The sequence below is a fragment of the Haliotis rufescens genome, unplaced genomic scaffold, assembly GCF_023055435.1.
Source record: "Haliotis rufescens isolate VD_foot unplaced genomic scaffold, xgHalRufe1.0.p SCAF_11, whole genome shotgun sequence".
NCBI lineage: Eukaryota > Metazoa > Mollusca > Gastropoda > Lepetellida > Haliotidae > Haliotis > Haliotis rufescens.
Window position 1 is genome coordinate 25,348,750 of NW_025963791.1, and position 72,089 is coordinate 25,420,838.

Genomic DNA, 72,089 nt, shown 5'->3' on the forward strand with positions numbered 1-72,089 from the left:
TTATTCTGAACTACTATTTCCCCAGTCATTCGTGATACGAACTATCCAGATAAAGGGAATAGCTTTAATTGTGACAGAAATATATTATATACTGAACCGCAAAAGAAACGTAACTATGGATAGATATATGAGAAACCTTATTTGTCCAAACGCTGTAAACATACTTTGAGACATATTAAACAGATGAATCTTGGCAAAACTGATCATCAAGGTTGAAAATAAAGTGTCAAATGTTCTTAAAGTGAAACACAACACTAGTCTCCGAAAAAATGGCATTACAAGTCAGTATGTCGTGTGTCCGCCATGAGCATTGATGACTGCCGTGCAACGTCAATACGTTGAATGGATGAGGCTGTTGGTGATGGCCATAGGCACCTGAGCCCACACTCTGAGGAACGCCTGACGCAGTTCAGCTGCAGTTGTCGGCCTTGGTCGGAAGTCATTCAGCCGTCTTTGCATCTCGTCCCACAGGTGCTCAATGGGATTTAAATCGGGACTGAGGGCAGGCCACTACATGGTTCTGATGCCATTCTGATGGAGGAAGTCTCTTCTTGCACTCGCAGTCTGGACACGGGCGTTATCATGCTGAAACTCGTGGTTGCGGCGACGTGCCAAATGAGGTGTGGCGTGTGGTCTCAAGACTTGATCAATGTACCTAGCTGCTTTGACACCATTGCCTCTCCCAGGACCGATGTTCTGGAAGACCACAGGGCCGACCATCTGTGCAAGACCAATTACACCCCACAGCATGATGCTCGGACCACCCCACGAGTCTCTCTCAACAACACAAGCATCCGATTAACGTTTCCCACGGCGCCGCCAGACTTTCTCTCTCTCTCTTTTATCTGCTGTTGGGATACAGTAACGGCTGAGAAGAGGACTCTTCTTCACTGTTGGTGGCGCCAATGCTCGCGCTGTGTTGCCCACTGAAAGCGATCCCGGCGATGACGTGGTATCAGAATGGGTACTCGGTGTGGCCTGTGACAGTGGAGGTGTCTGCTCGTCAATCGTCGACGCACGGTGTCCGCACTAATGTGTCGCTGATGTGTCCCCATGGTCTGTCGTGCAGTGACAAAGCGATCTTGAAGATTCTGTCGCTCAATCTGACGATCCTGACGTCGGGTGGTGATCCTTGGTCTTCCACTACGTGGTCGGTCATCTGTAGTGTTGGTGGTCTGGTACCGTTGCTGGGGCCTGTATATTGTCCTTACGTGGACTTGAAATGCATTGGCTACTTGTCGGGCGGTTTGTCCAGCTTGCAATCGTCCAAGGGCTTGGTGTCGCTGATTTTTGTCAATCTTGGCATGTGGTAGCAATTCAATAACGAATGAAAGTTATCCGATCTGGGTGGATTTGTATAGGGCAATAAATGGGGGAACGCATGTTCATTTCAATTCGCACGGAACTCACGTGCATCGGGTTACCTTGGCTGTTGCCGTGATGCGTTTGGACGATCGTTTTTATTGTAATCTGCTTTGTTTTTTATCATCAAATTTCAGGACAAGGAAATGTTACATTTTAGAAACTTGGACAAAAATTACCCAGATATTTAAATGACAACTTTTCATGCAATGTTTCATGGGGTGACGTTTCTGTTGCGGTTCAGTATATATTCCTTTAGCTAGGTGAGCTATTTTTACACTGATTGCACACATAACGAAACAAACTGGAATCAAATTTGAGTTCCAGTTGAGTGGTGGTAATATCAATCGTCTAATCAATCGTCAATCTAACTAAATTCCATATAGCTTTTTATATTAATGAACACGTACGATTTTGACGTCACATAAACTCAATAACAAAATAGTTGCTTTTAGACCGAAATGAAATCGTGTATCTTGCCGCTGTCGTCATTTCTACGCGGGATTGACACAACGGACAGGGAATGAACATCTAATGTTCAATTACTTAACTCGCACACCAATTCCACGACCACGCCATCGACGACAACAGCAACCCTGCCTCCCACGGTCATACTTGTATCTGCTCATCTACAGTACTCTTATAGACCCATCACACTTTCCAAATCTGAGATCACCGCTGCAAGACAGCTGATGCGCAGTAAGTAATAGTCGCTCACTCCCACGAATGTCTACACCTACTTGTACACCCTCTCATCGCCATTCGTGCCTTTATGCCCACGTTTTCATTAACCTTTCTACCGTCTGTACTTCCATGTACGCCTATGTGGCCTAGTGGATAGAGCGTCCGCCTGGAGAGCGTTGGTTCGATCCCAGTTCTTTAAAGATGGTGCTTGTTGTTTCCCTGTCTAACGCTCGGCATCAAGGGGAATAACAAGGACTGGTCAGCTCGGTGTCAGGATACTGTGTCTGAGTCGTGTATCAATGTTAAACTGCGGCATGGTACTGTATATCATAGGGCTATCACTAAGATAGCATTAGCCCGGACTAGTACAAGCACACACACACACACACACACACACACACACACACACACACACACACACACACACACACACACACACACACACACATATATATATATATATATATATATATATATATATACATATAGCTTCAAATCCATGTACAGCAGCTAGAATACTTCAAAATGTAGGGATGTCAAAGTATTTTATGTACACTTCATCCGAAAATAATCCATTGAAATTCCTGTATTCTGATTAGCTGAATTGGTCACGTGTTATTGCATTCAATTCCCAATGAATGTAAAAAAAAGCTACGCCCACCGATGCGCACTACTATTATTACTTGGGAATGTCGGGGAATTCCAATTTTACAGTCGAGGGAATTCCCTTTCTGCTGACGTGTATCGTCATGCACAGGACATTTAGCGACTTTCATGCATATTCATTGTCCAAACAAACCTTTGAAACCGAAGGCCGAGAATGAATGAAACAGCAAACGTGCAGGCTCGCTCGCCTGTTTTTTTCTGCTAGCCTCGGTTCAACTTTCATGACTTCAGGTTTCATTTCAAACTAGCATTTTACCAACTGTGTTTTACCGTAATCAGGGAAGTAATGTTTGAATCTGGCGGTAACTGACCATGTAATTTGAAACAGCCGCCTTCTCCTGAACATATTTCTTCTGATTCGTTACAGTCTGACTGTGGCAGTTCTTTTTGCCTCTTGCCTTAATTGACAGGTCCAATGAACATTGTTTTGGTTAAACTATTGTAGATAAATCCTTTTTTTACGTTGTCGAATTTAATTATAAGCATTGACTGTGTATTTATTTCGGTTCATTGAGGTATGAATCGAAACACCTATGTGCAAACTTTTGGAAGAATCCGCTACGCAATGTAAGATGTTGCCGTCTGTTGATAGAGTACCTTGCAAATGACATTGTAATTTACATGAAAACCAGGTCAACTTAAATAATTCGAAGGCAGCGTTTCAAGGGCGTCTTAGTAATGTATCATCAAATCGAAATTTAGCAAGAATTCGGGGGGAACACAAGGCCTCCCAAATGTAAAGATACAATAGTTAAAATGAAATTTGATGTTTGTGTAGGTCTGTTTCTAGGTTAGGTCATCAATCGCTTATCTGTGAATATAAAACTTCAACGTCAGGGAATAACCAATCTCGATTTACTGCCGAAACAAACTGAGCGTAAAAGGCAAAGTAGCAGTGAAGATTATATGAATGGATCAATGATAGTCAGTGATGACACCAGGTGTTCACGAAAAGGGTAAGCATGTCCTGTCCTACCGTTAGCACCCGCCACTCACACGCTTTGCGTAACAGTTGAGATAACTTATATAAGAAGTGACAGAAATATTATCTGTTCCTTTAGGCAGGAGACCTCTTTTATCACTCCATCTACACTAAACGAAACAACCTGGAAACAAATTTTAGCCTGAGCAGTGGTGGTAATATCTATCATCTAGACCTTAATTAAAGTTCCATTTGGATTTTTATTTTATTTTAAGGAAGACATGTGTTTTTTGACGTAACGTAAACTCACGTAAACAAATTGCTGCTATTAGACCGAAATGGGTAAGTCCTTACAAATGTGAAACCCATAAATGATTGTTGAAGACAATTAGGAGATAAACATACTGTGTTTTCAATGTAGAGCTAGGTTACCTGTAGATTTAACCCCGCTAAATTGAATTTGGAACCGAACGCGCGGTGAAGCGGCCGTCAAACCAGCTGTTTCAATCAGAGGGGGTTTATTGTGATTTAATAGCCTCTGATTGACCAATCAGAATCGAGTAAATTCCAAATTCATGGTAGAATGTTACTTGATTGGCTTCTCTCCCGGTAATCCCATTGGCGTCCTTGTTATATTGTATCTTTGTGCATTAATCCTACGTTGTGTATACATATCAGCATGTATATATTTCAACTCAGTAGGCCCTTTCAGTACTAGCAAGAAGTAGCCCTGAAACGTCGTTACAAACAATAAGGAGTTGTTATCCATAATAATAACAATTATAAATGAAGCTACAAAACCCCCTAAATATCCAATAGAAATCTCTGCATAAAGCAGATGTCTTGCTTCATGGTCTTCAAAAATCTAATTGGACATAAAAAAAACTGATTAAACGGTTGCAAAAAAAATGAAAATAAATTCATACCGTTTTCTGGAATATTTGATAAAAACGTGAAAATACGCCTCGCGTTATCAACACCTGGTTTATCTGGTCCAGATTGGATTATTTACAGACCGCAGGAACAGCTGTAGGGCTTAACTAACTGAACCCAACAAGTCTGTGATAAGAAAGTCGATCTTCCGTGGCGGTTACCTGAAAGAGAAACACTACTAAATGTCCATTATATGTCTGTGTGACTACATGCTGGTTTGGTCCATGAGCAGACTTCCCCTTGGCAATTCCCCATAATCCTATTATGGTAAGAGATTTAGGATTCAGTTAATTATTTGAGACTTCATGGCGCCATAATTTGAAAAAAAATGCTCGAAAAAACAACTTTGCGGAGGGCAATAGTGCATATCAGTGGTGGTTTTATTTCTAGAGATAAGCAGGTTGTTACTGTCTGGAATATTCAGTTATGGCCTGAGTTGAAAGCCCGAGCCAATTAAAACTGTTCAAATTTACTCCACTTAATTATTTTTTTACTGTATTGTGCCTGAGAGTTTGAACTGTATTGTCCTTCGCACCCAATATCAAAGAGCTAAATAATCGTGTCCTTTTACCTGTAGAAAGAGAAAATTCTCGAACTGTTTATTTACGCATGTCTGACCTTATATATGCAAGATTACAGTCGCGTGGATACATCTATAGCCAGACCAACACATCATGACATAATGTAAACTGGGCGGCAAAAGAGAGTATGATCGAGTTCCATGATCGATAAAAAATAACAAGAATAGGTTTTGTTGTGAATTATAATATAATCTAGGGAGGGATAACAAATGCTTGATCAACCACAGTTTGAATGAAATTGTGCTATCACAGGTAATGAAAGCTCAAGGTAAACAATGGTGGGGTAAGAAATTTCATTTTCAAAAGTTGTCTGAAATGTCACCAAAAAATTGTCAGACACACTACATTGTCGACGTCATTTCGAAACATGTTAAACCGACTTTCATCAGTAAACAGCACTCGACGCCAATTTCTCACTTGCCAGCGTCGAACCTGCCTCGGATTCCAGCAGCACGAAGTCGTCGTAGTACTGTACGTTGGCTAATGGGATGTCCTAACGCAGTTGCTGCCGTGGCCGTCGCCGTTAAGGAATCTGTTTCGCAGGTGAATGAGCCGTATCTGACCGTCTTCCAGTGGTGTTGTCACTCGGTGTCGTCCGGTTCTAGGCCTGTCCTGTGTCCTCCCTGTCTACCTGTACCGTTGAATCAGCCTGGCTACTGTCAATGGTGTACAACCAAACCTTCTGGCAATTTGGACCTGTGTTGCCCCCATTTCGGCCATACCGATGTCCCCCTCTCTCTCTCTCTCTCTCTCTCTCTCTCTCTCTCTCTCTGCTCCTGTGACAGTCGTGGCATTTCTTTTGTGTGCTTTCATCACGTGTGGTTATACCCTGCAGACGAACGCATTTATACAGCTAAGATGCACGTGCAGTTTATGCCATAGGCGGGGAACCTGTTTCACCATTTTTTTTTTGTCACCGCGCGAGCGCCGTCAAAGCTTAAGGTGGCGCGTTCGTGTGAGGTGTTTTTGTTACCTGTTCCTGGGCAGTCATATTCCCAAAACCCACTTTCCACTAGTTATCGCTGTTTTAAGGAAAATTGAAAAGTGCCAACCTATACTTTCTTTTGCCGCTTAGTTTACTACCGTCTCGAGACATCTCGGATTTTTAATAAAAGTGAGCTAAAGACCTAGTTTCAAAATACGAGAAACACAGAACACGCATGTTCAGACCGACTACATACAACCAAAACAACCATATTTAACAAAAACAGGAAATCATGCGAAATATGTGTTTACTAATATGGCAATTATGGCCGCCGTTTGACATATCTGATCGGATCCTCATGCACAAATACAGTCGTCGTTAGTGAGAAAATATATGCCAAGTTTCAGCTTGATGTTACCAAAGGACGGCCTATGAACAAGGTGAGCTACACCAGTCCATCGTGATATGGCTGTATTATCAACGCCCAATTACCTGAGTCACTGACTCGTCGTTTAGCAGCTGACAGTAGTGAAGCTGTCGTTCAGATAATGGATCCCCTAGAGTTTTTACGTCTGTTTTTATTAATCCTCCGGCGGCCATCCATGCAACGCTATTTTAAATTTAGATTTTGTATACCACATACATTTTTTCTCAGTTTCAATCTTCCTCAATCAATATATCTGTCGCGTCACATACTAGATTTTTCTTTAATGTTTTTTTTAATAATAGTTACCAGTGGAAAAGTTTAAAGTTATGAAGATTCTTTCATAGTGTGCTATTTTCGTTGTTTAATGCTTCCCAGCAGGAACTGTCAACCCAACGTTTGTTGTGGAGATCAGAAAGATCTGTGGAGGCAGAGGTACTTCCGTACTTCTACCTTTGGTTGATGGACAGTATTGCGTTCATTTGTGTACAGCTTTGAATTCTGTTCCACTCATGTGTCATGAGATAGCTAGAATACCGCTGACTGTGGCGCAAAACAATACACATTCACTTTGAAATATAAAGACCTCAATTTTCATCTAAATTGTTATGATATCAAAATCCCGAATTTTCAATACACATTGACCCATACTTAATTTTACTTATTTAAACGAATTTACGTTGATTTGAAGGTAATCATACCGGCAGTCAACGGCTGAAGTAAAATTGATCTTCACTGTTTGGGGTGTAGCACATATTTAAATACATTTGACGACCATCTTTTGACACACAGGTGAGTTACTCTGTCTCCCGGACCATGAGAAAATATTGAAAAAAGGAGTCCAACTCAAGTACAGAATGATTTGGCAAGTCTGGATTGCCTCAGCTCTGAAAGTAAGGATCCTTCTGGGTTCCATTTGGATGTTATTATTATATTTTGTAGATATATATTTTTAATAAGATACATAATTTCTGGGACTTAATGTCAGTCTTAACAGGTGAGTGTATACAAAACAAATGTACAATCAATGGAAATGTAATTACTATGATGCATCACGTGATCCCAACACAATTATGATATTAAACGTCTTACCACAGTGAACTGTGTATGTCGCCATTGGTATATAGTACTCGAAAGATGTGAGGCACCATCGACTCCTTCATTTTGGACCGCCTCCGTGGTCTAGTGGTAGATCGTCCGCCCGAACAGCGGAAGGTCCGGGTTTAGATCCCCTGCCGCGTCATACCAAAAGACGTTAAAAGATGGGACTGCTTGTTACCCTGTCTGGCGCTCGGCATTAAGGGGCTAAAACAAAGACTGGTCGGCTCGGAGTCGGTATACTTTGTCTGAGTGGGGTATCCATGTTAAACTGTGGCATGGTATCTCAGTGAGCTAGCACTATAAATCGGCATCAGTCCGGACTAGTACAAGCAACCACACACGTACATGCACGTCGCTATATAAGTGCAATAATCTTGGACGCGACGTTAAACCCAATTTCACCTCACCTAACCACCTGCATTTTGCTATAGTTAATCTGTCCTGGCACTGTGTGTGTAACCAGCAAGTAGTGACTGGGATCAAAACACATCCCCTTTGAGAGTCAAATGCAGCTTTAGGTGGAGATATATGTTCTGTATCTTGCTATGCCATGGCAATATAGAAGAAAGTCAGATACTAGCATAAACATGACGGTGACCACACAAAACGGCAAACCACACAGGTCATAATGTCTAATTCTACAAAACGGTTCGATTATGTGCAGTTACTCTTGACCACCGTTCGAGATCCCAGAAGGGTCGGAGGTTTCATTGTAAACTATATCGACAGGGTAGAATGCGAGTCATTTACAGAACACGAACACCACATATAACCTTTTCAACAACACGTAAAGTGAGTGGGTAAGTTTAACACCGTTTTGAACACTATTTCAGTTATATCACGGCGTTTCGTTGATGGAGCCTAAAGGTATGGATGTTGCGTTTTGCAATATTGGTGAAACTAACGAGCAGGGGTACTGACATACCCTGAATCAAAATCGGTGATTCGAACCCACGATCGATGTAAGGATTCTTGCCTTTCGACAGGGTCATCCTAGTCCCTGACACGTAAAACAATACCGGGATGTGAGGATATTATCTCGTGATAGGAATATATCCACTATCCATAGCAAATGTGTACTCAGTGCTTATTGATATAACATAATCTTTTGAAATATGTTTCGCTTATTGATATAGAAATATGTTCTTGAATATAGCTATGAGTCCTTGATATCCTTTAAACATTACTGTTTGTGGTCATGGATACGTCTGGAAATAATCTTAAAAATAACAAAGCTAGAATGGCACTTCCGTCAGGAACAAACATATTTTCATCATACTCGATCTATTCATATCAGTTTTATAACTTGTGTGTTTCATTGATGTTTATTTTGAAAAGTAGAAAATGTATATTCCTTTATTATTTGTAAACTGTGCAAGTATTACATCACCACTTAATAGTAATCATAGTTAATCGTTATCTGAAAAGGTTGCGTATTTAAAAAAGTGGGTGAGATTTCTTTTTCACATGTGCTTTTTCCTCAATTAACATGTGATTTACTTACCATTTCAGTGGTTTGGGGGTGAATTGTTTCTGTTGTTGCCACGGGAGACTGTCCAGGGCCGCAATAGTTCAGCTTTATTACAACGGCCTGTTAATCTAATCTGGACCAGGAAAACAAGTGGCTGAAAGAATTAGCAACGTCCGACTTCGTCCGGGCCAGAGGACACGTAATCAGCAAATCTGTCGAATCTGACCATCTAATCCATTTAAGTCGCCACTTAAACAAACCTATCCTAACCTGGTTCTCCCAGGGGAGCTTGCTTATCCATATTCCGAGACTTTCACACGATCCAGCGACGTCCACTTAACAGAAATGCATTAAATTGAGACAGGGTCTTCATTTCTTTAATCGTTCAACTACAAAATGTCCTAACCAACCTCATAACGAGATAACGCTCAGCCACAATGTCTGGTCTCGTTCTGTTCGTGCAATCTAAATGTAAAATACTAGAAATATAGAAACAGTTCAAATCTGAATTTATCCGTCCCCTCCTGGAATGAATCTGAGCGCACATAAACGTTAACATGTACAGCTTGTTCCTTTCATTTGACAGTTTCTGACTGTACATTAGAATAACATTCTTTCCTATATAGTCAAACAGAGTATATGTCCGAAAAGACTATATTAAACAATAGCACAAGACTCTACTGCCTTGAGCTGACAAATCCTATTTCTCCGAGTTCTGCTTCTACTAGAGCAGCAGATGTTGCATCCCTTCAGCTACATGTACTATTCACGTGTACTACTTAATCCTTCTGATAGTAACTACCAGGGTGCCGTTGTACAAAACAACATTAGCGCTACGACTGTTGTAAGTCTATGTTAAGTTATGGGAGTTACGATCCTCTTAGCGATAAGATCGCTTTGTACAATCGCACAACTGGTACTTCTTAAACTATTTCATCATTAATAGTACCAGTCTACTACTACTACTACTACTACTACTACTACTGCTGCTGCTGCTGCTGCTGCTACTACTACTACTACTATTGCTGCTGCTACTACTACTGATGTTACGGCTGCATCTGTTGATAATGCTTCTTGTAAGTAAATGATAGATCTATTACTATTGATGTTGCGGCCATGACCAATGTCTGTTCACATTTATGCGATTACTACTACCACTCCCACTCCAATTACTACTACTGCTACTACAACTATTACTAGTGCTGCTGCTACTACTACTACTACTACTACTACTACTACTACTACTACTACTACTACTGCTGCTACTACTATTGCTGCTGCTACTACTACTGATGTTAACATGTCAACATGAAAATCTCCCTCCGACCTTGTTCACAAACTCCCCGCTCGATACCCATCCACCTTGAGCTGTTCCAGTTCTTTCATCTTTCATTATTGTGAATCTCAACGTTAATAGATTTCATGTTTAAGATGGTTCCTTGCGCTGAGGGGTTCCTTTTACAATAAAAAATTCTTTGACACGGTCCTTCAATTAGGATGGCTTCGAACCATATACCACTGCTATGGACATGTCGAGTGTTGCCAAATGTGTTGAACACAGGGTTATGATGAGAATGAGGGGTTTCCTACGCCCACAGAAGTCCACGTGAACGATATATGTAAACGGACGTCTCCGTTCTGCAACCGATGCAAAACATATCGTCCAACGAGTGAGTGAGTGAGAGAGTTGGGTTTAACGCCGCTTTTAACAGAATTCCAGTTATATCGCGGCGTGTCAGCTTAATGTGAGAGAAAAGCCCGAAGTGATGCAGGTCTCAGACGTTTACCACTTCGGTGAAACCCATGAGCATGGGGAAGGGTGCTGACAAACCTAGCAACATAATCGGTGCGAACCGGGATTCGAACCCACAGTCATAGGTTTCTGGCGTGCCCAAGGGGCGCAACTCTGCACAGCGAATCGCGGCGCGTTAGACGACTCGGCCACCCGTGCCCCCTCGTCCAAAGATCATGTGTGCATCAAAAATACCAACAGGCAACCATTAGTACATTGTCCTTTCCAAATTTAAACGTACGAGCACAAGATATAGACATGCTAAAAATAAGGCTGACAAAGTACTTCTGCACGGGTGACCCAGTCATCTGAGGCGCCGCAATTCACTGTGCGGGGTTTAGTCCATTAGACGTGCCAGAAACCCATGATCGTGGGTTCGAATCTCATATTCACCCTGTATATGATTCTAGGTATGTCAGCACCATACACGTGCTGGTGGATGATTTTACCAAAGTGGTATACCTCTCAGACCTGCCTCACTTCTTGCTTTCCTCCCACATCAAGCTGACAAGCCGTTATATAACTGAAATACTGTTCAAAGCAGCGTTAACCTTAATTCACTCACACATCGTAATTTTAAACTGTTTCTGTTTCCTGCGAACAGAGTGCAATGTTTAAATATACACGTTGTTATTGGGAGGTCTTTATGTGTTGTATCTCATTGAGCCTCTTTATTCAGGTTTGGCACGACGCATCTACCGTGAAATTTTCCGTTTCCATGAGACAGCTTAAATCCTCTTTGAAATAAGCTCCCTGAGCCATATACACCTCACTTACACCATTACCGACGCTTTTTTGCTAAAGGAGGTCATGGAGCCCCGGGTCGTAGAAATAAACATGTAGGTCATGCAGTGTCAACAAGACAACAAAAGCAACAATATAAAACGTGAAGGGATGACCTACAAATGTCACAGACGAGCTGTTGTTGTGTACATCTGATATACCTTTGTTTGCCTTGACCTCTATATGGGTCAGATGCACTTAAAGGATATTGACTCATTTTGATGACTGGAGAGAAGCCTTGAATGTGTTGTCTTCAGATAGAGAAGCCATATGTTCCAGTATTAGAACTCTCTCTTTCCTTGAACGCGAGCAACAAATCTACTATGTACACGTCTCTGTTGGCTCACGCCTTGTTTAAGTTTCTTTGGTCTTAAGGATTCAAATGATAAAATATTTGACGAAAAACTACACTGTTTACATTATATAAGTGTTATCTCTCCCTTTTCTTGAACACAAACAACACATCTACCAGATGGTCGTCACTGTTGGCTCCCGACATGTTTAATTTTCATTTTATTGGATGTTTCAAATGATAAAATATGTGACTCAATATTTTACTGAAAGGTGAAAAAATATATAAAGTTTCCCTGTCATAGTAAACGGTTGATTTTCTGGAGTGTTATCTGTCGGCACCAACCGAAACTGATCGAATCCAATGATGTCATCAAACAATGAATATGCCAGCATATGGCTCCGTAAATGTTTCTGTCAAATGGAAATCAACTTAATAAATAATCAATACGACAGGGATGTAAATACGCACAATCATTCAATTTGTGTTCAACAGTCGACCTCAGTAAATCGTTGTATTTTGTCCATTGAAAGTCAAGAATATAACTTTAATCTCTTTGTCTACAATGAATGTTTTTTAAATTATTGAATTCAATATGGGTTTTTTTCGTTTAAGGGGGTATAAACGCAAAACATCCCGAAGGCAATTCTTACACCAAAAATATAAGTAAAGGTTATAACTTTACACATCAAAAACATTATAGACAACAATACCACACCAATGACATCGTTCAGGGCAATAATGCCACCAAAACCCCACAAACCTTGCTGTCAGCCACAACAGTACTCCGCTAATGGTCGTGGCCTAATATATGTATTTCGCTTGAGAACGCAAAATAAATTTGATGGATGAATAAAAGCTGTGAATTCACCTGCAGTTTATTTCTTATGAAATCAACGGATGGACACAGCGGGATTTCAACTGATAGTCATAATTTTTCCTTCTCTGTAGTGTCTCAGACCCGGAAGAAAAACAAAAACATATAATTGATAACACCAATGATATTGACATAATAACGACTGCTATCAAATCGATTATAGACCTTTTAACTGAAATAACTACCATAGTTCTTCTACCACAGATACTGCCGGAACTAGAGCGACTGGTACATCGATGTATATGCATTGAAATACAGATTATACAACAGTTGCGAGTGTCAAGTGTCATCCAATTATTGAACCCGAATGACAGGAGAAGGTGATGTCCTTGGTTGTATGAGGATCAATACGGAAGTCGCCTTGATTTGGATTACTAATACAGTGACCACCGACCTTAAAGTTCACAAACTGCCAATTTGTTATACGTCCGCCAATGGAAGTTCCAGCAATTTCATTATGAAGAGGGTCATTCGTTGGCTGAGATTCCACAGACATATTGATGACTTTTATGTTCGAGATGGTCCCTTTCGCCGCAGGATTCATAACGAAATGGACAACCCTGGGGCACGATCCTTCAACCCGTATGTCTTCGAAGAGCATGTCACTGATGTCAAAATGACGTGTATTACCGAATGTGTCAAGTACAGCATCATTCGAACTGAAGTGAGTACATGGGTCTTTAAACTTGCAATAGTCGACGTGGATGACGTCCATGTTGCTGATGCTGACGTTGCGGACGTATGCTGTCGTCCACCCTGTCTGAAATACGCCCCCGTTCTGCATCTGCCACAGTACGCACCGTCTCACGGTCATATGACTCTTGTGCATCTGAAAATAGCAAAACACGATAATTGAATTTCCAACAAGTTATACATGTTACCGCTACCCAATCCACAACAAAACAGTTTTCCTAAAAAATGCGCTTCTTGCAACATGGTCATCCTTTCTGCTTAATGTTTCTATTCTGACATTAAACAAAAGCGTCCAAACCGTTTCCATATTCCTAAAAACTCTCTGCTAAAAACTTAAATATATACATGATCTACGGTTTAATATAAACAGTATACTCAGTTTTATAATGTTTAAATTTAAAGAAAAAAGGTTTTCTCAGAATTATACAGACTGCAAACTACGTTATGATACTTTTACGAGAAGAATCAATAGTTTGATTACCTTAATGTTGGCGTCATCAGCTATTATGAAGCTGTCCTCTACCAATCCTCGATCCCCGATCCCGATTCCGTCGGAGTTCCCCATCCACGCCGCTACAAGACGAGCATTGCGGACAACGTTGTCGTCCCCGTTGCTCAGGTAGAAGAACGTAGAAGGGTCAGCAATTGTCACACCGTCAAATATATTGTTTGATGATCCTTTAAAATCGATTGCTGATTGACCAATGCTGTCATCATGCCGAACAAAATTTTCGTTAGAAACAATACCTCGACCGTGGAATTTCACTCGCCCATGAGGAAGCTGAAATCCCCCTCTGATGTACGCTCCCGGGGCGATGTATACCTCCCTTATATCCTTATCAACCACTATTTCCTTGTGAAGGTCGTGGATTCCCGGGCCGTAGTACAGAACATTTCTGTCGTGCGGTGAGGGGACACTTCCTTCAGGTGGGTCAGCAAAGACAAAGAGTTTGTCGACGATGTCCGAGACACCGAGACCGTAATCGTAGTCAAACTCCACGGACATCATACGTGTGTTGTGCGAGACGGTGAAAGTTGCTGTTTTGATTCCCGTTCTCCTACACTTGTAACCATAGCTAGAAGGTTTGACGAGACACTTGTGGAAGTCTTTGGGAGCGTGGACCTCAACGGTGACGGCAGCTCCAGTGAAGGCGAAGGACGTCCATGACATACTTCTGCCTGGTTGTGTTCGGGATATCTGCTTACTTCGTTGGTCAGATTTGCTGATGTAAACAAATAATTGGTGTTGGTGTCCGCTTTGAGAGATGGATACGTCGAACTTGTCTGATGAGCGGATTCCTTGAGGAGAAGGGTATACTATAACATTGGAAGAAACATATTGAAGCAGGGTGAACAGCAGCAAGAAGAGAATCCGAGCGTCCATCATCACCTGCCTGATTGCACGTCGACACATAGAGTTAGAGTTCCAGTTTTGTTCTATATAAAATGTGTGCTGTAACGGGCATGTCTTAGATAACACGTGTAAGTAGTTCATGTCGAGGTCATCTGACAACCTAAGAGATAAGGACCGTCTCCGTGGTCTAATGGTAGAGCGTCCGCCCGGACAGCGGAAGGTCCGCGGTTCGATCCCCAGTCGCGTCATGCCAAAAGACGTTAAAAGATGGTACTTGTTGTTACCCTGTCTGGCGCTCGACATTAAGGGGCTTAAACAAGGACTGGTCGGCTCGGAGTCAGTATACTGTGTCTAAGTGGGGTATTCATATTAAACTGCGGCATGGTATCTCAGTGTGCTAGCACTATAAATCGGCATCAGTCCGGACTAGTACAAGCAGCCACACACACACACACACACACACACACACACATACACGTGCATGCACGTCGCTATATAAGTGCTATAATCTTTGACGCGACGTTAAACCCCATTTCACCTCACCTCACCTCACCTAAGAGATAAACATTAACCATATGTATTTTGGTGATCGCAGTTTTAACACCGTTTGGCACTCGTGTAAGCTAACTGACTGTAATTGTATTTTGACGGACTGAGTTGGGTTTAACTCAGTTTCAAACATTATTTCAGTAATAGTTAGCAATATTTTGTCGTAGTCGGTGACCACTTTGGTGAAACCCACGAGAACGAATATGGTGCTGACAAGCGCGAAATATATTAAGGGCGAATTTGGAATTCGCATATTTGAACTCTGCCAACGGTGATGAGGATATCGTTGGCGGTAATAATACTCCACTTAGTCAAGTACACTGTGACGAATAGTCATGTTGAATGATCATCGCTGCCAAACAGATCTTTAGACACCTTTAACGTCAATACTGGCGCTCTTTTTCAACATCAAAGAATGAATAATATTATTCTAATTTGCTGTTTTCTGTTACACATTATTACCTTCTAAATGTTGTGATATACTAACTATTATTCTGAAATTATAGTGTAATCTTCGGCAATCGGAAGACAATCTTTGTTTGTTTGTTTGTTTGTTTGTTGTTTAACGCCACACTCCGCAATATTACAGCTATATGACGGCGGTCTGTAAATAATCGAGTCTGGACCACACAATCCAGTGATTGATATCATGCGCATCGATCTACGCAGTTGGGATACGATGTATCAACAAAGTCAGGGAGCCTACTCACCCGATCCCGTTAGTCGCCTCTTACGACAAGCATAGTCGCCTCTTATGACAAGCCTGGGATGCTGACAATGATGAGACAGACAATTCGGTCATAACTCGGAATTATCATTAATCTTAATACATAAAGTTATACCAAACAAATGTACGTTCAGTGCATCATCGTTTGCGTGGATGAACCTGTCTTCAACTGCGCCATCATGGCCGATGCCAACGTCAGCGTTGTACGTCCATGCTCCGACCATTTTGACGTTTCTGACGGTAGCATGATCGCTATAGCCTCTCCAGAAAAAAATGCTCTGGAACTGTCAGTGTGATGCCCTCGAACGTTTGATGTGAGTATCGTGTATCATGGACCCCTTGTCCATAACAACTAGAGCCCACTGGAATCGCTCATCTCAGAGACCATATACCGATCGGTATATGGTCTCTGCTATCTTTCATCAGTGCTTCCAGAGATGACGCCACGACCATGTATCTTCTCGGAGCCGCCGGATGTCCGGAACCCGACGTCGATGTAGGCCCCGGGGGCCAAGGAACCCTCTTACATTATGGTCCAGCTCATTTTGTCCATGGAAACTGTACATCCCTATCCCATATTACAAGACAGAGTTGTCGTTCTTGTTTCCGGGGCGTCTGCAAAGATTAAGAATTTATCGGCGTGGTTGCTGCCGTAGTTGTAGTCAAATTGTACCGACATCATCTTTGTGTTTTGATGAATTACCACTCCAGCCGTCCTGTTTCCTGCCTTCCTACACTGTCTTCCTAATTGTAGCTCTCTGGTCGAACAATGCGGCTGTGGAAATCCATCTGGGTATAGTATGGATCTCACCAGTAACGAGGTTGCCATCGAAGGAAAAAGACGTCCATGACATCGACCTATCGGGCTTGGCGGAACTGTTCTCCTTCCTCTTGGGTCCTTTTCTATTATTTCCCCCTTGACCCAAATACAGCGCTCGTCAAACCTGTCAGAAGCATGCAGCCCGTGAGGTGGAGGTTCCCCACAACGCTGTTGGCCACACCCACTGTCAACACACATGTCAACAACGCATGTATTGATGTAGTAGTCTCAAAAACTGAAAAGCACCGGACAAATGTATATAACTTGTGTATGGGTAATTATAGCTAGCCGTTATCAATTTATTTCTCTCAAAATGTTGGAAAATAAAACAGCTGCTTTTGTTGTACGTAACCAATGCGTAACATACACATACCTTTACATCTGAAAGACATGAACTTTAACTCGAGTCAGCATTGAAACTACTTGCTCATTACAGCATCACTGTATCGTAATTATAACATCAGAGAAACTATAATACGATAGGGTCAAGAATGAAATGAATATACTTACCCATACGGGAAGTCGGAAAAGGTTATTAAATGTTCTGTATAAGTTCTTGGGAATTCCAGTGTTTCTATAAATAATTCGGCATTTCATTGGTCGCCGGTACTTCTTTTCATTCTTTCGTAATTTCAGTCTACCATCCACGTGCAGATATGTAATCAGACATCGCATTATTTTGAATTCTGATTCCGAATATACAACAGCGACTTGATAAATAGTCTCTGTCATCCACCAATCCTTCATCCAGCGGCGGTATGCATATCTGGCATCAGCTTGTTCATATTCGAAATCTTGTAATTTGGCGTTACGTCAACACGTGTGACCCACCTCAACTGACATTCTGGCACTGGCCGATGATGACTTATTAAATTGCAAACTTGCATTTGTTAAAGTCAGTGAATTAAATGCAATAACGCGTTTTCTAAAAGTGTAAGTGATACAAATATTCTAAATTTAAATGGTAACAGCGGGCTACGTTACACAATCCGATTTACCATGAAAAGGTCGCTTGTTTACCGTTGAGGAGGGATACATTTGTTTTGAGTTAGAGCCGCTTAAAAATTCGAAGGTGGTAAGGGATAGGACATAGAGACGTTTTCAGTTAATTTGATTATGGGTAAGAAAGAGAATGAGAACTCGAAACTCAGAATTATGGTTTAGCATTGCCTCGTAGCTCGTTAGTTATTCCTGTTGTAATATTACATTGTAAACGTATTGAAAATCGCCTAACTGAACTCGAAAGCATGATTTATTTTAAGAATTTTGGAGCGGAAATATGAATTCTGAACACTTCAACGCATGCATTATACCTGTGTTCAAAAGCGACGTTAATCCCTTCTCACTCGCTACATGCCGCAATGACGTTATATTTCTGAGAGGCCGCAATGACATTGAATATAGTTGTGAAAGTCCCCGATGACATTCTTTGTAGTTGTGACAGGCCGCAATATCATTGTATAGTTGTGACAGGCCCCTATGACATTGTTTAGTTGTGACTGGCCCCTATGACATTATATAGTTGTGACAGGCGTGACAGGCCGCAATAGCATTGTATAGTTGTGACAGGCCCCTATGACATTATATAGTTGTGACAGGCGTGACAGGCCGCAATAGCATTGTATAGTTGTGACAGGTCCCTATGACATTGTTTAGTTGTGACTGGCCCCTTTGACATTATATAGTTGTGACAGGCGTGACAGGCCGCAATAGCATTGTATAGTTGTGACAGGCCCCTATGACACTGTATAGTTGTGACAGGCCCCTATGACACTGTATAGTTGTGACAGGCCGCAATAACACTGTATAGTTGTGACAGGCCGCAATGATATTGTATAGTTGTGACAGGCCGCAATAACACTGTATAGTTGTGACAGGCCGCAAAAACACTGTATAGTTGTGACAGGCCGCAATAACACAATAACACTGTATAGTTGTGACAGGCCGCAATAACACTGTATAGTTGTGACAGGCCGCAATGATATTGTATAGTTGTGACAGGCCGCAATAACACAATAACACTGTAAGGTTGTGACAGGCCGCAATGATATTGTATAGTTGTGACAGGCCGCAATAACACTGTATAGTTGTGACAGGCCGCAAAAACACTGTATAGTTGTGACAGGCCGCAATAACACAATAACACTGTATATTTGTGACAGGCCGCAATAACACTGTATAGTTGTGACAGGCCCCTATGACACTGTATAGTTGTGACAGGCCCCTATGACAGTGTATAGTTGTGACAGGCCGCAATAACATTATATAGTTGTGACAGGCCCCTATGACATTGTATAGTTGTGACAGGCCGCAATGACATTTTATAGTTGTGACAGGCCGCAATAACATTATATAGCTGTGACAGGCCGCAATATCATTGTATAGTTGTTACAGGCCGCAATTACACTGTATAGTTGTGACAGGCCGCAATGATATTGTATAGTTGTGACAGGCCGCAATAACACTTTATAGTTGTGACAGGCCACAATAACACTGTATAGTTGTGACAGGCCGCAATGATATTGTATAGTTGTGACAGGCCGCAATAACACTGTATAGTTGTGACAGGCCGCAATAACACTGTATAGTTGTGACAGGCCGCAATAACACAATAACACTGTATAGTTGTGACAGGCCGCAATAACACTGTATAGTTGTGACAGGCCCCTATGACACTGTATTGTTGTGACAGGCCGCAATAACACTGTATAGTTGTGACAGGCCGCAATAACACTGTATAGTTGTGACAGGCCGCAATAACACTGTATAGTTGTGACAGGCCGCAATAACACTGTATAGTTGTGACAGGCCGCAAAAACACTGTATAGTTGTGACAGGCCGCAATAACACTGTATAGTTGTGACAGGCCGCAATAACACTGTATAGTTGTGACAGGCCCCTATGACATTGAATAGTTGTGACAGGCCGTAATGACAATGTATAGTTGTGACAGGCCGCAATAACACTGTATAGTTGTGACAGGCCGCAATAACACTGTATAGTTGTGACAGGCCGCAATGACAATGTATAGTTGTGACAGGCCGCAATAACACTGTATAGTTGTGACAGGCCGCAATAACACTGTATAGTTGTGACAGGCCGCAATAACACTGTATAGTTGTGACAGGCCCCTATGACATTGAATAGTTGGGACAGGCCGCAATGACATTGTATAGTTGTCACAGGCCGCAATAACACTGTATAGTTGTGACAGGCCGCAATGACATTGTATAGTTGTGACAGGCCGCAATGACATTATATAGTTGTGACAGGCCGCAATGACATTGTATAGTTCTGACAGGCCCCAGTCAAGTCTATGGAAATGTTTCAGCAGCAGGTGTCAGTATAGTCTAACACGTACAAACAAAAGCTTTGACCTCCTGGTTTGTCATGCATCACAGTATTTCATATTTAACTTATGTTTCCCAATATTATGCACATACAAAATTCTGTATAAGTGAAATAAAATATAATTTAGTTATGATCGATTTAATAGCAACCACACTAACATCTATTATTTTAATCGTCACAGATTCAACCTGCAATCAAACAACAAGTATACTGCCGCAGTGGCGCCACATCTACTGTGTGTACAAGGGAGTCATACTGTACGACAAGGTAACCAGTAGGTCGCATTTAGTTTAACTGGTGTATAGTTCTATCTGTAAAACCACAACAAACACCGGCGTCATACAGTTGTTAGAAGGAATATACCATATACACGCCTGAATCTGAGAAAATATCAAAACTCAACAAGAAAAGTGGCAATCGCTAATTTGGTATAAGTGTGACCCCAGCAGCCGCGAATGGTGTTAAACTTGTTGATGACGATATTTGCTCTTTTTGTTTATCTTCAAGCGAAAAAGTATGTTCTATGTCTATACAGTATGTGATGTTATTAATAGTTTCTGGAGGAACTGAAACAACAACTGGATTATGCAGTACATTTGATATAAGTTTCATGTTACTGAATTTTCCATTCTGTTTGGGTTTCAAGAAGATATGAAATAACGTAATCACTTATTACTTTTAGCAAACAAAATATATTCATTTATCAAGTATTAACGCTTCAATAGGTATCTATCATTCGTATACAAAGTCGAAATATCTGTTGCAATTATAAGAAATAGATATATTATTTACTTACAGAAATGGAAACCGCAGATAACATTTTATAATATAGATGTATTAACAGTAATACAATGCGAGTCACACACAACAACGGTATAAGGATCTATAGGGAAACGTCGCATCATAAGATAATAAAGGAATTGTCACCCAGAACAGTTCTTGCCGTTACTTTTACTAACCAACTTCTAAAAATGCCAATCAAACTGTTTATTGAAACATAGGTTTATTTAATGTCTATTGTCCATTTAAAGCTGTTATATTTGTTTTAAAAAAACGCCATGTACTTTGCATTGTATTTTAAATGTTACATAGTAAGAGGCGACTAACGGGATCGGGTGGTCAGGCTCACAGGCCAATGGCGTGGATCAATACTCATGTCTATCACTGGATTGTCTGGTCTGGTCCAGACTCGATTATTTACAGACCGCCATCATATAGCTGGAATATTGCTGAGTGCGGCGTTAAACAACAAACAAACAGACAAACAAACATTTGGGAAAGGAAAAAGGAAAAAGAAACCACTAAACGATCAACTTATGTCTCAGAATATCACCAAACTGACGCGCACGTAAAATATCTAAATTCGACCATACATTCAAAGTAAACCATTGTTTTCTTTTACTAAAATAATGCCAGCCTAAACACACTGAAAATATTGATATTATGATAAAAATAGTAATGGTGGGGAGGAGAAGTGTTATAATTGCATTTTATGTTTCAATATTTGCTTACATTTCCTACTTGTCTGAATGGATAGATGAATTTCCATCCTGACACTCCACATATCTAACACAATACTTCATGAATCTTTTTATTGCTTTTTGTTTAAAATTCGGACTCGTATTGTTGTTTTAAAATTGTTGTATTAAACTAAATTAACCATGTGCAACACTAATGCGAAGGCACTCTATATACAGATTTGATGTCATTGTCTCATTAACATGTTTCATTCACAAATAACGAGAATGCTCTCAACATTTGTAACAATATATATACATAAAATATAAAATGCCTCACCTACATTTGTTCGTCCGTCTGTCCGTTCATTCATTTATTCATTCATTTTGTTCATCACAAAGTTATTAACGTATGAGAGCGTTGTATGAAACATCGGCAGCGAAAGGAGCCGAGTGTTCTCGAATATGAGCTTCCTATCGATTCGAGATTTGCCGGTCGCTGTGGAGTATTCCGATTGTATTTGCCATGCGTACTGCGCACTTCCGGGGAGGTACTTCCGGATATGACTGCCATGTGGTCGTTGTTTTGATTGTTGACATTCGTATCAGGCGCTTGGCAAGTCATTTCTTATCATGGGAAGAAAAAGAAAGGTACTACCTTACAAATGTTTTGTAAAATTGAAATAAGATAAACTTGTACCGGACAAAAACCGTGGTGATTGCCGGGCATGCCTGTTGAACGTACCGTCACTCAGTTGTTATCCAGCTGTACTACATCGAGCTGTAAATAATATATCTCTTCTTTTTTTACATATAGAAGATGTAGTATCAATGAAGGCAGGGCTGAATTAACATTTGAACTATTTTTTCAATGCGATGTTTCGGTACAGGTGTTTGCACCTGAAAGGTAGCACCTGTATCGAAACGCCTCCTTTGATAATGATAGTATCAACAAGCAGTAGCACCTGTACTGAGAATGGAACCAGTACCAGTGGTCAATAGCACTAGCAACGAACCGCGACATCACCGACATCAGGCTATAATGACAAACAAACATCAGCCAGAACACACCAGCTGATCACTCGATTCTTACAAGCTTCTTGTATTGTACTGGGGCCAGGTAGCGAGTCTGACAGCAATTACAGCCCTTCTATTGATAATTAGGGCTAATCCCACGCCTACTAAAATCTGTTTAAAGAGTGAGCGAGTATTGTTTTACGCCACTTTTAGCAATATCACAGCATGGGACACCAGAAAATGGTTTTCACACATCGTACCCTCCACATAAAGAATGTATCATGATGTATTGTACATGTTAACTAGTTGCTATATGCCTGAAATAATGTCGATGCAATGTTAAAATTTTAACTCACTCACATGTTATCGATATCACAATATCGATATGTATCCATAAACTTTTAATATAATGCTAAAGTAAATGTCAACCTAATGCCCATCCTCCCATCTCAAGTTCATCAACAGCCCTGCATTTTGTCTTATGTGTAGATTAGTTTGTGACAGTAAAATATGTACAATGATACATTTTGATTGCCATCATTACTATGCCTAAAAACACAAGATCCCAGGAACAATGTGTACATGAATTGCATTAAACATGTTAAACATATATTAAAGCTTGTAATTCGTATCTTCTATTTTGCAGCACGGTAGTTCACGGAAGACACAAGCGATTCATGAAGAGACCCAAGATGCAGTTTTTAAAACTGCTCCTCACTCCTTCGTGTTTCACAGAGGGAAGGTGGGGGTGACAGTGAGAACATTGATACAAAACCTGAGGCAAGTCATGGAGCCCTATACAGCCAGAAAACTTCAGGTGAGTCCGGTTTGTAGGAATTAATAAAGCATGGTTGATTAGGTCAGTTAATGAACTATTCTTCTTTTCTTTTCTTTTCTTTTTAGAAGCCATATCATTGTGGCCATGATTTTAGATATTATGTGAGGTTATCACTTATCAGTGTTACAGTGATGGATTTACTAGCCGTGACTTTTTTGCATATCTTAGTGAACATATTTTCTTCTTTTTCACTTCATTTTTTATAATATGGGTTGTGGAAATAAAACGTTCATTTGACCAACAAATTGTCTGGGTGTAAATGGTGGAATCCTGGGCGTCGTTGTACAAAACAACCATAGCACTACACAGGGGCGGTCGGGTAGCCTAGTGGGTAAAGCATTCACTCGTCACGCCGAAGACCCGGGTTCGATTCCCCACATGGGTACAATGTGTTAAGGCCATTTCTGGTTTCCCCCACCATGATATTGCTGGAATATTGCTAAAGGCGGCGTAAAACACAACTCACTCACTTAGCACTACAACTGTCAAGTCTATGTTAAAGCATAGGAGTTACGCTACGAACATGCGTCTACAGCTAGCTTTTCATTTTGAACGTGCTTTGAAATGCCTTTTTTTTTAAATACTCTTTATACACATGATGTTTAGATAATGTACATATTGAGACATGAAAAATGTTAAAAGTGTACCAGTAAGCTTTAGCAAGGGCAAAATATATGTATCAACATAGCCTGCCTTGGTCTTTTTGTAATAGTTTTCTGAAAAATCGATGGCACTTATGGGTAGAATAGATTGAACTCATGTATTTCTATATTTCTAAGTAATTTGATCCACTTCATATTAACAAACACAATATATTGTTCAGTTTTATATATCTTTGAACCCTAATATGCATGAAATTTTACCGCAATTATGGGAGGGAGACAGTGTCACAACAGCTTGGCAACCATGTGGCCTGAATAGGCAACTGTGAAAAGACCATCATTTTCAAATTCAGTATTTAAGGGAGGTAATTGCATAATTGTCAAAAACATGGTGTAAGTTGTAAAACAGGCAATTAATTGAAATCAATATTGTACATATTGTTTTAAACATGCCTGTGTTGATTGAACATTTGGGGAAAATTATTTTATTGTAATTTAGTTTGTTTGCCATTTCAATAAAGACAGGGGGGCACGGGTGGCCCAGTCGTCAAAGGCGCTGCAATTCGCTGTGCAGTGTTGCGGTTCCTTGGGTATGCCAGAAACCTATGATTGTGGGTTCGAATCCCAATTCACCCTAGTTTGGTCTCTAGGTTAACAGCATCTTACCCATGCTCATGGGTTCAACCAAAGTGGTCCACGTTTAAGACCTGCATCACTTCGGACTTTCCTCCCACGTTACGCTGACACGCTGTGATATAACTGAAATACTGTTAAAAGCGACATTAAACACAACCAACTCACTCAATAAAGACATGATAAGTTTTTGGTGCCGTGTTGATGTGTCACATTCAAGTTTATGATTATATGTCTGCTAACGAAATCCAGGCATGAACATGATGAACATACTAAAAGTTTCCAGCATTTTTAAAAAATGTTTCTCTGATGATCTTATCCTCATAAGATCTTACAATACAATTTCATTAATCAGTGATTAAAAATTAGTAATAATTTTTGTTGCAGGTTCGTAAGAACAACGTTTTGAAGGACTTTGTGAATGTGGCTGGTTTGTTGAACATTTCTCACTTTCTAATTCTCTCCAAAACGGACAAATATATCCAGCTGAGAATTGGTCGGGTTCCGAGGGGCCCCACATTGACATTTCAAGTGAGAGAGTTCTGTTTGAGCAAGGATGTGTTATCTGCGCAGAAGAAGCCAGATTTAAGTGGGAAAGTGTTCGACCATCATCCGCTGTTAGTGATGAATGGATTCACAGGCAATGAGAAAAGCATCCAGCTCATAACAACGATGTTCCAGAATATGTTCCCTTCCATCAATGTTAATAAGGTATTGGCATTTTGATTCAATGTTTCTTGATAATTCAGATGGGTCGGGGACTTTTGAAAGAGCGCAGGGAGGGTAGTGATTCAACATGTGTTCAAGTCACAGATATGGAGTCACTGAACCAGTTCTCAACATGCTCAATTCTTCAATTTTGCCACAAATTGAAACTGAATAAACATGCCAGTCAAGCTACAAACTCCAACATGACCAAGGGCTAGTGACATTAGCGTTACACTAGTCCTCTGGACTAGTCTTAAAAGAGACAAATGTCTAAGACTGAGGCTTCTTTTTATCATGTTAATCAAACTCATGACACAAGCATGTTCAACTCACCCTGTTGCATATCATGATAAGGACTTCCTTCGTTCTGTTAAAAGGTATTTATGGCAATGCTTAGGAAAAGAGCTTTTGCATTTTAAGATAAAGCTGTAGTATTGCATTGTTAAAAAAACAAACATTCTGTACTAAGTTTGTGATAAGAGACAAGACAAAAAGTGTCACTTTCGAAACAAAGCTTAAGTGGTCAGTTAGTCTGGGATATTCCTGATAGAATGAAGATATGACACACTGCACATTCCCCAATTGTGGACTAGTATAAAACGTTATTAAAACCCTCACTTGTTCACAATTTAAACATTCAGGTGTTAATATAATTATTGTTATGTCATGGCTGTCAATTCTCTTGGCTTTAACTCATGTTAACAGCAGATTCATGTTGGTTGTCTAGATAAGCATGATAGCTCTCCTCTCATCTTTTGGCAATTTGAAAGAAAACAGTTTAGATGTATACATTAAATTGTATTATTGCTTTACCATCGTTACTGTTTACACAACGAGTAAGTTTATTTTTAAAGCAGTCAGTACCATGTTATTCGGATTTGTAAACAAGAAAAGTGAGAGGTGCTTTGACTAGTTGACAGGTCTACATTATACAGTATTTGACGTAATAAGCGCCCAGGGCGCTCTCAAAATTAGGGATAGGGGTCTCTTATTAGAATATAATTTTGGTGAGAAAACAGAGTTGAAAGATCGTAAATATTGTGGTTTATGCTGACAGCCTGGAATGATACAAAAGAAAGGTCTGTGCCAGTCTCATTAAAATCAGACCTTAGTTCTCGCTACCGCTAAACAAAGATCTGAAGAAATCCCATTAGGGGTCACGTCAGAACGACCTTTTATCCGACCAATCAGTGCATCGCTTACCAGATTATGAAAGTGACAGTTGGAATGTGAGTTCTAATCATGCAATGTCGAAAACTTTAACATGGGGTATTCCGAACGATAGTTATGGGTTTAACGACTGAATCCTTACAATCTAGACCATCTATTAGCCATTCCAGAATGTTTTTTTGTTCAGGTTTCAAATTTATAATCTAGAATTTGTCAAAATATGTCTCGAAGCTTAGTCACCAATTTGAAATTTGTGCCGTAAAGCACGAGAAAGCTGCCTTCTGATTGGTCATTCCATTGGTCGGTCAAAGTTCGCGCAAGGTCGGTCTGCATGACCCGTAATGGGATGTCCTCAGATCTTTGTTTAGCTGTAGCGAGAACTAAGATCTGATTTTAATGAAATTGGGTCTGTGCGCATTATGCACAACAAATATATTTTTCCAGAATTTAATTGCCCATAATTAAGGGTGCATATAACGCACGAGTGCGTATTATACACGAATAAATAAGTCTTGTGTACATTGATCAATCAGAAGGGGTGCTAATTGGGATTGTTCACTATCCAATATATTAGCAAATATCGCTGTGGGTGCTTAATAGAGCGGGGCACTTATTATGTCGATTATATGGTATATACAGATGTATGTATTTGTATCATGTTTACGTCTCTCCATGTATACTGATCATCATAATCATGGTATTGACAATGCGTCAGCTAGGACTTTCAGCGGTTTAGTTTGCAATGCCATTCAGTTTTGAGTCAAAGGGTTGGCAGAGCTAACCCAGTCAGTGTATACATGCTTCAATATTATGATTCAGTTATTTGATTGTCATTCATGTGTGATGCAGGTAAATTTGAATCACATCAAGAGGTGTGTGTTGGTGAGCTACGACCCTGAGACAAAACTCATCGATTTCCGGCACTAGTAAGTACCATAGTTCTAGCATGACTAGTATAATTTGAAGGATATTGTTTTCATTAGTATCAGCATCTTGAATCCCTGTAAAAAGTATATTCTTCATCCACATATCTCGATATGCAACAGTCAATATGGTCTAGGTTCACTGAAGAGAACTGTGGATTTAAATCCTAGATTGGCTCAGATAATGGTCGGTTTTTGTCAGCACAAAACACATGTTCCTCGTCTAATATTTACAACCTAAAGTACTTTGGAATTCACCTCACTGATTCATGCCATGAAAACCATGAAATAATTGTGAGAGGTGTAAACTTGTGGGATGAGCCTCAGGTAGATTGTCAGACCAAGCAAGTGTATTTCAAGCCTCAGTTATTTCCCACAAGACACCAGTTATTTCCCACAAGACACCAGTTATTTCCCACAGGTTATAGTTTTTACCCACAAAGCACAAACTACTTCCCACAAGGTACTAGTTATTTCCCACAAGACACCTATTATTTCCCACAAGACACCTGTTATTTCCCATGGGTTATAGTTATTACCCACAAGGCACTAGTTATTTCTCGTCCCGTGAAGATTCCAGGTTAGAATAGGTCTTCAGCAATTCATGCTTGTCATAAGAGGCAACTAACGGGGTCGGGTGGTCAGCCTCGCTGACTTGGTTGATATATGTCATCGTATCCCAATTGCATTGTCAGATGCACATGATGACAATCACTGGATTGTCTGGTCCAGGCTCTATTATTTACAAACCACCGTCATGTTGCTGGAAAATTGCTGAGTGGTGCGTTAAACAACAAACAAGCAAACAAAAGTTATTTTCCCCCAAGCGCTTATTATTTCCCACAAGATACCAGGTATTTCCCACAAAGCACTAGTTATTATAGGGATATAGGAACAGAGTTTGTCCGCCCGTCCGCTTCTCAAAGGGCATCCGCTTCTCAAAGGGGACCAATTTTCTCCCAGGCTATTCAAGTCGGAGAAATGAAATTTGACACACTGATATTACTGGTCATGATCTCACATGAGGTCGAAAATTGGTGTTATGTCCCTTGCTCCATGCTTTTCAACTTAGTCACAAGTTAGTGCATACTGAGTGAAATGGGGACAAGTTTTCTCAAAGAATACTGAAGTTACATAAATGAAAGTTTGCATGCTTATTTAATAGATACTTGTCAAGACTTGAGTTTGAAACTTGGGCCGGGTCAATTAGTGTTTTACAGAGTTACAGCCCTTGTTCCTTGCTTTTCAACTTAGTGCATACACCATGAAATGGGGACATGTTTTTTCAGAAACTATCCATCAAATATTTTTTACAGAGTAACATCCCTTGATCCATGTTATTACTTTGTGCATAGAGTTTGCAATGGGGACAAATTTTCTCAGAAACTACTGAAGTTAGGTTGTCTAAGAGATATCTTTGATATATCAAGACTGAATTATTTTTCCAGAAAAGGGTCACTTTTTTATGTATTAATAGGACTTTTTAGGACCCTTTTTTAGTTTATGTTCACTACTATATGAATTAACAAAATTCTAATGTGCCCCATGGCGTGGAATGGTGATAACATTGTTTGCCACAAGAAATCAATTATTCCCCACTAGGCACTAGTTATTTCCCACAAGGCACTAGTTATTTCCCACAAGGCACTAGTTATTTCCCACAGCATGCACAGACCTCTAGTTATTTCCCACAAAGCAGAAATTAAGCCATCTAGATAGAGACTGGCGATCGGCACCAGACCAGTGACCATAACTCCTCTTTAACAATACTTACTTGATTACCATGGTTACTGTCTCATTCGTTGTTTTAATGACAAGAGTTGTGTGTTTCAACTGTTATCATGATAGTGAAGAATGTTACGCCCTTTGTTCCAGTACCATCAGCCTGGCCCCAGTAGGGTTGACAAAAGGGGTCAAGAAACTGACGAAAACACAGCTTCCAGATCTCAGCAAATACAATGATATCAGTGAATTCATTGAAAGGTATGGGTTAGAGTAACTGTACTTCTTGTGAGAGATCTAAGATTAGAGTTATAAATGTTACAATCATTTGAAAAGATTCTTTGGATTCTGTTTCAAGTCTGTTCCTTCCAGTTGGTGCTCACCTGAACTATCCCAAAAGTGTTAATGATAAAGTTCTTGAAACCATGACAACGAGTGTGATCTGTGGGTTTTTTTTGGAACTGACTTTAGCAGTGCATAATTAAACAATTTTACATAAAATATTGAGTTGAGGGTTCAACTTTCACCATCCCAACAGCAAAGCAAAATTGAGAAGTCATGTCAGATGATGACTACCAAATAGCTTTTCAATTCAATTAATTAAAAGTTGGGAGCTTATAACAAATAAATGGATATTAACTTCTCGGGTGTAGTTTCAGCATCTTGATGTAGGTTTTGAAATATTTGTTGTGTGTATCATAGCACTGGCAATAAAACAATAGTTTCTTAGTTTGCAATGTAACTGTGATTCAGGGGAGGTAACTTGTCTGAGAGTGAGGGTGAACAGGATGGACCACACAATGAAGTAACGCTACCACAGCAGATACACGGCCGCGGGAACCTCAAGGCAGGACAGAGTGCAATCAGGTGGGTGGCAGGCAGAAGACATTTCACCAGCAGAGGCGTATGAAAGACACTAACACCTTTATGTATGTTATGATTTCTTACAAGAAATCTCGGGGGAAAGCTGTGCACTTCATTGCCAGATCTTGATAAGGTGTAAAGTCTGTGCCCGAATCGTCAGCTATGAATGTTGTATTCATACACCACCTATCGACTTCTTTGTTCTCCATTGACTTTGCAAGTGCAAAGTTTAAGTATAAAGCATTCAATAAATGACTATACTCAATATTGTTATCTTGTCTGTTCAGATTGAAGGAGATTGGTCCACGGATGACGCTGGAGCTGGTGAAAATCGAGGAGGGGCTGTGTGAGGGAGCAGTCATCCACCACAGCTTCATCCACAAGACCCCCACAGACCTCCTGGCCGATAAGAAGAAGAAGGAGCTCAAGTTGTACGTCCGAGATTGAACAAGTATATCTAGATTTCCAGGGGAGCAGCATAGCCTAGTGGTTAAAGTGATCACTCGTCACACCAACATGACCAAAGACCTGGGTTTAATTCCACATATGGGTACAGTATTTGAAGCCCATTTCTGGTATTTCCTGTCATGATGTTGCTGGAAGATTGCTAACAAAGGTGTAAGACCCCATTTGCTAAGTCACTATGTATATTACAGGGTTACATGTAAGTATTATTAAGGAATTTTTCCTTTTTGAGGGGTGGGTAGGCCAGAGAATTAGGATTGTGACAAAGAGTTTAAAAGCATGCTATTTTCGTTTTGTTTAGCTCACATGACGTTTCTTAATCCTGTATATTTTCAGTATAGTCCTGCTAGGGTTGAGTATGGAATGAGTCTAAGAAGGGCCTGTTTTTTTAACTCAGGGAGGAGCTTGTGGGGTCTCGTGTCTCATGTAGTGTATTGCTGTTGTGTACATTTTGAGCATGGTGAGGCTGTGGCTTTTCCCTGCTGGCAATGTGACATTGTATTTCAATTGTGACAATTTTACTGTCTTTTTTTAGTAGAATCGGTTCTTTTTTTAGGGGGGACTGTGGTTTAGCTTAGTGGTCAAATTGTTCGCTTGTCATGCCAAGAGCTTGGGTTTGATTGCCCTTGTGGCTACAATGTGCCAAGCCCAATTCTGTTGTCCCAGCCTTGATATTTTAGGAATAATGCTGAAAGCAGCATAAAATCTCATACTCTCACTCCTTTCACTATGATATGTTTGTTTGTTCGTAAACCTTACTGTGCTTAATATAGGATGCATTATACAGGAGATTATACAGTTTTTATCAAATGGATCTTGACCTTGCAGAAAGTTGAAGCAGTCCCGGCAGACGAAGCAGATGCAGAACGTGAAGAAAAAGGAGAAGCTGAAGGCAGAACACAAACAGCGAAGTCTGGAAGGGATGAAGAGGAAACATGATTCAGAGCAGACGAAGGAATCTGGTGAGAGTTGTCTCCCCTAGTGTGCAAGATCAGTTGGCTCATCTATGTCATTGAGAGTTAAATATTATGAGGTAATGACAAGGGCTTGACTGTAGATATTAATGAGTGTGCCGTGATTGTGTAAATATGCCATTCCTAACACACCTGTTGGGATTACAGGTAAGAATATAGGTCCCCGCGACCTATGATGGTCGTAAGAAGCGTCTAAAGGGTTTCAGGCTAAGTTTGTGTGTTTGTTTAGTTATTGTTTAACGGCACACTCGGCAATATTCAGGCAATGTGACTTGATTGATTGTTTGGTGTTATACAACAAAGATTACATGCAAGGTTATGAAGACAATTGAGAAAACTGCTTGCTTGAATGTATTAGACAATATTATTACACAATGTTTTATAGTAAAAAATATATATACAAAATGAAAGGTTAGAGGCGAATGGCGAGATCACAGAAGCCACAGACTATATAGTTATAAATGCTGATAACATCCTTGATGGTATTTGTAAGATGATAATATGGCAGGATCTGAAATTTAAGAGCATATTTTTGTAATGCAAAGTGAGCTGGCATACATCTCTAACTTGTTTTCCACTTGTTTTATGTTATTGATTATCTCCCTTAGATGATGAGAGCGATGATGATATTGCTCATTACCGGAGAGAGGTTGGAGCCAATCCTGACAAAGGTGGGTTTAACTTTACTGCATTGTCAAATATTGTCAGCTATTCATTTCAGTTCGTGCATTGGTTTCCATAAGATTACAGATCTCACTGTTTGATCTCAGTGCCCAATTAATCTTCTTCCAGGCAGATTTCTTTGTTCATCCTAAGTTTTTAGAGATAATGGTTTAGATACACTGGGCTTGTCATCAGGCAAACAGTTGGTCCAGTGGTTTTGAATTATCTCCCTTATTCAGGCGAGGATCTGATTGTCTTAGGGTCCTGAATATTTCTTGTATAGAACTTTTAAAAACCTTATTCAACCACATTTTTTGTTATCTATATTTAATAATTTTTAAAAAAAAACTAAGATGTCCATTTATTCAATTTTAATTAGGCATGGACTGTAAATCTCTTGATGAAATCCACTTTGTATGTCCTTATTATTGTCATCTCAGAAATAAGATTACACCAGAATGCTCTATGTCAGGTTATCCTGTACCTGCTTTTATTTCTCTTGATTCTTCAAAAGATGATGATGTGATATTAAAACTGGTTTTATATTTCTAACATGCTATTTCTCTAAGAAACGAAGGGGCGGTCGGGTAGCCTAGTGGTTAAAGCGTTCACTCGTCATGCCAAAGACCCGGGTTCGATTCCCGACATGGGTACAATGTGTGAAGCCCATTTCTGGTGTCCCCCACCATGATATTGCTGGAATATTGCTAAAAGCGGTGTAAAACCATACTCATTCACTCACTCACTCTAAGAAACAAACTAGACAAATTACGATTTATCAGAATACGTACAACTCTATTCTTATATGTAACTCCTATGTAAATAAGCCGGAGGCCTTAAATGCAATTTACTATGCATTTGCCCTGATTCTGACCCTTAATCTGTCAGGACCATTTTGTGCTCTCAGCATGATTAGTTATCTGTGACTTGCATTGACTTCGGCTTTCCTATCTTAAGCTGACAGGGACAGTATAAGACTAATACTGTTCAAGGCAAAATTAAACCAACTTCACGGTCTGATATGCCCTTCATTTTTCACAATGTCTTAATGTGATTCGCAAACACTTGATTATCATAATCACTATTTGGTTTGACTTGGGGACAGGGTTAAAAGGGAAGGGGAGACTCAAAAGATATAAATTTGAAATTGTTGTCCTAATATTTTGCCTTAGTATACCCAACTACCAACGCAGGCATCCACTCACTCATTCTTGGCTCTGTTGACAGATCTGTTCCCCAGCATGGGTAAAAAGAGGAAGAGGGTTGATGGATCTGATGTTCCCACAAAGAAAGTGAGGAAGAATCCTGGCAAGGAGGACAGCAAGCTGAAGCAGAAGAAACAAGCTCCCCCTGGGTTCAGCAAGAAGCAACAAGTGGCCAAACAGAAGAAGAAGAAGGAGATGCAAAAGAAGATGGGGACGAAGAAAGAGAGTCAGACGGGACGGAAGAAAAACATGATGCCAAGGAAAACAGGATCAGGCGGGAAGACAAGCATGGGGGCTGCGGGGAAGAAAAAAGGGATGCCGAAGAAAATGGGACCCAAGGGAAGCAAGGGGAAGGCTGGCTTCAAACCTAAACGGAAAACTGGAAGATAACCAATTCCATTTGTGGGGAGGGGGGTTGTTAGCTTTTTTTTTTCATGTGAAGATGCAGGGAGAGATATTTAAGGGTTCATTAAGTTTTTGAAATAAGCTCTTCAAATGAAGGAATTGTTAAAAATGTTAACATTAGGGTCCTTTAAGGAGTCAGTTAAAATATATTAGACAACAGTACTTGATCATCTTTCATGCAAAATAATGTTCAAATATACACTGCAGTGTGTATTGTGAGAAATTGAAATAAGAATGAAGGACATATTGTGCCTGACATTTCGGTGTCAGTCTTGTATAATTTGTGACTGAATAAGGGCATTGTATGATCTTCATGACTGTCACTGAGTAATCCCAGATGTGTGACTACACCTGTCATCACTGTCATTGCCTCATAAATTGTTTGATGGAATATATGGATAAGAATAAAGTTTCTATTTGTCACCTCAAAATGCCTGTGTTCGAATCACAACTTGGATATAATGTGTGAAGCCAATTTCTGTCACTGCAGTGACACCCCTTGAATACAAAACTCACTCACTCACTCACTCACTCACTCACTCACTCACTCACATCAGGGCAATCCAGTGGGGTTCCCCAGCAAACTATGCTGGTCGTGAGCACTGACTTAATTAAACGGGTTGTTGCAGCGTATGATTTTTCACGGATAGTGTGGATCGTTGCTCCTAATGTCAATCACTAGATTGTCCTATCCAGACTGGATTTTTTGAAGGGCGCCGTCATATAACTGGACATAAGCCAGCGACTTTAAATTATGCACACACACACGCACAACAACAAACAAGGTAGTCAGTAAAACTGCCCTCATTTATGTCTACTGACCTCGATTCTCAAGTGTATTATGTCTCCAGTCTATGATGATGGTGTTGGCGTGGAGAATCCATAATAAACTGTGACATAGTGTCTCAGTGAGCTAGACCTATAAAACCGGGACTAGTACAAGCAGCGACATACACACATGTATACATGCACACTTGTACCACATTTCAACTGGCCTCAACTAATGCTATTGAATAGAAATGTACGTAAGGCTGCGCAACTCATTCGGTACTGTAGAGATGCGTGCCCATGCCGTGTCAGATCCGCTGATCCTCGCCTCGACTATGGACCTTGGACCCCGATCCCTGTCACGATCCCCCAAATGAAGCTGATCTTACTGAAACACTGTTCAATACCATGTTCACCCTCTTACTTCTGGATCCGTTCCACACCGGGCACCCGACCCAGTGACACACATTCACCTCCACAGGGATTACCTGGATAGAGTGTGATATGATTGATTATGTGAGCTTGAAGTAGAGTTGAGTTACCTGGTGTTGGATTTCCCGAGTGACGACAATGATTCTGTCACCAACCAGCGGGCAGCCCACAGAGATCAGAATGACGTATTTCCCTAACAACGTGGATTCGTGTATTTTCTTCCAAGCACTTAGCGTTGACTTATAAGAATATTTGATTCTGTTTTATCGAAGTCTACAAAACCGAGCTTTCAGGTTGAACGAGATCTCATGTACATATAATGTCTAACACAGAAATCCAACTTTAAGAACTCAAAGTACCTTTAGATTCAGCACATACAAGTGAAGATCCGTGGTAGAATAGATCTTCAGCAAACCATACTTGCCATAAAAGGCGACTATGCTCGTCGTAGGAGGCGACTATGCTCGTCGTAGGAGGCGACTAACGGGATCGAGTGGTCTGGCTCGCCGACTTAGTTGATGCATGTCATCGTATTCCGTATATCGTATATCCATCGTATTGCTTAGATCGATGCTCATGATGTCAATCACTGGATTGTCTGGGGTCCAGACTCGATTATTAACACACCGCCGTCATGTAGCTGGAATATTGCTGAGTGCGGCGTTACACAACAAACATCACAAACATCACATACACTGCATACATACGAAAATGTCGTATGTCGAAAAAGCCAATTTACAAGCGCCAATGAACTTTCTAGGGTTTGTATGAGAAAACAATCCACAATCAGAAGGTGTACTAATTTCATGCCATTCAACAAAGCGCGGGGGCACGGGTGGCCCAGTCGTCTGAGGCGCCGCGATTCGCTGTGCAGAGTTGTGTCCCTTGGGCACGCCAGAAACCTATGATTGTGGGTTCGAATCCCGGTTCACCCCGATTATGTTTCTAGGTTTGTCAGCATCATACCCGTGCTCGTGGGTTTCACCGAAGTGGTAAAACGTCGGAGACATGCATCACTTCGGGCTTTCCTGACACGCCGTGATATAACTGGAATACTGTTAAAAGCGGCGTTAAACCCAACTCACTCACTCACTCAACAAAGCGCAACGAAGTGAACTTGTCTGTATTAAGCAGTGTCTTCATGTACTGAATAGTCCCGTTAAATTATTAACCCGGACGTTGAATTCATGAATTCCCACAACCCAAGCTTGTACCGAAAAGCAGAAGGGTATTTTAAGACTTTGAAAACAAAATATACGGCGTCTTGGTCCTTCACTCGGTCTAAAGCCCCAAGTTGTGAAAAACTGAACACCTGATGATGAATGGATGAGGGGGGGATGGCACTAGCATTGTCGGCTACGTGATCAATGAGCAGTCATCTGCCACACAAAGTAACAGCTTTCCTCGGCAATAACAAGTAGTCTCATTAGTGCGGCAAGCTCGCAGTCGAAGAACACAACTACCGGAGCCTACAAATTTGAAATGATCAGTGACCAGTGTGTACCCTTTTTGCTCATTTAATCGCTCAATGTTAGCGTTACATTCATTAATGCAGTCAAATAAAACTAATAAACATATACGAAGCTAATCAATACATATGCTGGTCGTTGAATAAATGAACGTATCGTGAGAAATACGAGTGCCTTATCGACGAGTGTTTATATTTGATATCAAATGACACGAGGGTGAGGTTCTATTTATCATCGAACATTTTCAGTGTGAAAACACAAGAATAAGCGTTAGTGTAAAAAGTACTCTTCAGCATGTTCAGTGGCAAAGCGATTAGTGATGTCATGGTAACGATGACGTACGTTGCAATGATCTGAAAGTATTTTGATGCATTCTTTGCACCGATATATCCGAGATAGACCGCTTGCTCTCACCCAAGCCAGTTTTGGATGATAAATAGAGATTATTATCCGAGCATGTGTGGGATACTGATTTTAGGAAACGAGTGTCAGAATTCTTGTACTTCCCAAGCGAGAGCTAGTGATACACATGTATGGCACGAGTTTACGAACCAGTGTGGCCCATCATGGGTGACCTTACCAAGGTCACGGTTATCAAATCAATTGAATAAAACGAGGCAAACCTTGTACCACACACGCGTGACCTATATAGTACGGATTAAGTATATGACCGCCTGTCTATTCACCCAGTGGGTTATAAATAGGTTTCTAGTACAAGGAAGATATCATATGGCACCAATAACTTAAGGTTTTCAGGTTGTCCATCGAACAATCGCTTTTATAAAGCTGAGGCAAAAAATAACATTTTAGAAAGAAATAATACACTTTTTTTAAAGAAATCCTTTGTCGATTCCTAGCCATAGCATTCATCAATTGCTCTAAACCAACGTGGTATCTCAAAGGCTTGAGTGGGCGAGGCGGGTTTTACTGTTGTTTAACATTCAAATAAGGGAACATTTCAAACTAACGGGCCACTTGCCAATCTTAAACATTGTATCTCTCATTGTGCTGGGTCGGTTTCCCCAAAGGGGATCGTAACTCCCATGCTTTAACACAGGCTTACGACAGTTGTAGCGCTACGGCCGCTTTGTCGAACGGGGCCTAGGTCAGATGGAGCTAGGCAAACAAGTTTAAGGCATTAATACATTGAGGCAAACAAGTTTAAGGCATTAATACTTTCATCTGCATCTACGGCTAGCCACACTTGTGAAGTCACTTGTACCACGTGTACATCGGTGGCACACAAGCAGCTGATCAGCTGGGGTTTTTTCATACTAATCTTCACTAGTAAACATCGTTGTTATCAATACCTCCGTCAAACTAAATTATTCTTCCCCGCCCTTAAGGCGGGGAAGTTTACGGGAAACGATAATTTTGTGGCATGTATGTCGACATGTTGGTTTATTTAAAATTCCAAGCCACGCATTTACGGAAACAAAACATACAAATCAAGTGCGTGGAATGTTGATGCTATTCTTTTCCAGCAATAACATATACTTCAAAATCGTCTTTATGTAGTTAATTGATACATCTGACCGTTTCTGGTCATTGGCTGACATTATTAAACCATTCATGTGTAATCCGATGTCCTTTTTTCCTCAAGGACTAATTTTCTGATTTTCACGGTGTATACAAAAGAAGAACTGTGCTCCGAAGATCGTAAATAACAGCATAATAAAAATTATGTTCTGAATATGCTTATTCATGAACAACGACGACATCGCAATTTAAATGTAATATGGCTGAATTCCATATTCTACATACCACACTTTTGACTGTTTGGATGCTCATGTTCACTGGAAATATTTGGAATAGTTATATTCCGTATTTTGAATTAACCCAGCATCAAGGCTGTAGTATTTTTCAACCGTTTAATGGAATTCAATGTACAGCCGTAGCTCTGGTCACTCATATCTTTTGTGTCCCATGGCTCAAATCTATTTGCGTCTGTACCGTGTTCCACTGACCTCGATAATCTGTTGGATAAAGGCACACCTCTCTACAGTCACATAGTTAACACCGAAGGCTATGAGGGGTATTTAGGTCATAATCATTTCCCAGCAGCCACTGCCTCAATCGATATTGTCTACATAACAGATCAGTTTTATGGCTCCGTCACAGGTGCCCCAAATATTGAAGCAGGGAAAACAAATTTCATAGAATCATTTCAACAAGCAATATTGATATCCCCGTCACTTTTGGTAACTTTTAATGATGACTCCATTGCAATTTTTACGGATTTCGATTCGTATGCATTATTTGAGTCTCATCAGCGGAATGGTTTGGGTCAGATTGATCCGAATGGACAAGCGGTTTAACTTCTGTTTAGTAGTATGGATGAATTGTTATGTTACATCTTAACAGTATATCAGGCGACTATGCTTGTCGTAAGAGGCGACAAACGGGATCGGATGGTCAGGCTTTCGTTGATGCATGGCATCGATCCCAATAGCGTGGATCGATGCTCTTGATATTAGGCACGGGATTGTCTGGTCCAGACTCGATTATTTACAGAACGCCGTCATATAGCTGGAATATTGCTGAGTGCGGCGTTAAACGACAAACCAATCGATCATCATCATATGAACTCAAACCAGTCATTGTTACAAGTAAACCACATTCCACAACAGTTACTGACACTGGATAAAAAAAACAGTACATAGAAAAAAACCAAGTAACTCAACTCATTATTATCACAATTACTATTCTTGGAAAGAAAGAAATACAAAAAAGAAACTGACCAAAAAACGTAAAACAAAAGACGAGGAATCTCCGTTATTGACTAGTCCCGGTATTGAAATGTTCTCCAACTACGTGATAATATTTTGAGTATGTGCATCTGTGGTTGTGACAAAAAGACCTTATCTAGTATGACTTTTTTTTGCCATATGGAGCCCTTAGTATTTTCATTTACATTATTATAACCAAATGCCAAGTGTAAAAAGAATGTGATCTATTAATTGAGTATGTGCATCTGCCAATGTTGTTGGCAGTTTTGATACTATTTCCACATGTTTACATTTGTGCCAGAAATTGCTTCCATTTCCTTCGATCTACTTTTTAAATAAAGACCCAGGTAAGAATAGGTCTTCAGCAACCTATGCTTGCCGTAAGAGGCGACGAACAGGATTGGGTAGTCAGGCCCGCCGATTTGGTCGATGCATAACATCATATTCCAATTGCGAAGTTCGATGCTCTTGGTGTCAATCACTGGATGATCTGGTCCAGACTGGATTATTTACAGACCGCCGTCATATGGCTGGAATACTGCTGAGTGCGGCGTTAAACAAGAAATTATTTTTAAAAAGATCTACCCTATGCAAATGTATCAACTGTATTGCCCAATACTCAAAATAAATAATATTTTTTTCAACAACAGCGTTGTGTTATTTGTGGTTAATATAATTATGCTCCATCATGCCTTTCAGTAACATCATAATTATGCGTTTGTGAGGCATCACATATGGCGGGGAACTTTGATGCTCTGCATCAATGTTTTCTTGTATAATTCTGTCAAGATGGTGTCAGTAATGTTCACATTAACAACTTTATGTAATAGATTGTGGGCAAGTGTCAGTACTTTATCGGTATATATATATGATAGCTACGCGATAAATCGTTAAGTACAATGAAGAACGAGGCGTGGTTTATTTAAGGATTGAAGGTGTATTTGTTGACGTTCATCAGCTCATGAAGACATTGCCTCACGTGAGGAATTTCCATGATGCGAGTTCTTAGATGGAAAACGTAAGATCTAAAACGGTAGGGTGCAGATGTTACTATGCATAAATCAGCCAAATCATAGGCTGTATGACAATGGAATATGGTCAACTGACACACCAGTAGTAGTATTGCAGGCTCCGTTTGGATCGGACCGAGCTAGACAACCTATATGGGGATTCTTGGTAATATCCATAAAATGAGTGTGTGAGTGAGTATGGTTTTAAGCCGCTTTTAGCAATATTCCAGCATTATCACGGCGGGGGACACCAGAAATGGGCTTCACACATTGTACCCACGTCGGGAATCGAACCCGGGTCTTCGGCGTGACGAGCGAACGCTTTAACCACTAGGCTACCCGACCGCCCTCAAAAGGAAGAGGCATGTTTCCTCTCTCGTCAACAAGGGTTAGACGCCACCCTCCCATCTCCTCCAAAGTGTTGTCTTCTCGAAATAGTTTGGTTCTCCAAGGCCCTTGGTCTTCCGTTCTCCAAGGACACCCCACACAGAGATTGGTAGATTTGTTCCCGAAACACCCGCCGCATTCAAACTACTGCACACAAGTAAGTTACATGCACACCCGTCTCCTGTTGACATTCAAGGTCATAAAATATAAACTTTTGTTTTTCATATTTTGAGGCGGGATCTGCAGTGTTTGGTGCAGTACATGGTCTTCCGTTATGAGTTTAATGTGGCACAGGTGTTTCAGGGTAAGGTTTGTTGGTTGGTTTGTTGTTTAACGCCGCACTCAGCATTATTCCAGCTATGAAGGCGGTCTGTTAATAATCGATTCTGGACCAGACAACCCAGTGATTAATATCATGAGTATCGATTCTCGCAATTGGGATCGATGACATGCATCAACCAAGTCAGCGAGCCTGACCACCCGATCCCTTTAGTCGCCTTTTATGACAAGCAGAGTCACCTTTTACGGCAAGCATGGGTTTCTGAAGACCTATTCTACCCCGGAATCTTCACGGGTCTTCAGGGTAGGGTGTTCCTTACGGTTAAACAACATCATTCAGAACAGGTATGCGTTTTGTTATTATATTCTTGATGACATCTGATACACCGATGTAGGGATTAACAAGTACTGTTTGTAATACCAGCTTTGTTGGTAGACATCTCTTGATGTCGTTGGTGAAAATAAGCAGTTGGAAACCACCTCTTGCAATCGAGACATGGAATGCCTTCTTTCCCACCTTTACCACAATAGCCAGGTCGTCGACATGGATGAAATCTGAATTCCCTGGAACAGCGGTGGTCTGTTTTGTTATTGAAACCCACATCGCAATCTTCACAATATTCACTGTACCCAGTAAAAGCTGTCATGGATGTAATTACATCAAAGTGGCTATTATGGCGGTAAAGGTGAATGATCTCAGAAGGTTTACCACTTCGCTTTTGTACAAAAGCTTATTGTCAACTTTGTAATACTCGATCCATATGTTGCACCATGGATAGCCCTTCTTCACCCTCTACTGAATGATTAACTAAACTTTCCTTTTCTTCCTGTTATAGCTGCTGTTCTACTTCCTCAAGATGGTGAACTAGAAGATGGGAATCTCCGTCGTGATGGATCGATGCCTTGATGTCTTCAAGCTGAAGAAATAATTGCTGAGGTATAATACGTCAATATGTAGTGTTAAAATGCTACAGCAAAACACCGTGGAAGCATATTTTTATATGCCTAAAATATCACCTTCTAAACATGTTACATATATGATATGTAGAGGCAAAAGAAATAATTCTCTCTATTATTATTAACATTATTATTATTATTATTATTGAGAATAGCATGGTGAAACAATTAGCAAACAAAGCAAAATGCAATGAACGGCACGTTTTCAATGACTCTTGGATCAGGTTACACATTCTTTGTGAAACAACGTGTGTGTTTGCTTATCCGCTTATCCTCAAGACATGGTCCATGTGTCCCGCATGCTCCCATCTTGGCTGAAAGTAGGGTAGCAGAAAGGAAGAATTAACGGGCCTTCACGTACTCATGCATCTGAAGGGGTGTAAGTAAAGCAAGCTTTAAAACTTACCTCATTATCAGCAGTGTCCTCCGAGGATGATCAACGATGTCAGCTGGCCCTTGGAGACGTCTTTGCAGTGGCAAAACTCTGGCATGGTGAGATATAAATACATATCAGAGAATATTAACAACAAAGGGGAATATAATTTCCTACGAAAAGAGTGATCGCATTAACGTTACATCGCTGGATGGAGCTTGTGTCAAACAAAAGTAGGATTGAAGAAACAATGTTAAGACAGCCTGAATTATTGAAATACCATCTCGGAGGAAATACGTATGTAGAAATGGATAATACATACCCTGGATTGGACATACGCAATGGTATTGGTGTGGAAAGCAAAACGCTGTCAGAGCATACAGTTGTCAAGGAATCAAGCTGAACGTGGATCAGCTCAAGCAGCTATTGGACTGCTTTATCGCCATGCCGGACTTTGTGTCTTAAGTTTTAAAGGGGAAAGCGATAACACGAGACGAGAAAGCGATAACACCAGACGAGAAGGCGACCTGAATATCCCTTTCTCGTCTTCGTTATCGCTTTCTTGCGGTAAAGCAATATCACCTCTTGACCACTATGTGGGTCGCATGTGATGTCTGTTTCAATTGTTAAAGCACACCACGCACAGTAATTCCCTAATACATTATGCGAACATTTGACCCAAGCAACAAGTGTACTAAAGCAGAATGCATTGTTAACCCAATTTAGAGAAAATAATTTAAACGATAGCCAGGATGTGTCGGAAAAGAATACGCCGCATGACCGTATACAGAAGTATTATGTATAGGTTAGACCACGAGGAACCAGTGTCTAACCAGCGCCTCGTGGTTTAATTAACCATTTCAACTATTAGACACTGGGGTCCGAGTGCTCTGACATACTTAAAACATGTCCAACATTTATAACACCTAAAATTCGTAAAAAAACAACATTGTTTTGTTCAAGGTATTTTGAAAGATATTCGGGGACTCTATGCGCAACTGTGAGAACACGATGTGAGTCGGCCCTGCGTGAAGCACGTGAAATATGTTCCCAGAGCCATTCGCACGTGCACCTCGCACTTTGCTGATTTGGGTTATGAATGCATATCCCCGGGCAAGTATACCATTCATTTTGGACCAACTCAAGCACGTGTATCAATCACCTAAATATTACTTGCCCGTGTTGGTGGGCCTATTATGAGCAAACAGCTCTGATCAAGATAATAGTAATTTCGTTTCTATCTGTTCGTTTCCTTGAACGAAAAGCTACCAAATTACAAGTACAGTACAAATACTAGGATGCATAGAGTAATATACTGTATAACAATTGCATAAAATAAATTTCGCAGTTCATAAACGGATAAGCATTTAGTCCTCATGTAAGTAAATATTTAGTTGTTTATTTCACACTTTTTCCCCATGTCGCCGTGGCAGAAGTCTACGTTCGTTATCCTTCCGTGCGAGATCCGGGGTAGAATAGGTCTTCAGCAACCCATGCTTGCCACACAAGGCGACTATGTTTGTGGTAAGAGGCGATCGGGTGGTCAGGCTCACTGACTTGGTTGATGCATGTCATCGTATCCAAATTGCGTGGATTGATGCTCATGATGTCAATCACTGGATTGTCTGGGCCAGAATCGATTATTTACAGACCTCCGTCATATAGCTGGAATATTGCTGAGTGCGGCGTTAAACAACAAACAAACAAATCCTTCCGTGCTGGTTCGAATCTCGTTGGCGACAAACGTTTTTCATGAAATTGATCTGTCATCAAGATAAATGATAGGGGAAAAAAGGCTGCGTCATTGCCAAGTGGTGTTTAATTGACAATTCAGTTCGTTAGACGACGGTCAAAGGCAAAGGAACCATGGTTTAAGAATTGTTAAAAAAGGCGTTGAAGATGCAACACGCAGCCAGATCACATGAGAATGCCCCAAGGATACCTACGCCACTGCATGAAGCGGATGCACAAAATAATTTGGACTTTAATGTGGTAACAGAAAAAATTGCAGAATTTACCAAAATCCTGTAGAAATCCTGCTATAACTATACTCAACAGAGTTGCAAAACGCAGTCGTTTATAATGGGACCCTCTAGATAGATTAACATTGCATGCGCAACCGCTAGAAGGCCACGGCGTTGTAGATATAGTCCGTGACTTATCGAAAACAAAGACAGGAGCTATCCCGTCTAGAGGATGAAACACTGTTCTAGTTTATTAAAAGAAGAAGGGCTTTGTAGGGAAATGATTGGTAATAGGAATAGGAGGACTGAACTTGAAGGCGAAATAAACACACCTAGCGACGACGATGAAGAAACATTTACATCAAATTCGAAAAAGAATAAGCTTTCGTAAAAACGTCTAAGAAAAAGCTGGGACGCATGAATAGAGTGCGTATATAACGACAAGAATAATATCTCTAAGGCCACTTATGGCTGCTATATACGCGTGCGAAAAAAGTTCTAATCCTAATACGAGTATGGTTCAAGAGAGGCTAGAGGCTCAACAAACCTATATTTTACACAAGTATGTCTGTAAATCATTTCCTAGAAATACATACAGATCTACTATATGCACACTAGATCAACTATGACAGATGAACTTGACAGTTATGGCATCAGTAGCGTCTGACGGTTTTAAATATATTCCGTGCGTTATAAATGTCAGTAAAATGGCATGGGAAGAACCGTGGAAACTTAAATAGCCCTCACATGGGCCCAGTGGGTTTAAACGTACATGACCCTTCAAAGTGACAAAGGTAGTGAATCCATTAACAAATTCACATTATTACACCAGTCAAAACCCCGACACAAAGCGTGCTGCAGTAGAACGTTTCAGCGAAATGAAAAAAACCGCATGTGGCGTTACTTTACAAGAGTTCAAGAAGATGTATAGATCTACTACAATATTGTTGCGTGGTTACTATTCGAGTTATCACTGTGGGGAGAAACCCAAAAGACCGAATGACAACTTAACTGAAATACGCAGTTTGGATTTCATGAACAACGAAACCACCCACAAAACAAAAATTAATACTTTGAAGGTACATGTAGGATGTGTCGTTAGAATTAGTATTAGTAAAAAGCGTTTTAAAGGATTATACATCCAACTGGACACTGGGGGTGTTTTATATCAGTAGAGTCGTTTTGGGAAGGAAACCAGTTGTATATAAATTGAAGATAATGCATGAAACACGTTAGATGGCACATTTTACCGCCAGGAGTTACAACCAGTAAATTTACCAGTGGACATTTACGAGATAGATAAAATACTGTCAAGAAGAATTAATCGCGAAACGGGTGTGGCTGAACCATGCGTAACTTGGAAAAGATATCCTAATATATTTAATCAGCGGTTACCGGAAAATAACATGATAGATGTCTATTAATTGGAATTGATGGGGATTGACCGTGCGAGAGAGTGCAGTGGTATTTGCTGTACAGATTATTGCGATATTTACGGTAAAACTGTTTAGTTAATCTTATCTTCTTCAAAGAGAAAAGGACTCCCCTAAGCAACAACTGCGGATAGCTCTCCTGTCGAATTGTTTGGGTTATTTATTATTTAATTCCAAGATCACCCTGCTCCACATTGCTAGTTCCGATTCAGACAGTACGACAGCCAGGATGGGGTCTGGACATGATGATCTTTCTCTAACCACGACTAGCGATGATTACATGGACCAGAACCAGCAATAACGCCTACAGATATAGGATCTACCCTATACCATACAATTCAACAGCAACGAATGGGAAGTAGGGTCAAGTCAAGTTCAAATTCCCGTGACATGGCAAAACGGGGCGGTGGGGTAGCCTAGTGGTTAAAGCGTTCGCTCGTCACGCCGAAGACCCGGGTGCGATACCCCACATGGGTACAATGAGTGAAGCCATTTTCTGGTGTCCCCAGCAGCGATATTGTTGGAATATTGCTAAAAGCGGCGTAAAACCAAACTCACTCATTCATATGGCAAAACGTGAGACATCCTTTTGAATTCCTATCGGATTACGTTGTAGGTATGTCCAAAATATTGACAGGTAGAATAGTGAAGATGAAACTTTCTCGCACTCAACAGGGGCAAACATTAACAAAAGACACTATACCGGTAGTCAGTTGGTAGCCGCCGTGAAACGCTCTCAAGAAAGACATCGCAGCAGATCTACAATTACTTAATTTTTTATCACTACCCAGCCGAATGGGAGTTTCTGGTGATTGAAAATAACACAGTTTCTACCAATTCCAAACGCCGATGTAGACAAATTTAAACATCTTCGAGTGTATGAGGTACTTGAAACATTGCATCCTGTATTAGCGCGGCTTTTAGGATTTTTTACAGGAATTGACGAAAAAATAGACCATTTATACACATACGACCACACAGCCTTGTTACCTTTGTATTCAAAACAAGATCACACCTTTCACAATTTATATATTTACACTGACTTGATAGAAGATCAAATCGTAGGTCACGTACAGGCACCTTCACTAACCCATGTTCCTATCAGCAAAGCTATGTTGGATGACTATGTACAGGTAAAAGATTACAACCCTGTGCAATACATTCCTTTACGCTACGATTATGTTCTGAATATTACAATACATATAATAATATAAGAGATATGAACTTGTATGATTTCAAAGCAGTAGATCGGTGGTTATACTACACTTTAAAAAGAAACGAACATAATGTTAATTAAACAGGCGCTACAGGATTCAAATAGGTGGTGACATACCCGTGTGCAGAGGCCGATACTATCAAGGCCGGGGTGGTTTCGGTAGTCATTCTCTGACAACACGAGCTAGAAGATTATCTCACCTGATCCAGGATGAAGTAGAAGATGTTCGCCCAACGATAATTTTAAAAAGGCGAGTAGCGGAATTTCTGTCAGAAAGTGTTCAAACTGTCGAGAGAGCAATACAGCCTCCTCCATTAAAGAGAAAACGAAAGAACAAAAGAAAGAGAATATGGGTGAGTGAGTGAGTGAGTATGTTTTTACGCCGCTTTTAGCAATATTCCAGCAATATCACGGCGGGGGCTTCACACATTGTACCCATGTCGGGAATCGAACCCGGGTCTTGCGCGTGACTAGCGAACGCTTTAACCAGTAGGCTACCCGACCGCTCCAAAGAGACTATGGTCTCGGAATTAGATTCTGTGCCGGGAGTCGTAACGTCCATGACAGATAGCCAGTGGGTACGATATTGTCCGACCACTAACGTTGTAGGCAAAATACGATTTGATATACATAACCCTGTTAACAGCTGCATAGATTTAGGGCAATGTTATTTACGAGTTGCGTTTACAATAACTAAGGCTGACGGATCAGATACACACGAAAGAGCCCATAAACCATGGCATTGGGAGTTGACAGTTTTAAACATGCTGAAAGTTCAATAAACTTCAAGTGGCCCCGTTCCGGTAACCCCGTATAGTGGCGCCGTTTTGTGACAAATATAGGATCAGTTGTGCACTTTGTGATAAAAGCATGATACTTGGCTCAGTTGTAGTAATGACATTCCAGATATTTATAAAAATCCAATATGGCCACAATGGAAGAATGAAATTCTAGTTTATCTAATGTAAACATGATCCACCACCTAAAAATATATAGAAAAATGAACATTTTAGAATATACTTCTAAAGTACCCAACACCACATCTGTCATGTACATTTAATCATAATAGACTATTTATGTTGATTTAGGGTAATCTAAAGTGTCAAAAAAATATTCATTATCACCACAATACGCTGAATGACTACCATCACGTTCATGACATCCTGTTTGGTTGGTACATCTCCAAAGAGATTGAAAGCCTCTGTTGCTCCATCATACACATTCGATGTTTCCCACACTGGTGTTTTGTTTGCCTTCTCCCGCAAAGAAAGATGTCTGATCACAGCCAGTAAAGCTCGAAGTGAGCCAAGGCTTTCACTGGTAAATTGAATCCGACAAGGACATGAACAGCCAAACATCTCCCAAAGCAGTCAAAAGGTGACACATCTATTCTGACAAATGGCCAGGACAATGACATCAGTGTCAACTGTTCTAATCAAAATCCTATCATGACCCTGGCTGGCAGCATTAGACATGTGCCAAAAGAATTTCGTGTCAGTTTCTTCGTCTGAACATGGATGCAGATCATTGACAGAACCTGTTTACTGTGAGTGCGTATAATTGGTTTATCCCAACATTCTGATTAAATAACTTGTTCAGCCAAGAATTTAAACAGTTCAGTCTTGTGCTCGACAATACTCAGAAATGATTCCCATGTGAGAACAATTTTGCTGTTTGGTTGAACGCAGCCTCTTTTTCCTCCTTTGCCTCTTGCTGTTGATTTGAGGCTGTACTTATCCCACGCAATGTCAACCCTGGACACACTCTCGAGCAGTTTTTGTGCAAAATTTTATTTTTTTGTATTATAGATGTAGACATGAATGCTGTTCTTACACGTTTTGAGGACGATTGTACAATGAGTGATGCCATTGTAACATCTTGGTATTGGAATTAAAAGGCGTTGAACCTACGTTATTCTAACTTATTTGGATAATATTAAATTATCACACGAGAAACCAGACAATGTCATATACAACGACACCAGTATTTCTCTTTTGTTGAAGACCGAGCAGACTGCAACTTTTCCTAAATAAACGTTGTTTGCAAAATGATCCGAGTATTCACGAAGTTCGTGCTACTGAATGTCCACAGAGCTTGGTTGAAATTATTTAGAGTTATACAAAAATGTTCATTGAAATACTTTACCTATACATACTGGATTCTTCAAAGTCCCCATAACATTTTGCGTTGAACTTGCCAAAAGATAAATTAAATGGATTGTATAGTATCGCGTTTGTTTATAAGCAGAACACCAAGCGCTTTGCGGATTAATTATACCCCCGAAGGAAGGGAGTATATACTTACACCAAGGAATTCCGTCCTTCCTTTATGTGACCTATAACTCGAAAAACACTTCCTGGATTCTTTTCCAATTGTGGGTACAGTTTCTATACCAATAAGACAGGCACAGTGCGAATTTTGTGTTCAATATTTGTTGTTTTTTTTCTGAAAAATAGAGCTTTTTACATTTTTTTACGGAGATTTGTATCTGAAACCTTTGTGCGACTTATAACTAAAAAACAACTTCATGAGTTCTTTTCAAATTTAGGGAACAGTTTCCATACTAATAGAAGAGGTGCAGTGCATAGTCTGATTTTGATATGTGTATTGTCTAAATAATATGATGTTTTGATGTTGTGAACTTAGACATTTTTCTGACTTCAACATTTGTGCGACCTATAACTTAGAAAACTATTTCATGGATTCCTTTCAATTAGGGGCACAGTTTGTATACCTGTCTTGAGCCTCAGTGTACATGGATATCGACGACTTCTAGGGTCATTATGCTCTGTGTATTAATCGGCTTTATTAATTTCAATCCATAACTGAGAACTTCACACTTCTGAACGAGTGTTGAGATAACCGTTAGATAGCGGTGGTCGTTCGAAACTAAGCCCTCGGTTTCATTAAGGATTAACTACTTTAAGGGTACGTGATCCGTCAGCAGGTTGGCCGCCTCCGTGGTCTTGTGGTAGAGCGTCCGCCCGGAGAGCGGAAGGTCCGGGGTTCGGTCCCCGGCCCCCTCATACCAAAAGACGTTAAAAGATGGTACTTGTTGTTACCCTGTCTGGCGCTCGACATAAAGGGGCTAAAACGAGGACTGGTGGGCTCGGAGTCAGTATACTGTGTCTGAGTTGGGTATTCATGTTAAACTTCGGCATGGTATCTCAGTGAGCTAGCACTATAAATCGGCATCAGTCCTGACTATTACAAGCAGCCACGCAAACACGTGCATGCACGTCGCTATATAAGTGCAATAATCTTGGACGCGACGTTTAACCCAATTTCACCCCACCTCACCGTCAGCAGGTTAGCTGTACGTGGATAGGTTAAAAAAGGTACTTGACGTATTCCATTGACAATTCTTGGCTGAAATCTAAGAGTGACTGTAACGCTGAAAGGATGTCTAAGGTATACCAACGACGACTCTGGCATTGATGCTTGTGACAGCAGTTCATATTTCGACACTGACTTGTAGGATATACCTAGCAGACCAAGTATGAAGCGTATGCATGATCGTCTTGATACATTTATTCGATGACCCATACGGATGAGTGAGTGAGTGAGTATGGTTTTACGCCGCTTTTAGCAATATTCCAGCAATATCACGGCGGGGGACACCAGAAATGAGCTTCACACAATGTACCCATGTCGGGAATCGAACCCGGGTCTTCGGCATGACGAGCGAACGCTTTAACCACTAGGCTACCCGACCGCCCCTCCATACGGATGAAGCAAACTCTCGGATCTAGGAGTGGATTCTTCTGCACAGGGACTAACGACTGGGTAATGTGCTTTCATTGCGGCGTAAAATTGTATCGTTGGAAAAGTACGTACGGATGGTCCCGGCACAACATAAACAATAAACAGGAATACATCCATTTTGCTTTATAAATTCGTTTATTAATTTATGCACAATGATCAATATATTTTTGGACTTGCGTCCGCCATATTGGTATATAAGATGTCTGTCTCCATTGCTATAATTAGCAAGACAGACGAATCAGACCAACACACCGTGACGTCACCTCTTTCGCGAGGCTCATGCCAAATCATGGCCGCCTCTAGTTCCGGAAATTATCAAACCGAAAGTCACATACGCTCATGAGAAGAAATCCCATGACGTCACTTCCTCGGAATTACCAGAAATAATAAATAAATACAGTTTCAGCTTGACATTTATTTAATTTGGGGAAAGATACTTAAAACTTTACAGTAAATTGGAGTAGAGGCTAATTTCTAATTTAAACTTGTTTTAACATTTAATAATTATTTGTTTTTACAAGTGACCATGTGAATTTAATTTCGATATGAAATAGTAGCCGTTTTCGCTTTATTCGAGGTGCCGTTTTCGCCAATCGGTGCCGATTTCTCTCGGTGGCGTTGTGCTGAGGTACCGTTTTAGCTACAACCCCTTCCGGTTATGGCGTCACCTTGATGTCAATCCCTGGATTGTCTTGCTTCGAATCGATTATTTAGAGACCGCCGTAATATAGCTGGACATAGCTGAGTGCGGCGTTAAACAACAAAGGTGTGGGTTTGAGAAGTCTTCAATGCGATAGCTTTATCCATCGCACAGGTGATAACGGTTGACAGTTTGTGAGATGGCATATAATGAAAAGATGGAAACCACTCGGGAATGAACAACAAGGAAGGAAAAACAATTCTGATCTGTACGCGGTACCTGGCGATAGAAGATGCCCAGTACGAAGTTATATTCAGAATGCTCTGCATGTTTTCAGTATCCACTAAGAAAGGTGTCGAGGGCCCGCTCTTGGTGAAAATGCTCTCAATAAAGTGATAAGGCCAATTTGAGGGAGAAGTAGACAACACGCGACTATGTCACTATGGTGCAACGGTTCATGAAGTGATGTCAGTGACAGGGCATTGCTGTAATAGGACATCGGTTGAACAGAAAAGTGAATGTACTCATTTTTCATTGTTTTGATGTTTACTAGGATATTCACGAAATACCAAACTTAACCCCACTTCATTATTTAAATACAGGTAACTATTTTCAAAGCTTGTAATTTTATTATAATCCTTAAGGTGGTTGTAAATAATGTTGATATCTTATATAAGATATAAACGACCCGTTGTCGTTGGTTATCAAACAATAAATCAGTGCAGTGAGCATAAACAGGGAGAATAAGTGTTTTATTGCGCCCCTCCTGGTTTATTCTCCCTGCAGTTTATTATTTTACGATATCAAGAACCTCCAAACCCCCCACCTCCACAATCCTCCACAATCCTCCCTCGTCAATATAATAAAAAATTATCTGTAGTAACTAGAAAAGGTATAAATACGGACGAGTGTCAGTCACATGTCAGTCTGTGGTTGACTGATAAACACACAGTTTATTCACTCAGGTAAGCAACGTGTACTATCTTATACTCTGTGAATCTTAACTATATGCCACATGTGGACATACATAGGTTAATGTGGTAATTTCAGCATGCCATACTTTTGTGTATTCCTATGTAATACTGCTGTGAATAAGAATATGTCAATACTGTATTGTGGAATTTCCATTGGAATATGCATTGTGCCTAACATAGTTTTATCTTGTGTGAATGTCCACTCGGGTATATAAGAGGAGAACTATTCGATCATATGAAAATTGTTGCATAATGATCCTGCAATGAATAATTAATAATGTGTCAACCAGTGTCAAACCTTATATATCATGTTCATCTGAAGTTCTTCGAACATATGTACATCTATGATTTATTGCAAATCATGTTTTCGCGTGTGCTGTAAAAGTTTAGCTGGTGTTTCTTGTCACCTGAGATGGACCTACTGTATGACCTGATACCAGCTTCATTTCTGTGCCCCGTCACTCCCCATGTGCCGCCGCTTCTCGGCCTAGAATGCACGGAGAAGGTCGGCCAACTCAGAAACCGGAATAGATAGATATCTAATTCCGTCTTCGGATATTTTCTCGTCTCCGATGACCAATCGGAAAAACAGGTAGGCAAGTTTTGGTGTGTGTTTTTTTAAATTTATGTTTATGTGTTATGGTTTCTCAAAATCTTAGGGGATTATTAGGTGTAATATATCATACGTAATTATTCATTTAGTCAAATAATTGCTTTATGGTTTCGAAGAAAATATTTTAATATTTTCGTAGATGATTCGAGACTTTCGGGGCTGTTTCGGGTGAAAGAGAATCAAATTCTGAGCCAAGAATTGCACAAAGTGGACAAGATCTGATTACGACATGTACTACAAAGCACGAACCTGAAATTCGTAGACGATTCCTAGAAATTCTTTGATAAACAATTTTTTTCTGACGAATCCCACGAGCTACAAGAATGTTTGGGAATCAAATAGGATATATTTAAGATTCTTAAGAAATGATTAAGAATATGTACGAATATGTAAGAATTCATATCCGTGGTAATTCGGGCTATCACATGTCGTAGTGAAACAGGGGTATATGTATTGCACTATTCTTGGTCCCACGAAATGCCCTCGTCGTCAGATTCGGAGTCTGTGCTGTCACCTAAAGAAACATCAACAGGCTGGACAGTATCTGGTCGGATACAGTCTTGTTTCCAATACTCTTCCTCAACTTTGATAACATGTTGGACACAGTTTGCCAAACGTACATCTGTAATATCTCCCATCCCTTTCAAGACAATCTGCTTGACGTCGGCAAGCTTGAAGGTCTTATTTTGCCGTGCGACCATATTTTTCAAATCACCCCAGATTAGTTCGATGGAATTCAAGTCACAATGGTAAGGAGGAAGTCCAAGCACTTCGTGACCGAGTTCTCTCAACATGTTGTCAATCAAATAAGAGGGCGGGGGTTTGTTCTGAAGAACCAGTTGGTGGAAGTCAGTTTTTTGGCTTTAAGCAAATCGGTTGTTGTCCAACCACTGACATATCTCACCTTTGGTGGAATTTGAGGTTGGACAACGGTTAATAGGATCTCGACAACTGTGATAGGGAGCATTGTCCATAACCACCAAGGATTTATCAGGCAGTGCTAAGAGGAGCTGCTCATCAACATACGCAGTGAAAACCTGACTATTCATCTCGGTATGGTAGTCTCTGCCATCTGTAGATCTGGATCTGAACACTAGATCACACCCAGGGAGGAAACCTCTGTGGGAGCCTGCATGGAGGACAATCAGGCGCTCCCCTTTACCAGGGGGATCTTGCGCTGTGGCTCTCTGGAATCTGGGTGAGACCATTGGTAAGCCGCTGTGTGGCAGGCGTTAACCCAGGTTTCGTCCTAATAGACAGGCTAATAGCCTTCTTCTCGTTTCTTTTTAATAGTGCGCAAGTAATTGATACGCACACGAATGATATCTGGTCGTTCACGCATTGCTAGTTTCGACCCTTTCGTCTTTTTGTACTGATATCTAAATTTGGAAAGGAGTTTACAAATGGTCCATTTGGAAATATCTAAGTCATGCTCTGTAAGGAGAATTAGTTTTAGTTATTGTGTTGAAATAAATTCTTTTCTCGTGTTAACCGCCGAATCACGTCCCTGGCAACTTTCTTATCAAAGGAATCTAACTTTAATTTCTTATCCTGTTTTGACATGCCCCCTAAGGGATGTGCAGGAGAGCATGTGTTTTTATTAGTTCAAAATCTTAACTACGGTTTTTTTTGGAAGCTGTAACGCATGAATTGTTCTTTCCATGTACTTTGAAATGTCAAAGAACGGCGAACGTCTTTCACTTTCAGCCTTAAAGTATTCAATTTTTTTAACAACGAAACCTTTCGCATCAGCGGAAAGATGCTTGCGCTGAGATATCATGAAATCTAATGCTAACACCGTATTCGTGCGTGCGTGATTCCCGTGCAGCCTTTCGAGTTGAGTTGATTGGCATTATGCAGATGGCTGTTACAATGAATGCTCGTTCCACCCTTGACGAACAGGTATGGTTGTTGATGAAATATAGTGATAGCTAAATAGACAGATTTTTTATTCATGCACCGATTGTCTTTAAATGTAATATCCAGTTATGTATGACTGTTTAATAATCCCATACCAACTTTGACTGGAGTAGGTCCAATAGTTTTTTCAGATATTGTAGTAAACGTCGGTACCTTAAATTAACTTCCAGACTATACGTTGTTTTACATTGTTGCTAGATTCCTGTCATTTCCGAAAACAAGGCATCAAAGTCAATATCGCTCAATAAATCATTATTCGTTCACCTCAGTAATTTTACAGAATTAATTTTCTTTACTAGCGTTATTAGTATTGAAAGATTGCCATTCCATATCCAAATCACCGTAAGGACAATCCATTGTGTTTTTAATGTTGCAGCTAGACTACATCAAACTCCAGAAACAAAGCATTTATTTATTTATAAGTCAGATGAAATGTTACAAGACCAGGGAAAAATAATAAAATATTTATATTGCTGATAAATGCAGGGATTAAAAAGAAAATAGAAAAACGAGTTGATCTTAAAAACAGATCGAGAATTCGGGGAAACCCCGGAAAGTAGTTCCGGCAAAAGTTCACATGATCTATTTCACACAAAAATAGTTCACATCCTGTGAACATTTTTTGTCCGTTCACAGGTGTGTGAACTCCAAATATCAGATCACGTGACTACCCATTCAGCCAATCAGCATGAAAGAAACAGTGTAAACTTCAAAGTATGAAATTATTTGATTGTAAGCACTTTATTGTTGACTGCTGACATTAATTGACTCTGTGTCTGAATAATAAATTCCCTGTTAAGTCACTCAGGTCTTGAGTTATTGTGTGGGTTGGTTGTGTACTCATACAGTTGTGCCTCTGCTTTGCGAATTGATCCCCTCATCTCGTGGCTTCATATACTGCATCGGCAATATTTGAACGTTAAACGGGGGTAATTGAATACTTGTACCTCGTATACATGTTTGATGTAAATGAAAACTTTATGTTGGTAATTTACGGTGGTAATTAAAATCATCTTTATTTATTTCTTTGTTGTTTAACGCCGCACTCGGCAATATTCCAGCTATACGTCGGCTGCCGTAAATAATAAGTCTGGACCAGACAATCCAGTGATTGATATGAGCATCAATCCACACAACAATACGATGGGATACGGTGAGGGGCAATCAGTGAATGCACCAATCCATTACGTCGCCTACTGCGACAAGTATTTTGGCTGTTGGGACGTATATTCTTCCTCGGAATCCCCACTGGTGAATAAGTCATCAAATCGTCCGCTGTGACTGATAACTTTGTATGTTCTCATTGTGTCACGAGAAGGGGTGTATAATTACTAAGTACTGATCTATATATCGATACATTACACTTGGGATCCGTGAAGATTCCGGGGTAGAATAGATCTTCAGCAACCCATACTTGCCGTAAAAGGTGACTATGCTTGTCGTAAAAGGCGTCTAACGGGATCGGGTGGTCAGGCTCGCTGACTTGGTTGATGCATGTCATCAATCCCAATTGCGTGGTTCGATGCTCATGATATTAACACTGGATTGTCTGGTCCAGACACGATTATTTACAGACCGCCGTCATAAAGCTGGAATATTGCTGAGTGCGGCGTTTAACAACCAACCAACCAACCAACATAACACTTGGCCAATTGAAAATACAGCCATGGCAAAATAGAACATCAGTAGTATATAATTACATTGATACCTACACCATCGAACGTATTGATATACGTGATCAGCTACAACATATCAATTGTTTGATAGGCATTACTTAGAAGTTGACGGATGACAAGGTAGATACTATTTCATGGATAACAACTTCTTTAATATCGTATAAAAGCGACGTTTCGGTATAGACGATTCCTTATACCGTTGTCAAGCAAAATATCATCAGAAAGATTACCAAAAGAAAACCTCTTCCAAAGATTTACTTTCACCCAAGAACACTATTAGGCCCGGTCATATGTTTCTAAACACGTTTCTCTGGCACGTGGTGACCGTGGTGACCTCGAATGTCGGACGGGTATCAAATGACTACCAGCTGCCAACAAGGGTTACCTCCGGTGTACCCACCCATTAAGGTTAAACATGATACAATGGACACACGGAGTACCCCACCCATGACGGACAATATCATTTACAAATTGAGTCAAACAAATTGTGCCACACTTTGCCAAAGAGGATACGGGGAATGAACTTTTATACATGGGTGGAAGTCCGGAATTTCAGAAACTCCACTATTTAAAAGACAGTAGAGGATCTCAAATATAATGTTTATACCAAGTATTTTAAAAAAGATAAATGTTGACAAGCATCCTTTGCATCCTATGCAAGAATTTTTAGGTCTGTGAAACAAAACACCCAAACACATCCGATAGTGTGCACGTGCGTTGGGTGTCATTCCTGATTTTGGCACTTTTAAGGAAGGTCGATTAATCTCTGTAGACCATTATTTCTCTTGATTTTATTGATTCAGTCTGCTTATCATATAGTTGTGATTTACTTGATTTCATTCCTTGTTTGTGTATGACCTGGCGATGCGACGTCTGCAACGCGCGGAGCGTTTACGGGCTATTTGCATGCAGGACACTGGCAGAATACAGAGTGCAGCGGCCAATACGTTCAATGTTTCACAGTCTGTGATTAGCAGACTACTGAACAAGAACCAACAAACCCAAAATGTTGATAATCGACCCGTTGAGGTCCCAGGTCAACGACGAGGGTACAGGATTGACTGATCCGCAACCAGGCTGTACGAAATTGAACTCGAATTGCTGCAAACTTTCATCAGGCTACTAGAATGCGAGTTACGAGACAGACGGTTAGAAATCGTCTACATGCAGCTCATCTCCATGCACAACGGCCACGTGTTGTGCCGCCCCTTACAAATCGTCATATTGCCAACAGACGCCAATGGCGAACACAACGTCGAAACTTGGGTAATCGTCGCTGGTCACGTGTCATGTTTACAGATGAGTCCCGACTCACTTTGTACTTCCTTGATAGGCGTTGTCGTGTCTGGCGACGTCGAAATGAACGTCAAGCCAATATCAACCTGTGTCATCATGACAGATTTGACGTTTGATCGGACGGTCAAGGAAGGGTCACTGTATAGTACTATTGACCTTTTTTTCACACTTTCGCCATCTTGGATCGACAACGAGGCTTGGAGAGCATAGCTCCATGCAGTGTGAGTCGCATCAGCTCATAGGGAACAGACAGCATGTTGTGCATTTCACTGATGGACATTTCAAACAAACAAAAAATGGTATCCTCTGTATCTAATACAGAAGATATTGCACATTTAATCCTGAGGTCCAACTAAAATATGCCTGTAATACACTGGAATTAGCATTTTGCTGTCAGGATCCCGGAAGTGAATCGAAAGGGTCATTTCGAGATACGTATTTCAGAAATAGATTGTTTTATCATAACCTCGTCGGCATATAGGTACAATGTGACAGTACATTCAATGACAGAAGTTTTGTATCGTAAATGAACCGCATATCATGAAACACGTCAGTGTCCTTTTTTCAAATTTGCTCAGACAATGCGTGGCTTGGCAACCTCGAGATCGTCGATCATGTTTATTTCACGTTTCATAGCGGTGTTTTGCTGCACAACGCACTATCGTTTTGCCATGAGTCCAGTTGACAAAAGACACTTTTTCTGCTATGATTTTCATCTTAATGTCGCAGGTTCAGGCTTCTAGTCGTCCCAGACAAATATTGAAGACGGATTTTCTTTTAAAATGTATTTATTTGCCTGTAACATGAAACGTCAACATTAGAAAAGTGTTGAGTGCTGTCGGCCAATCCTACCAGGCAGACAGGTGACAATTGACTGTGCGTTCAAATTGCCGTGACGTCACAGGTAGAAGCCCGTGAATTAGGCGTTAAGCCAGGTACGGGTAGCACGTACAACTCATTACATGCAGACAGTGGAGGAGCGGCCTTACGATGGATAAAAGTAGAAATAAGGCTGCCGGCGACATATTCCCCACCTTTAGAAAATGTTGTCCCCAACATTGAAAAGGATGAACCAATGAGAAGAAGTCACTGGGAGAGGTTTGCTGGGTAATGATCCAAAAACGAGAAGTAGTCGGAGGAACTAATGCACACTAACTTACACAGTGAACAACAAAGGTTTGAATAATGCTATTCCCATTGAATGAAAACACAGGCAAAACACAGAACTTGAGCAAAACATACAAACTACAACTGCTGAACAAAACTATATACAATCTTACAAATGATCCTATACAAAGACTTCGTTCGTTGTGTCTGGCTTGGTCGTTGTTAAAACAAACTTGGTAACCCACTCTTCGCTCCTCATCCAGGCCTCCCCGACTTTGGACTGTCAGTTTGGGATGGGACTGGAGGAGATCCAACAGTGTTAACATGAGTGGCTGCAACATCCACAGGTTCTTCAGGTATACTAGGATACGACTGGTAGGTCGAATCATCTGGAGCAGAACCTGTATGAGAATTGGTATCAGGTGATGTAGCTGCTACTTATGGATCTTGCAAAACATCGGGTGATGAGTACAAGGGACCCGAGTCTTGAATCTTTGGCTGGGTCTGATGGTCCTCAGGGGATCCATCCGACACAGAAGACACAAGAGAATCCTTGGTAAGACTGTAGGAAGAACTGTGCTCAGTGGGATGATCACTGGAAGTGTGATCGTTGCCTGACATGTGAAGGTCAGACTGGGCTCTCTATCTTGCTTCACTCCTAAGTCTTGGTAACAGTACCATTTCCTCTTCACTGTCTTCGTCAGGAGCTCCTCCAGCAGCAAGGTATTCCTTCACTTGAAGGGAAGTTGATTTTTGGCTGTTGTGGGTGGTTCCTGGTTGGGACTGCTGGAGGGGAAACAAATTGAAGTGGCAGAAGCATATTGCGATGAAGAGTCTTCATTATCCCTTGCCCATTCTCTTGCTTCACACAGTAGACAGGGATATCCAAATTTGGCTGTTTCACAATCGTGTAGACATCCCTGGCCCACTTGTCAGAGAGTTTGTTCCTTCCTGTGAGTCCAACCAGTCGTATTAACACTCTGTCACCAGATTGAAGATAGGACTCCGTGGCCTTCTTGTCATACTGGTGCTTGTGGCGATGGCCTGCTTTCTGAGCTTCCTTGGAGGCAATGTTGTAGGCGAATCGCAGTCGTTTCCTTAGATTCTGAGCATACTGGGTGTGATTCACCTGTCCTTCTCCCACTATGGTTCCCAGGAAAGCATCTATAGGGAGACGTGGATGACGACCAAACATTAGATAGAATGGGGTGAATCCTGTGCTCTCATGCCGGGTTGCATTGTACGAGTGTACAAGAGGTGAGACATAGGTTTTCCAGTCTGATTTCTTTTCTTCATCAAGAGTGCCCAACATGTTCATTAGAGTCTGATTGAATAGTTCCGTCATACCATTTCCTTGGGGATGATATGGCGTCGTTCTTGTCTTCTTGATTCTAGTTAGTTGGCACAACTCTTTGATGATATTCCCCTCAAAGTTTCTTCCTTGGTCGCTGTGGAGTTTAGCTGGGAATCCGTAGTGTACTAGGAAATTTTCAAATAGTACTCTTGCTGTGGTCTTGGCTGATTGGTTGCGAGTTGGGATGGCAATGGCATAACGGGTAAAGTGGTCTGTTATGACTAAGATGTTTTCATAACCTCCCTTGGATTCCTCGAGCTTTAGGTAGTCTAGACACACAAGTTCCAATGGCTGTGCTGATTTGATATTCACGAGTCCAGCAGCTTTCACAGTGGTCTTAGATTTGCGTCTTATGCAGTTTCCACAGCTTTTCACATACTTCTCCACGTCGTCAGACATTCCAGGCCAGAAGAATCTTGATCGAATAAGATTGAGAGTTCGATCCCGTCTTTGGTGTCCAGAGTCATTGTGAAGAGACCTAGGAATCCTTGGTATTCTCTCTTTTGGCAATATTAGTTGGAGCCCTGTCCCATCTGGACTCTGCAGCTGTCGATACATGACGTCCTCCTTCACAACCAACTGAGCAGCCAAAGATAAAAATGAAATCATATCATGAAAGAAAATAGAAATTATATCAACACAAAAAGAGAAAGTGTATGAGTACTAAAACTTGCAATAGATATGTGTACCCTACGCACACACATGAGTCGCATTCGACAGTCTACAACACACGAGAAACTGTCAAACAAGTTTGGGTACCCCTTGCAAGTTATTTAGTTCAATAATTTTATTTTATAATACATTCTATTGCTCATGTTCCCAAGTATTATAAAACACTTTAATGTTTCTCCTTCCTAATCTAACGTTATAACATTTCAGGTCATTACCATCATCTAATACACAAGAGATGATACCAAGACATATTTTATTCGGTTTTATGGTCTATGCGGTCTTACAATTGATTTTATTATTCTTTAAATCTTATGTCTAGTACATATTTTCACAAACAGGGCCGTTAGCTAATATAAGGAATGTAACATCCAGTTGAGGACTGAATACGACATACGTTAGGCTGTTAACGAACTTTTTAAATTAATATTTTGAATAAGCCGTTAATACGCCAGTCGTGACAGGGAAGATGGTATGGTAGCAGCTGTAGCAGACGGATTGGCAGTCGTTGTTACGTGAGTCACTCGGTTATTAGTACGGCATTGACCTTGTTGATTGTTACTATACTTTGAAGATTTCTGTCGCCAGTGGCGGACGTAATTCAAACTCCTTCCACACTGACACCGCATCAAATATATTTGTGTACCGATTACATAACTCTGACGGACAGGGTGGGGTGGGAGTTCACCGGACGACACTGTGTATATTGGGCGGCTCCTTTGATATCGCCTCACAACTAACTTTTATTGAATGACCCATTAAACGATGATACATATCTCGTTGAATATATCAGGGCACTAAGTTATTTCATAAACTTTGTTTTGTCTTTGTGCTTTATATATCCACAACGAAAATATGTAATACATGTATCCACCAGATAAATATACACATGCAGGCTAGGTATTTGCCCACATCAACACCTGCATAACTGTTTATTCACGCATGGTGTGGCAGATTGTAATTGTCCGAGAGCAGGTATTGTAGAATCACCTGTAAATAAGGCCGACACTGTATTTAGATACAACGTACTATTGAGAATATGAGAATTATCATTTTCATACCAAAACTGGCAATGCATTTAAAAGTTGCTTTCGTGTCACAATATTCACTCAAGTTTTCCTCAGTCGCATTGAAACATAATTCCCATTGGTCAGTTCGACACCACATGTAATTAAGTAATTATTTCGAGATTTCGTTAGAATGTGAGATATTCAGCCAGACGTTATGCAATGAAAGACGAATCGGTTTTTTCCATTGAAATACGCGAACGCGTACCTGTATATTGCATACCTAGTGTCACGTAATTGCCCAGTGTGATGTATCAACAATACATAAAATGGGAAATAAAAAATAAACTAACTAAACTTTGATGTTGTGGAAAATAACGCCAATGAATTGGTGTACAAGCGCATGAATTCGTATGATATGCTGTCAAGACGTTTTGAGAGGTAAGGCCGGGTTCATTAAAGATCGTTACAATATGTAAAACAGGTGAAATCTGTAAAACATCTATAAAGGAAACATCCAACCAAAGGCCCTTTTTAAATAGTAATGTAATGATATAATATAAAGTATATTTCACATGATACAGTATACTTTGTACACAAGTTGTTAATGCTTTAAAGGGACTGACGAAGACATGGGCGAAATATTATAATAACGCCGCTAAATATTTGAATTAAGTTAAAATGAGTTGAGTCATGTGTCATGCTTATAACACCTTTATGTATTTGCGAAACTAAAACTGTTGAGCAAAGGAAATTATTCTCTCCCATGAGCCAAACCTTTTTCGCGCCCATGGGCGAAATATTTCAATATTGCTATTAAATCGTTGAATTAAGTTAAAATGAGTTAAATTTTGTGTCATGATGCTTGAAAGAAATACATTTATGTATTTGCGAAACAAAAACATGAGTTTTGAGCAAAGGAAAATATTCTCGCCCATGGGCCAAACCTTTTTCTCGCCCATGGGCGAAATATTTCAATATCGCTATAAAATCGTTGAATTAAGTTAAAATGAGTTCAATTTTGTGTCATGATACTTGAAAGAAATACATTTATGTATTTGCGAAACGAAAACATAAGTTTTGAGCAAAGGAAAATATCCTCGCCCATGACGACAGCATGTTTAATTTTGTAAATACCTTTGACCGAGACTGGGCAGAGACCGTAGAGTTTCTGGACTATTGGGTTTCCAGAATTAAAATGGGACGTGTTCTCGGTTATTTCCGAGTATCTCCGACCTTGAAGAGTATATTCCGGAATCAAGACTACATGTGAATGAATTCTTATCCTTTGCATGTTACTTATTTGTTTCCCTGATGTGTAAGCACATATATATTTTTTTTGTTCTTTCGCAGTTACATCAAATGATTCAGTTAAACATTCTTAACAAGTTGGGTTTTTCTGGGCTTAGGAATACCAATGACCGCACCCAATAACAAACCAACGAGTTTTTATGGTAAAGTAGCCTTGCTCCAAGGCTGTACTGAATGATAAGCCCATGCGTGTATAGTAGTTCTAACCTTATAATAGGCAAGTCTAGATAAGCGGACAACATAAGGGCGCCAGTCTCTTATAGGGACAACTTGTACTTATTATGTGTATAGTCAAGAAATTATGCTTCAACCTTTTTAAAAATGCCTTAGAGACTTGTGCAAGTCTAATGGTCAGGCTACTCGAGGGATGCATGCCTTGCCGTGTCATATTATCCCCTGAACCGTCTTCACAGGGAGAGTGTTTATAGCAACCTCTTCGTCAGCGTAACCTGATGCTCAACTCTGCTTTAGCTTTAAAATAACCCTTCGTGAACTTTTTGCTTCGGACAGAGACCGTTCATAGACGGATACTGGTATAATCTTGATACGGACAAGGTCTGCCAGTCTGTTTCCCCTGGAAGCCAGTTTGCCTTTCTCCTCGATTTAAGTGTGTTTATATCCGAGGAAAGAACTAGCGGCGATTTGAGGTATGTCAAGCCCTTTGCAGGAAGTGTTCTAAATGTATTTTTAGCCAGTAGCAAAGTGCTCACAGAGGCACCTCAACGCGAAGACGCGGTAAGCATGAATGTTTAAAACCCTGTATGTACATGTTCTTTGACGGATATGGCTATGTGTTCTTAATCACGACAATCATGTTCTTTTTGTTAACATTTTCTTTTGTGCGAACTTGTCGTCAACCATCTGTCATGTGTGGGTAAGGGGGTCATGTGCGTTTCATAACCTGTACCCTGTTCCAGTCTCGGTCTGATATTTGTGATATGTGTGGAATTGAGACATTGACTGTATGTACTCAGGGCCATCAGAAACTGCTAATTTGATAACATAAAAAAATAGTAATCAGATTGAGAATGTAGTTTATTTAACGACTTGAATTTTATTAACTAGAATGTCCATTTAGTCCGGCCGTTCTTTCCACAAAATGTCAATCAGAATTAGAACTGTTGGTATTTTCTAACTCATTTGCCGCACTTGTGTTTCCTTCCGCTAGACGTAGGCACTGGTTGGCTTGGGGTATGTAGAGAACGTACTATTTGACTACTAACAACAGTCATTCAAAAGGCTGTTTCATGTTAGTTCTCTCTTGCATGTTTCATTGACTCCTGTTATGTTCCTCAGATGTATCAATGTATAAACCTTGTTTAGCCGGACGTGTTGGGGACACCATACTCTATGAAATCGTTCGAATTATCTCCAGAAACACGTAACTGTGTCCCTTTGTACGTCCGGAGTTACAAGATTAACGGTGTCCGAACAAACGGAGTTTCATTGTATCGTTCACGTACATGTTATGATGTAATCGTAATTTATGCAACAGTGCCTCACAACATCAATAGACAATCTTCACGACACCGACTCTTGGTTGCCTGACTGGGAACATTCCAAATGAACACAATCAGGGTTCTAAATGAACGTTACTGAACTGCAACAGGATTTGTATTTTAAAAACAAAGGATGGTTGTTGCCGTTAATGTACCGTTGTATCACGCACCGTGTGAATTAAGAGTCATCGAGTAAGTAAGTGCATTAGAATACCTCGGTGATGAAATCTGACACCTACGTGTCGGGTCATATTTGAAATTTAGACACGAGTCGTGCTGAGAATTCAAACTTCCTGCCCAACATGTGTTTTTTATGTTGATAGTGTAAGCTTTCCTGGATATTTTCAGCCCTTGTGAGTTCAGTGAGCTGGCTTTCCCCAGAGAAACTTTTTCATCACTACGTGTACATACTGACGCAATATCACAACTATGTCATGTTGACGTGTAAGTCGCCAGCTCGGCGCAGGGCCGTTTGGAGTGTTTGGCGTTTTATTATGGCTATTTTGATATTTATGTGACAAAGCTTCAATGTTAACCATGTGTTAATCAGATTTAGACCAAGGCAAATAAAGTGTGGGTGTTAAATTAAATTAAGTTTTACAGTTGAAAGGGTTAGTATATGCGCCTTTCTCAGCTCGTTTGGGAGTATGCATATAGCAAGCTATATGTTACGCAGGTTGGCATACACGTTGTCACATTGCATTTATACATCGCTTGTGAGAACTTGTGATCACTGAATGCACCCGTGCTTTGCCAAGAAGCTGTATCCACGCTTGGAAAGGTCTTTAGTCTCATACAAGAGAAAAGGTCTTGTTATATATCAGGAAACGCTGGTGCCATCATGTATTGGCTGGGTACTCATGTGTCTACAGGATCGCTTCCCCTTTAGTACCCGTCCTTACATCGACCGACCGCCTCCGTGGTCTAGCGTCGGGGGTTCGATCCCCGGCCGTGTCATACTAAAAAAGGTTAAAAGATGGTACTTGTTGTTACCCTGCCTGTGCTATGTATTTAGGGGATAAAACAAGCACTGATCAGCTCGGAGACAGTATACTGTGTCTAAGTGGGGTATTCAAATATAAGACTGCGGCATGGTATCTCAGTGGGCTAGTCCGGCCTGTTACGAGCAGACACACATCCTTACATGCACGCCGCTGTATAATCCTTGTCTGTTTGTTTGTTTGTTGTTTAACGCTACACTCGGCAATATATATATATATGACGAGGGTATGTAAATAATCGAGTCTGGCCAATTGTATCTGAGGGGAGTGCTCATGTTAAACAGAGTGGTATCTCAGTGGGCTAGCACTATAAAATCGGCATGAGTCCTGACTACGAGGATTACAAGCAGACACACACACACACACACACACACACACACACACACACACACACACACACACACACACACACACACACACACACACATGTGAATGCAGGTCGCTATATAAGTGCAATTATCTTGAACACGACGTTCATTTCACCTCACCTCAACTCAACTCGTCTTACATCGACCCTTTCCGTCCCATTCGCTGTTGAGTGGACACACAAGAAGTGTGTTTGGAGTGGAGGATATGTGTGCAATGGTTACGTTGTTATCATGTAATTGCCAACTTAAAATCAAAACGTTAAATGTTACTGGTATTCATGCACCTATATCTCTGTCAGTCCCAGGTTAATGACGGCCACTAATTAATACAGCTATACAACTCATCGATCGTATACTCACATTGCCCATGTATACAAAATCGTTAACATCCCTTGTGAGTAGAAACCGAAAATACGTTCCGACATTGTGGCATAAAGTTTACATTAAAAACGGAAACAGTTTTATAATAGTGTTATTGTTTATGCAAGTTATAGAAAACAGTCACGATTTACTTTATCTTTCTCTATGCAATTTAATCGCAATGACCTTATTTCAACAGATCACACAAACTACGAACAATTACAAACACATGTAGCTGTTGTTCGAGGACAAGGGACTCCTAGTCTGTTCAACGGGTCCTGTACCACATTATTTCCTCCCCTGCCCTGCAATGATATAGCCCTAAATGAAGATTTTCCACAGGTTCTGAAACACCCTTTTCTGACAACAATATATATTTTCAGAGACTGAGTGTTAGTCTAGGAAGCCTCCTTGCTATCAGTTTCCGTGTGCCCTGGGCTGCCCTGAGAACGGTATGAAGCAGTTCCATTGGTGCAAAGTTATAATTGATAACAAAACTGAGCAGAAATAGACCGTGGAAACACGTGAGGCTATATACTCACGGCCAACATTACGCATTTAGATTTTCCGGGCGTAGGGGGGATTATAGAACTGATCTCGAAAGTTGTAAACACGCCAAGTTGACGTTTTACTTTTAATTAATTTCTCGCAGGTGTACGTATAAGATACGGAATTTTGTGTTTCGAGACATTTTACGAACATGCATTGGATATTTTCTTCGATTAAACTATACAGGAAAACCGCGTTAACATCCATTATCATCAAAACTTATCACGCGAAAGCGTTTTGGAATGGAGAATATTCTGTACTAGAACAGTAATTATATTTAGTGACCTTTATAACTGAAACTTGTTTTATTAGATGCTATTTTGTTTATTATGATAACAAATACGGGGTTAATTCCAACTCGATCGCCAAAAGACAAGAGGGCTGCCATGTTTGTTTGTAAACATCGAAAATAGTACCTATTCCTTTTTTATTTGCATATTTATCCGCACATTCTGCTCCGGAGAAACCTATTCATAATGTGGTAACTCGAGATTTTCGAATTTCGAGACAAGATGAGTGCCGATATCGGAAGACGGTGCCAAAATTATCATGACCGCATTGACAAAACAATCTTAGCAACGACCTGCGTAGTTTCCAGACAAGACTTAGACTTACGTTAGATAGAGGACAGGTCGCTTTGTGGCCCAGACTCAGGGCCTTAATAAATGTAAATTCGTCTTTTACGATATGTCGAGTTAATGGAGTTCGAGATATCATGCAAGTGAGGACTAGCTTCATATCATATCTTGGGCGGTCGGGTAGCCTAGTGGTTAAAGCGTTCGCTCGTCACGCCGATGACCCGGGTTCAATTCCCGACATGGGTACAATTTGTGAAGCCCATTTCTGGTGTCCCCGCCGTGATATTGCTGGAATATTGCTAAAAGCGGGGTAAATCCATACTCACTCACTCACACACTCACTCACTCACTCACTCACTCACTCACTCACTCACTCACTCATATCATATCTAGGTTTTTATAGATCTAGTGAGAATCTGTTATGTCCTCTAATAGAATGCGTAGGCAGCCTGGGAGATGTTAGAGAATTGGTAAACATGAAATGCACCTTTTGTAAACTTTTAGCAAAAGCAAACATGTGTTGGTATTCAATAGACACATTACTTGTTACCTGGAACGCCCTTTCCAACTACTACTGACATCACCAAAGGGTGCTTATTTGCTAACTGGTAGTCATTATACTGGTGTCGTGTGCAGAAAGACAATTCCATTGTGACGTAATCACGTCACATGATACGTGACTCCGAAACTGTGCGTACAACTAGATGCAGAAGATGGCTTCCTTAGAACATGAAACATGACTTTGTGTAGGTTATTTGCACACGTCTGTAGACGTGGTGGCCTGGAAGAAGATTACACCCATACCTTCATATCGGGGGGTGTTGACCAACCTAGAAACATAATCATGGCGAATCAGGATTCGAACCCACGATTATAGGTTTCTGGCCCACCTAATAGCCGCAACTCTGCATAGCCCGTTTTTGTCGCCCACGTGTCAGTATCCGTGACACGCATCCATATTTACGTTCACACTTGGCTCTAGTTATTTCCATACATACGTACCCACACGTAGCATGTTGAAGACGTGCGAAAAGAAAATCCCATGGGCTTCACAATATAATGTGACGTCACAACAGGGGTTATTCCATCTGCAGGTCGATCCGTATCCATAAAAATCGACATAGGATGGGACAAAACGGATGCGGGACCCGTATCCAAAATGTACGGATACTGATACGTATACAAGAGTGGATGCCAAAGTGGTGAAATTGTATACGAAAGCGGTTTTCGCGGATACGGATACGGGTGAAAAAGTACGGATAGGTGTATTTGGCCCATAAGACGACTGCGTCACCCGTGCCCTTCCAGCACTCACAGTGTATGATGGAGCAAACAGCCGGGCCTATATCTTAACAACGCTACAGGCAATCCACTAAGGAAGCAGGTCAATGACCCCCTTTCCCACACGTACAGAGTCGTTAACCCAGAACTCTGCCCAGCCGCACACATGGTGAAGTCAAATCTACGGAGTCTACACAGCTGGTGTTTCTGTCAGATATCGGAATGGCCTTACCCCGTCGAACCCCCAAACTAACAAACGGGGGATACTTATTTACAAACTTGACAACTAACGCGTCTGACCAGCAATGGTTATGTTGTGAAACATTATCCTGAACGTATCGTGTGGTTAACGTTCGCTGAATAGGATAAGATAAGATGTATTTCTTGCAAGAAATATTTCATTACGGAACAGAAGCAATTTTGTAGACATACACATCATCAATTGATATAAACATACAGGTAACCCATAGAGAGTATTTACAGAAGAAGATAAAGAAATTAAATATAAGATATGTACATACATTCATATTTATCTCTCGTTAGATACGTAATTTGGCACATTATTGTAACCATGGTGACCTATATTATATATATGGTGTTGAAGTCATTATTTACTCAAATGTATTAGGAATAAATCATTTTCTTCAATTTGCCTAAAATTATGACAATCTTTCTCTAGCACTTTTTACAGAAGAAATCTTTGATGACTATGTTTGGTACAGTGTAATATATAATGTTCACCATCTTCAGTAATGGCACAATTAGAAAAAAGCCGTTGATTTAAAGGTACTAGAGGTCTGGAGCTTCTTCCTAAGTCTATGTTTAGTTATGTGGTCACCTGGAGGTAGTTTAGCAAAATGAACACGAGTTGACAGTGGCTGATATAGGGCTCTAGGTTTATTTCCAGGGTTTTGTCGCTTTATTACTAATCTCTATGTCCTAAGTTTATTTCCCGTACCATAGAAGTAGATGTATCCTGAAATGAGTTATGGAATAGGGTATTGTATTTAGACTGAGTTGCATTGATTATTTTACTGTTGTATAAAATAACTGGTTCTATTAATGTTTTGAATAATGTACATGCCAGGGTCACCTGGAACTTCATGATTAAAAATATCAGATTAAAGTCTACGGTATGCTCCTTATCCTTTTTAGAAGTGATTTTGCACTGTATTTGAACTTACCATCTCAGTGAAATGTAATTCCTAAGTAATTGTATTTATGTGTGACAAGCATCCTTTGTCGAGCATTTTTCCAATTATTTCTAACCTCCAGCTTACCAGGATTGCCAAATATCACTATATTTGTCTTATCATATCTTGTTGTTTTTGCAGAATGAACTGACATTATCGAGTAGTTCTTTTAACTTTTGAGGTGAATTTGCCAAAAGGACTAAGTCATCTGCAAACAACAAGTAAAAGATATCGATACTCTTTAGTAATACACAGTTGTCTTAACTACAGTATGAAAGGAGGTCATTGATAGATATATTGAAAAGTGTGGGAGATAAAATGCTTCCTTGTCGGACCCCTATATTTGAATTAAATATTTATGAGTTACCTTCTGTAGTTTCATACTTTATACGATAATTCACTAAAAAGGGACGATATTAACTGGAGGACGTTTCCCGAGATTTTATGAAACCAAAGTTTTGACATAATAGTGATCGATCTATTAAATTAAAAGCCTTTCTAAAAGTTTCTATATAAACTCATTATCAGATGTTCTGAATCCTGTCCTAAATCCTGACTGACAGTTTTCTTGGAGATTACGTCTTGTCATATGATCTACTAATCTGTCATTTACGACCTTGCAAAATAGCTCACCCACAGCTGCTTTGTGCGAGGTCTCATCGATCCCCTTTCTTATGAAGTGGAGTAATAACAAATGTTGCCGAAGTCTGTTGCCCAAGTGGCCGCTATTTAGTACATCATTGACAAGTTCAACAAAATGATCAATTTATAGAGGAGATACTCAATTACTAACGTTATTGGAAATAAGTAGTTAGGCGTCCTTGCTAACAATGTAATGATACATCGACCAACCGGTTAATTATACGCCTTATTTCCTGCAAGATACAGTACGTATCGACACATTCTTCAGTTGCAGGTGTATTTACGAAACAGGTCAAACACCCTTTCTTTGAATTTGCAGAGTTCCATTCCCGAAACCGTCGTCATGGTTAAAATAAGGATCGGTGCCTATCATAATACGGCATCATGCATTACAATATATCGCAAAATTTTATCGACAGATAGCCATATCACCCGATCCCGTTAGTCGCCTCTTACGACAAGCAAAGGTTGCTGAAGATCAATACTACCCCAGATCTTCACGGATAGAGAGGACGCTGGTGTTTAGCTGGGAAAAAGAGGGACCCTTAGTCTTTCTGAAAAAAATATTTTAAAAAACTTTGATTTTCAACTAAATCAAAAGCTGAGAATGTTATCCTGCCGGGAAATTGTTGTGTTCTTACACAAGCTATGATGAAATGTTACGTTCTTTTAATCCCCCATGAGAGACGCGTAGCAGTCTAAAAGGCGGTGGGATAGTCTATTAGTACACGTTCGCGCGTCACGCCGAAGTGCCGGGTTCGATTCCCTACATGGGTAAAATGTGTGTAGCCCATTTACTCGTGTTCCCCGTCGTGATATTGCTGGAATTTGGTTAGAAGCTGTGTAAAATCATACTCCTTCACTCGCTTGGAAGGGAATGAAAATTTGCTTTGACTTTCTTTTATACCCTAAATAATATACCACAGTAAGGCATCAAGTTACACTCTCATGTCTTGACAGCTAGAAGACTGACCAATCTCCCAGTCTTTATCAGTATATTATAGTATAGTATAGTACAGTACAGTACAGTACCGTACCGTACCGTACCGTACAGTAAAGTATAGTATAGTACAGTATAGTATAGTATCAATACAACTTTTGCTTTGAGTATTCAAAGAAACTTCTTGCCACATATTTGACATAGTTTCTTTTCTGTACAATGGCCTGCATTTGTGTACAATTGTTTCATGTATTTTATTCATGTTATCTGTCCACTAGTTGTTATCTAGTCAATGTTTTGTCATGTGCTGCGTCAGCACGGTTTCACATACGGCTGTGTAAATATGTTGACTACTTGATGAATGACCCTTTCGCTA

At 40.4% G+C, this 72,089-nt stretch overlaps 3 protein-coding genes across 4 annotated transcripts in view; 2 read left to right on the top strand and 1 right to left on the bottom strand.

The window, feature by feature from the left end:
- Positions 1 to 12,787: 12,787 nt before the first annotated feature.
- On the bottom strand, positions 12,788 to 14,946 carry LOC124132859 (dextranase-like). The gene is made up of 2 exons (XM_046497002.2): positions 13,988 to 14,946; positions 12,788 to 13,642 (listed from the first exon to the last, which is right to left on the bottom strand). The coding sequence occupies exons 1-2, from the start codon at positions 14,918 to 14,920 to the stop codon at positions 13,100 to 13,102; spliced, it is 1,476 nt and encodes a 491-aa protein (XP_046352958.2). The 5' UTR covers positions 14,921 to 14,946; the 3' UTR covers positions 12,788 to 13,099.
- Positions 14,947 to 22,278: 7,332 nt separating this feature from the next.
- Positions 22,279 to 34,384, top strand: LOC124132777 (suppressor of SWI4 1 homolog). Its single transcript, XM_046496898.2, has 10 exons — positions 22,279 to 22,415; positions 23,428 to 23,598; positions 25,242 to 25,565; positions 27,582 to 27,658; positions 29,531 to 29,638; positions 30,131 to 30,244; positions 30,529 to 30,672; positions 31,535 to 31,668; positions 32,289 to 32,351; positions 33,571 to 34,384. Exons 1-10 carry the CDS (start codon positions 22,398 to 22,400, stop codon positions 33,936 to 33,938), a joined length of 1,521 nt encoding a protein of 506 aa, XP_046352854.2. The 5' UTR covers positions 22,279 to 22,397; the 3' UTR covers positions 33,939 to 34,384.
- A 17,900-nt stretch (positions 34,385 to 52,284) lies between these two features.
- LOC124132776 (sodium-coupled monocarboxylate transporter 1-like) overlaps positions 52,285 to 72,089 on the top strand; it is a 44,148-nt gene continuing 24,343 nt past the window's right edge. The window contains exon 1 of one of the 2 annotated variants that reach the window (XM_048392441.1): positions 52,285 to 52,340. The gene's annotated coding sequence lies outside the window, so the exon portion shown is untranslated. Of the gene's footprint in view, positions 52,341 to 63,780; positions 63,950 to 72,089 lie in introns of those variants that run through there. The other variant, XM_046496897.2, reaches the window with a different exon arrangement.

What these genes read in the sequence shown, in the direction of transcription:
- LOC124132859 (XM_046497002.2), bottom strand. Translation starts at nt 14,920, where the DNA reads ATGTGTCGACGTGCAATCAGGCAGGTGATGATGGACGCTCGGATTCTC. An exon ending in CTGATGACGCCAACATTAAG is followed by an intron (nt 13,643 to 13,987) that starts GTAATCAAACTA and finishes TGCTATTTTCAG; the next exon opens with ATGCACAAGAGTCATATGAC.
- LOC124132777 (XM_046496898.2), top strand. An exon ending in CTCATCGATTTCCGGCACTA is followed by an intron (nt 27,659 to 29,530) that starts GTAAGTACCATA and finishes CCTTTGTTCCAG; the next exon opens with TACCATCAGCCTGGCCCCAG. An exon ending in TGGAGCCAATCCTGACAAAG is followed by an intron (nt 32,352 to 33,570) that starts GTGGGTTTAACT and finishes CTCTGTTGACAG; the next exon opens with ATCTGTTCCCCAGCATGGGT.